This window comes from Buteo buteo, chromosome 27, assembly GCF_964188355.1.
Source record: "Buteo buteo chromosome 27, bButBut1.hap1.1, whole genome shotgun sequence".
Classification (NCBI taxonomy): Eukaryota; Metazoa; Chordata; class Aves; order Accipitriformes; family Accipitridae; genus Buteo; species Buteo buteo.
The window spans coordinates 9,223,511-9,295,599 of NC_134197.1; the positions used below are offsets into that span (position 1 = coordinate 9,223,511).

At 40.1% G+C, this 72,089-nt stretch overlaps 2 protein-coding genes and 1 pseudogene across 3 annotated transcripts; 1 reads left to right on the forward strand and 2 right to left on the reverse strand.

Moving 5' to 3' along the window:
* Positions 1-8,883: 8,883 nt before the first annotated feature.
* On the reverse strand, positions 8,884-20,254 carry LOC142045425 (acyl-coenzyme A synthetase ACSM4, mitochondrial-like). 2 transcript variants are annotated; one of them, XM_075058939.1, is made up of 14 exons: positions 20,192-20,254; positions 17,491-17,667; positions 16,410-16,620; positions 15,784-15,991; positions 15,262-15,405; positions 14,366-14,522; positions 13,668-13,747; positions 12,759-12,882; positions 12,159-12,239; positions 11,936-12,037; positions 11,437-11,564; positions 10,661-10,760; positions 9,809-9,928; positions 8,884-8,988 (listed from the first exon to the last, which is right to left on the reverse strand). In XM_075058939.1, exons 1-14 carry the CDS (start codon positions 20,252-20,254, stop codon positions 8,902-8,904), a joined length of 1,782 nt encoding a protein of 593 aa, XP_074915040.1. In that variant the 3' UTR covers positions 8,884-8,901. The 2 variants fall into 2 exon arrangements, with proteins under 2 accessions (XP_074915040.1, XP_074915041.1); XM_075058940.1 differs by lacking the exon at positions 20,192-20,254 and having other exon boundaries at positions 12,159-12,235; positions 12,755-12,882; positions 17,491-18,033.
* An 825-nt stretch (positions 20,255-21,079) lies between these two features.
* LOC142045426 (acyl-coenzyme A synthetase ACSM4, mitochondrial-like) lies at positions 21,080-32,370 on the reverse strand (annotated as a pseudogene).
* Positions 32,371-44,984: 12,614 nt separating this feature from the next.
* PDILT (protein disulfide isomerase like, testis expressed) lies at positions 44,985-59,439 on the forward strand. Its single transcript, XM_075058283.1, is given in 8 exon segments — positions 44,985-44,997; positions 46,004-46,210; positions 49,181-49,311; positions 53,508-53,666; positions 54,641-54,838; positions 56,136-56,256; positions 57,621-57,802; positions 59,293-59,439. Coding segments are annotated over 8 exon segments (1,158 nt in total).
* The last annotated feature ends 12,650 nt before the right edge of the window (positions 59,440-72,089 follow it).

Genomic DNA, 72,089 nt, shown 5'->3' on the forward strand with positions numbered 1-72,089 from the left:
GTTGTTGGAACCCTGTGCAAAAACTGAGGGAAGCCAAAGACAGACAGTGAAGTTTTTTCTGAAGACTTTTGGTGGGAGCTGGCACATCATTGCTTAGCCAGGTGGGGCTTATCCTGCTACTCCTGATGAACTATTCATGTTTAACTCTGAATGTGCGTGCCCTGGGGTTCTTTTCAAGGATTCCAGATACTCTGCTAGAGGAGTTTGATTCCTGCCTCACCTGGAAAGGCTGTAGTACTGTTTACCTCTGCACAGCCCACTGCCACCAGTAATGAGATGTGAAAATTATGCTGAGATTCCCCCAAACCTGCAGTACCCTTTGAGCTTGAGAATCCGTGACCACTGCAAACTGTGATAACTCTGCTGAGGAACTTGACAGGCTATTGATTGTTGCCAGTTGAGGCTTTTGCCCACGCTATAGTATTCAACCCCCCTCTTACTGTAACATCCAAGCATTATCTTTCTCTTCAGTTAGTAATTCAAAATGTCTAGAAATACATTTAATGTAACCGTATTGAATTTGTAAAACCTGATTCTTTTGTTTAAAATAACTAGGAAAACTTTATGCTTATGGACACAATTTGATTGGGTGAAGGAACATTTCATTTCCCTGTACATAATCGCAGTGAAATCTAATACAGGTTCATCTGTAGTTTCAATGTAAGAAGAAAACATCAGATCCTATCAGGATAGGCCTATGATGTTCAGTGAAGCAGTGTTTACTTATATAGTCAGGATGGGGTCAGATTTTCAATGTTACATTTCAAAACCTTAAAAAAAGGATTAAAAGAGGTTCCAGGAGAAAAAAAAGCAAAATTTGACTATTCCAAAATATAACCTGATTGTATTTCTAATCTGATTATTAGGTTTGATTAGAGAAGTTTTAATTTTAGGGTCCAGTGCCAGGAACTACTTGTATATTCAGAACTCTGTGATACTTGCCTTTCTCGGGTTTTTGTAAGGTGCAGTAACTTTTTTCACATGCTGAAGAATTAATTTTTCAGGATCATGAGATGTAAATTCAGGAGACAGAACAATAGAAGCTTTTACCACCTAAAGGAGAGAGCTAAAGTAAGACAACACTCAGCAATCACTAACTTGATGAATTACATTCAATAGAAAGACTAAGATGAATAATGCAGTTTTCTACAATCAAACTTCTTTCAATCCAGTGGAAATATAAGTTTCGAGCCAGATGCTGGACAACTTTCTGGTTTTTATCGCTTGTTGAGCTCCACAAACGGGCCTTAAAACTACTCATAGTGAACATAGCAGCATTCCCAGCAGACAGGAATTTTTCACTGGTGTCTGGGCAGCCACATCATGTCCTTGCAGTGTTCGAGAAGAGAGGTGACTCAGGTGGGCCACATTTGCTTAATGGCCTTCCTAAGAAGAATAGCTAGGGGACATTGCTTCACGGTGTAAGACCTCATTGGGATTCAGAGAAGCCATTGTCAGAGTTTCAAATTGGCCTAGGTGCCCCTAATTTTTCTGAAATCAAAAGGAAGTTAGATGCCTCTTCATCTCCTCAAATGTATTTGAAAACGCCAGTCTACATCTTCACAATGTTAATAACAAGCCAAGATTTCCCTCACAGACATAGCTGTTTCTCAATGTACCCATACATTAGATATTTTAGGTAGCTCCTAATATCAATGTCCTTACCTCTCCTCTGATAGGGTCTGGGCTGCTGACAGCGGCGGTTTCAGCTCCTGCTGAGTGCTCTATCAGGGCACTCCCTCTCTACTTCAAGCAGCCCAATGTGATACCTACAGAGGAAATAAGAATTTGGTATTGAGAAGTAGAGCTGGGCAAATTATTCTGAAATCTTTGTTTCAGTGGTAAACCAAACCTGGTGCTTCTGAGATAGTTATGATGCCTTCAGAGCTGTGTGAAAAACCCAGGTTTTCGTAAGCTAAGCATACATCTTTGGAGGGAGGCACTTCAAAAGTCACCAGTGAACTGAAGATATTCCCCAAAACGTGTTTGAATCCTTACCACATATCTAGCATAAAGACAGAAGGGCCTTGCTGGTTTGATCTGGATGGCAAGGTTGCCGTCTTCTCCTGGAGGCAGAACGTTACGATTTTCATCTATTACCTAAAATGAAAGAAAGCTCGCTCATGAGTAATTAGGTGATATGCTGCTAAACAGAGAACAGTCCTGCCATGACCTTATCTTATTTCAGACTGAAGTAACCAGAATGCTTTACACTCATCAAAGTACCTGAACATCATAAGGTGGAAGTGCTTTTCCTAATGCATAAGGCTTAATTTGCATCCCCTCACGAGTTGCATGTACAATACCCTGTAAAAGAAAGCTGAGTTTATGTGGTTTCTTACTCCATACGAATGGATACTTTTACAGCTAAATAGTCTACAATTCTAGAAGAAATAAAAGATGTTCATTTAAAAACATGTTTTTTGACTGTGATTTTAAAGTCCACTACTTGTTTATCTAATGGCGTAAATCAGCACAGCTGAGAGAAATCCATACAACATTGACCTACATCAAGGAAAGATCCTGCTCGGTGGGAAAAATCCTGTTTTCATTCAAAGTGGTGTTCCAGATTAAATCAACTGGGCTTTAAATTATTCTGATTTAGATTTCCTTTACAGTAATTTGGCTCCCTTTACTTCTCAGAAATGTCCTCCGATTTGTATTGGTGTGAGCTTGGCTACACTGTCACTAGTGTCAGTGTTGTACTGATATTTCCTGTAGGGGGATGAGCAAGTCCACAAACTTGGATTTATGGGACTTGAAGTTTCTCCTCATCTGAACCACCGAAGTGGCACCATGGAACAATCTGGTGTGAGGTAAAAATTTTCACCAGGGACCTTCTACTCTAGACATTTGTAACGGTATTTCCACACAATATACACTGTATGTGAGTGCCTGCAAACACACTGATTCGGCCTGGCCATAACGTTCTAACCCTGTCTCATTTTTCTAGTCGGCCATCACGGCAGGATGGTTTGACTCCCCTCCACTTACGCAGCATTGCAGGCTCTTGAATTTGTAACTTCATATATGTTGGGGAAAAAAACCAAGAAAAAAATGCATTAGAATCACTGAAGGAAAGAATATGGTGTGAATCTAGGGTCCAGCTGCATACAAGCAGAAATGCCAATTTTGCAGGTCTCCATGAGGATCCCAGCTTCTGAAATTATTACACTCTGACAGTGCACAACACAGTCTTTGGGATGGGACTAAGGCAGAAAGCTCCGGCCTGCAAGGTGGCTCTGATGGAATGGATACCTGGTAAGATCATGCTGCAACATCATGCAACAAATAGTAAGTGACAGGAAACGTAGACAGACTCTGGGCGTTAAAAAAAGAGGAGTTCTATTTGCTACAAACTTGCTGAAACTTCTTGTCATGGGCACTCCAACAAGCAGACACCAAGCAAAAATCAAAGAGACAGTGACACTATTATTTAGTGGGAACAGAACATGCCTCAGGATGGTTTACAGTGGAAAGGGAGATTTCAGTACTCATTTTTACTAAGAAAGAATCTGTGGTATTACAAAGAGATATGACTTGCCCTAGATCAATCCATATGTCTGTAGGTGGTACAAAAACTGAATCTATGTTTTTGAATTTCCACTCTACTGAGAGCACTGTCTCCCCTCATGCCTTGCATTAACAGCCCACTAATGCAACAGCTTTTGCTTTCAATGACACATTGATTTTATTCTTACATTTAAAATAGTTGCTGCGTCATGCTGTAGGCTTGCCATGTGAAAAGATGCATGATCCCTGAATCCATGGAGAAAATGAGGTGGTATAGTCAAATTTTATCCAGCCTGTATCAGACAGGTCCCATAGTGTGTCAGAGGAATTCAAATTCATCCAAAGATTGGTAATGAGAAAAGAATTATAAAGGAAGCATTTAATAGGAAAAAATAATTTACAAATGGGGATAAGTGGATGTAGACATTGTGAATTTACGTAATTCTCTTTCCATTCATTAACAGGCCTGGTTCCTTCAGGAATCTCTCAAGGAGTGTAGCTAGTAGAAGGGGTTTAGCTTTAGTGTCGTTTTGCTGCAGATCATAAGCATGGTAGGGAAAAAAGACAGTGGAAGTATTTAATCTGATTAAGGGAAGCGCACAAAGCACTCTCTGCTTCCTTCAAATTTCTGTTATTTCATTTACTAAGAAAATAATGCTTTCTATCCAGAACTAGCCAGTCTGACCATAGTAATAGACAATGAGGTTTAAAGAATCTAGCTGTGAATGCCTGGCCCATTACCCAGCAAATAATCTCATCTCTGCACCTGATTGCCTAGGAAGTACCAGAGCAAAACAAATACTGATCTTTTATGAAAGCATCACAAAAGGCTGAGATAAACGTGTTTTGTTTTTTTTTAAATGTATCCATATGCTGTATCACCCACTGGAAGTAAGTGTAAATACCCAAATTAAAGAGGCAAAGTGTGTTACCTTCTCCAGCTGAGCCCTTCTATCCGAAATGTGTGGCACTCACAGAGGCCTTAAAGAGCAGAGGACCGTGGTGCTCGCAGCCTCCCTCTGCCCAGGGGAGCCTGACTTGGGAGCACGGAGCTGTGCGGAGCATGGGCTCCTTGGCGGGCAGACCCTGCTGCAGCCGGATTTGACCACAACCTTATTTTGTTCACTTTTCTTCTGGTAGAATCACATTAAACAAACTTCTTGCTCTCATGGGGGATTTCATTTTCTACACTCACTAGAAGCCTGTGAGACTGTCCTTGAAGATAACTGTATTTTGGATTTTTAGGGCTGTTAGAGAATCTGTTACGAAACAAGCAGCTGCTGGACTCTGTTGCTCTGCCGCAGCTGATGGAAGTTCAGTCACTGATGGTGAGTTCTGGTCTGCATCTTAAATCTGACACTTAAATGTGATGGCTGAGCTTGGCAAATTACCCCTTCTCTAATTGATCTTTTCAGTAATGAACCCTTCTCACACAGATATGCTTACATCCATTTAATTTATAAATTGTGGGTTTTTTTATTCTTACAGGGGGACTATTAAGACTCAGATCAAGTATTAGCAGAATAATTGGTTTTACATCAACAATCTGAAAAGCCTTATGAATAACTAAAACCAAAATCACCTAATGGCTGCTCTGTTTTTCGTTACAGCTTTATTCTGACTTTTTGTATTGTGGGAAAGGAGATGAAGTTGTAGATCACTTATAAAATGCTCTTGCTCAATGGACTGGCTAAAATAACACACGCAAAGTCACAAAAATCACCAACCAGCTAATCTGCAAGACCAAGTTCCAAACACATTCTGGAAATGTATTAAGGATTTCTAGACATAAAACTAAATATTAACTTTCTTACTAATGCAAGCAGAGCATTTTCTGTGCCAACATACATACACACTATATACACACACACACACACACACAGAGTATATATGTATACATGCAACATTAAGCATGTACTATGAATTTCTACAACTTACTAGTTTCTCATGCTGTATGACAGCATCATATATGAAAGGATTATTTCTCACATACTGAATATAATCACAATTCTCATTTCATTTACCTCAGAGGGGTTCTTAAAGCAAAAGATAGGGTCTTGTGTTCATACCTGTTTCAAAATAGTCTTTACTATTTCAAAATAGTCTTCAGTATAAATACATGTTGCTTGTGCAAGTTAGTAGTCTTATATTATGCATAATAACATCCTTCACAGTTTAAAAACATGCCAAATACTCCCAATATTGCATTGAGAATTCCACTCCTGGCTAGTGGTGGGAAGACAAGAGACATGCCTTCAAAAGAAGGGGACACCTACACATGGTTCTCATCCTACCACCAAAAATGTGGATTTTGAATCCTACTGCAATAAAACTGCTAGTCCCCCATCTGTAGCAATGCATTTTCAGGACTTGGGCTGCCACTATTCCAAACCAGAAAAAATTTATATGACCGCTAAGGGGAAAACATTGAAGAGGAAACATGTTCCCTGTCCCCAGCTGAAACTGAAGATTTCTTTCTATTTTATAAAACTTCAAAAGAAAGAAACAAATCCTCTAAAAGAAGTAGTTATTTTACTTGTTTGCTGTCCTTAGAACAGCTGTGTTGCCCACTCTAAACACAGATACAACACCAAAAGAAAGGGCTAATTATTTTCTGGTGCATGAGGCTGAAGACCAGAGACTCTCAAGAACTCAGCGAGTTCCTCCTTATGATCCATTTCTGTTTCCTTGTCATCCTGATACAAGGCAGAACAGCATTGTTTTTGCCGACATTAGGCAAAACGTGCAGAGGTACCTGGGTGAGGTTGTTTTGCAACCTCATCATAATGTTGCACTTCAGTAATCCCTACAGAGACCATATGTACCAAAGTCACCATGTCCCTTCCATAGGCTTTGGACGAGAGGCTAAACTCTCAGGAAATAATGCATCAAAATGTATTTGATACAGAATACCTCTTCTGATACAGGTATTACTTTTTTTATTGTCTCTGAGAATAACAGCAAATTGAAGCTGGGCTGTAAGAGGGATGGAGAGGAGGTCTCAAAGGGAAAGGCTAGTTGATTGAAAATTATATTTTTCAGCCAGAATGATACAATGATTCAGTCAAGTTTCAAACTTTGTGACTCCAAAAGAAAGACATGTGCTGGCGAGATGTATTTTGCTTTCAACTGCTTGTAGCTGTAAGCCTGTGTCTCTGAAATCATTCTGCAAGGATGAGGGGAAATGTATTGGCAAGTCTCTGATCCTGGGCAGAGCAGGAGAATTAAACAAACCAGCTACCTTGAAAATGAGATAGAAAAGCATACTGAGTATCAATAATAAGAGGTTGCTGCAGCACAGAGCAAAGCACCTCACGGACTACAGCCACGGCATGTGGCATGAATAACCTGGCAGTCTGCTTGACTTTGATCCCAGCCAATCCATGCAAAAAACTGGATACTAGGGCACAACAGAAACCCAGTTTCTAAGGTCAGCTAAGCAAGGAATCACCGTAGGTGACAGTTCTAGCATTGAAGCCTGCAGCAAATTATTCTAAAGAGCCACACTAGAATTTAGAGAGTCAAGAATCATAACTGCACTGAAATCAGTGGTAAAACTCTTGTCTTCAGTGTGGTAGTTTCATGTAGACCTTTTTTTTTAAGGCTCTGAACCTTCCCAACTCTGAATTTAGTTGCTTGATTTTAGGTCCCTAAATTTGGTGAGGGAGGAAAAAAAAATAAAAATCAACCTCCCAGTCCTCAGACATTACTGGAGTTTAACTGCCCAAACAGCTAACTGCAGAGACAAGGATAGTTTCCAGGGGCCACTTTTTGCTGACTTTTTGTTGTTTTGTCTGCTTTTTGTTGTTCTGAAACACTTGTTTGTTTGAAACCAAGCAGAAAGATCTAGAAGATGCAGACTCCCTGGAAGGCCCAGGAGTACTTGGCTTTTAAAGGAAACTGAACTGGGTACAGAAAAGAGCTTGAGGCAGCAAAAAGTGACATGCCCAAACAAGTGCATTCAAGGAACTAGTGATTAGTTTTATAATCATGTAATCTAATGCTCCTAGAAATCTTGGGAGTGAAATAGTGAAAAGTGTTCGGAAATCTCTGTGGAATACTAAGGAGCATTACAAAAAATGAAGCTACTGTCAAAAAGAATGAAGTAAACATTGTATTTATTGACAATTGCTTTCATTTCAGCAGTTGCTAGTACAGAAATTGTTTCACTGACATAAGCAAAGTGTTTACTCTCAAGAAATAAAATATTTTACTTTCTCAAAATTACAGTTCTCCAAATCTCACTTTACAGCTGCAGTAGACGCAGAACTCCAGGCAGTGGGACACAGCTGTAAAAGACCTTCTTTCCTGCCTAAAGATGTTATTGTTCTCCAACAATACCTTCTTATTTAATGAATAGAAGAGGACTCCAAGGCTGGAGATGTTTTTGTCAAATAATGAAAATTCACACCAGAAAAGGAAATCTTCATTCAGTACAAAAAATTAACAAAACCTGAGGATGAACTGCCAAGAACTGATATAGCCTGAAAATCTGGCCCAGTCTAGCATGTGCAACTGTAAGAAGTAAGGGTGTGTAAACTACAATACGTGCCTCTTCATAAAGCTAAGAGCTAAATGTTAAACAGAGATGTGATCATCCAAAGCACATCAAGGGAGTTTTTTCACTGGTTTCACCTCTAAGTGGCTGCAGAAATAGACTGATCCTGTAGCAAGTGTCTACTATGGCAAAGAACCATGGTCTGTTCTACAAATTGGGTCACCTGCCAAACAGCAAACTTCATTTCAAAGACCACCAGAAGTGGTACTGGAGTTTTGTCTATTGTGTGCAAAGATCAGAACAGAGGGCGAGCAATGAAGCTACTTCTGTATGAGAGTATTTGTGGAAAAAGCATGGGAGAAGCTGGCACTGCTTGTCATTAACACATGTATTAAACAAGAAAGGTTTATGAAGGTCAAATGGTAGTGTCAATAAAGAGGAGTCTTTCCATCTTCAGTAAATGATAGGAGAGCTGTATTCAGTTTAAACATGCTGCATTTAAGGACAGAGCATTTGAACCACTCAAATCCATGCCTCCCTTTTCTGCAGCCTGGAGCTAGACAATCGATATCAGCAATATCTCTTCACTGATCTTGGATGCTATCTAAAAGAGATGGGTCACCAGCTAAATTCTGGTGAACCTATGGACATTCAGGACTAGAATGGAGTTGTATGGTTTGTCCTCTTTCCCAGCAGTGCTTCAGGAACTGAAACCATGGTACTGACATTAGAAGTTTTGCAAGCAGGCACAAACATCACATCTTGGTCTTATCTATAGTTTCTGATGCTCAGGCATTTAACAAAAATAGGTCAGAAGGAGGGCAGTTCTATCAGAGAAATTTATATAGTTTTAACAGAATGAAAGAAGTTCTGTTAAATTCCAAACAATGCTACATCCGTCCCCACTCTTTGTTTCTTAATTCATTCCTCTTGATCTTCCCAGTGACTGTCTTTGGCAGCTCTTGGACAAATTCCACCTAAATAAAAAGACAGAAAACAATGTAGCATGTTCTACAGAGTTGATTTTCCAAGATTGGCTCTCAGCATATGTTGAAAACTAAGAGGACTCCCATCAGTAAGAACTGCTCGCCTAAAGAATCAAGTCCAAGCCAAATCAAGGCAGCACATTATGCCACTTGTGAAACAATTTCTTTGGCTGTCTAGATGGCCAAACATCTGCGTAGCTGCCTCCCAGCTAACCAAACTGAGAATTGTAACATGAGTACTGTAACAGAAGGATGAATACCTAAATGGTATCAGAGGTCAGAGATGAATGACAAAAGAAGACAAAAGGGATGTTATTAGCACAATGGTCCTTAGTCTGCACAGCTGAACTAAGGCACTGCTAGTAGCTCTTTTCCTGTAGTGCTGGGATTACTGAGACACACCAAGTGTATCCTCCTGAGCTTTCCTCCTATTTATTAACTGTGAGGACCAGTAGATAAAAACTTATTCAGATTCAGTCAGGTACTACCCTAAAGTCACTGGAGGGTGCTTGGTTGAAGATTAAATACAAAATGGAGAATTATGATTGTGAGCCTGACTTAGAACATGCAGATCTAACTAGGATATCATATGAAGCCTAGAAATTTTTGAGAGGTTTAAACAAACACTTTACTCAAATGTATGAAAAACAATGTAAACGAATGTTATTTAGGAAAGATTTTCTGGAGCCAGTGCCCTAGCTGAATGTTTACCACTGTCTCCTTCAGGTGAACCATGGAAATCCAAATAGTAATTCTCCTGAGATTTATGGAAGGGTGCCCTAGTTTAAAGTTTATCCTCAGAAGCATTTACCTTTCTAGGGTATTTATACGGAGCAGTAGTTTTCTTGACATGCTCCTGCAACTCATGGGTTAAGCTCTCCAGGTCACCGGCTGAAAAGGTCGGGGATAGGACCACAAATGCTTTCACAACCTGTAAGGTAAGGTTGACTAAAGTTAAAGTGAACTGACACCATCCATTTTTAAGAGCTGATATACAGGTTACCAGTGAGCAGTGCTGCTCAGAGTCATGACATGCAAAAGGGAGGAACAGAGAAACCAGCACAATGTAAGAAATGGTTGTGCCCAGGTTCTGCACGTCTATGTGCAGAAGGGAAAGCTGAAGGCAGTTTTCCTGCCCTCATTACAAAGCATGAGCATTTGCTCTATCCTCTCAGTGGGGGTCAAGAAGAAGGAGTAATAAGAGGTGTCTCTGCAGAGTTTTCCCTGAAGCTGAGGGACATTTTGTTTCTCTCTAAAGTTCACACTGAGGACAGCAGGCCCCTACCATCCCAGCACAGGACTATGATTTCTCCATATGTGTAGCCCAAGTCTAATGCTAGGGTAGTTATAGTATAACTTTGGCTACACCAAGACAGCCAGAAAAGACAATTTCAGCATATAGACAAGTGCTTAACAACAAGGGGAAGGTAAACATCACTCTAATGTTCTTCACAGAGAAGACTTTCTTGGGATGAAAAGAAACAAAGAAGAGCAAAGGCACATAAAAGGGAAGGGATTTTGCCTGTCACCCCAAGTAGGATTATCCATGATGACATGACTACCTTAGAGCTGTATGTTATTCAGTAAAGTAGGAACTGCTTCATACAGTTATATGTTTAAACAAACATATTGCTTCCCCCCCTGCCCTGTTCAGCATCATTACCTCTCCTCTGAGGGCATCTGGGCTGCTGACAACAGCTGTTTCTGCTACTGCTGGGTGCTCTATCAGGGCACTCTCTACTTCAAATGGCCCAATGCGATATCTAAGTAAGAAAAATGTAGGATTTGGTTTTATAAGCTGGAAAACCAGTACCAAATGTTTTATAATTGTCATATTGAAGAAAAAAACCAAACCAAACCAACAACCAACTGCAGAAACTTCAGGCAGAATAGGAAAGTTGGCTGTATGAGAAGGTAGGAGCATTTCATAGTGGTCATGTGGTAGAGGACTGCTGGGGCTGTGGATACCTCTCCATCTCTCCCTTTTCCTTGTGGCTCCTAAGCTGGAGCTCCATCCCACCCCGATAGCTGGGGTCTGCAGTACCAGCTGATGCCACCTTATGGTATCACGTCATACAGTATCAAATTATTTAATTTCAACATGTTAAAAATAAAATGTTTCAATGCTCTTTGAGTCCAATAGAGATGTCCTTCAATTTTAGTCAAAAACCAAACTAGATTAACATCCCTCCTCTGCCAATGGAAGTCTTCACTCTTTGTTGAAACAGACGAGATGTTGCAGGGGAAACAGATACAGAGATGACACTGACATCACCAAGATGATACTGCAGGTCTATGAAAAGCTAATAATAAAAGCAAGTATTCCTAAGTCAAGAGGTCAATACATTCATCACAGGACTATTATGTCAGAAGCTCACTAGGAACACAACATGCAAGATTATACAATGGCAGATTTAGAAAAGAAGCATGCAAACTGACCCTGAAGAAATTATGATGTCATCGTCTCTTCCAATAAACTGAAAATACCCATCTTCATCCATAGTCGCTTTGTCTCCAGTGACATAAAAGTCCCCACGTTCAGTTTCTGCTGTTTTCTTAGGGTTATCCTCAAAGTGGTTTACAAACAGGAGTTTAGATTTTGAGCATGCATTAGCTATACATTATGTTATAATGCACATAATGTTAAATGCACTGGAACTTAATTTTTCAGGCAAGGATGTTCAAGAATTGTACTGACATTGCTATAAAATACAATAAAATAGGTTTAAAAAACAGAAACATTTTGATTCTTTAAAAAAACTTCAACTCAATCTTGAGCAAATTCTTCTCTTCCCTTTTCTAACATCCTCGAATCCAAACAAATTACTCTGGTCATAAATAATAAACTGGTGAAAAATATTCAGCTTTTTGAACCACTATGCAGTTGGAGAGATTTTGGGGAGATTGGTGGTGGTGAGGAAGAAAATAAAGTCCTTACTACATATTCAGAGAATAAACCAAGTGGTCTTATTGGTTTGCTTCTGACAGCAATTTCCCCCTGTTGTCCTGGAGGCAGAATGTTAGCATTTTTGTCTATGATCTAGAATGAAAAGAACATGTATGTTAGTCCAATGGGAGAAAAAAAACACCAACAAACAACCAAACCCCAAACCAACCAAACAAGAAACCCCATGAAAGAATCTAAAGAGCAGCTAACAAACCTGAACATCATAAAAGGGAGCTGCCTTCCCCATTGATCCAGGTTTAATCTTCATTCCTTTAAAAACAGAGCAGATTACTCCCTGTAAAAATCAAAATCAAAACAAAGTTTTGCAGTAGAAAATTGCTACATTCACATTCAATTCATTAAATGTATTTTCTAGAATAATTCCAAATTAAAGAATTAAGATTCATAGGATCCTGTATGTCAGTGCTGTATGGTACAGATCGGCAAAATCAAGAAACTCCCTGAAAGAATCCTGTTCCATTATCTGCAAAGAATTCATGCTCTCTGCTAACCAGTCGTCTTCCTTAGATTCAAACTCTGCCCTCTTGTCTGTCACTGTTACTTGGAATTCGCTTAAGGACATTTATGGAAATATTAGAGCACATCTTCTCCCAACAATCCATGTTTCTGGCAGGTTCTGTGAGGAGAACCATGAAAGGGTGTTCTTTCAGAAGTTATCGGGGCTGGGGAGATTACTGAAACATTCATGGAAAGGAAGGAAGAAACAGGCTGTGTTCTTTCAAAACAACCTTACAACATTGTAAAGCAAAAAGGAATGACAAAGATTTAACAGAATATTGACCCAAAGACATACCGTTTCAGTCTGGCCATATACCTCATGGATGTCCACCCCAGTCTTGCTTTTCCACTGCGCCATGACTTCTGGGTTGAGTGGCTCCCCTCCACTTATGCAGTGCTTCAGGTTCATGAATTTGTAGCTTCACAGGGAGTTAAAAAACAAGAGACAGTACTTAAATCTATTGGGCCAGACAAGGAGCATGCAACTATAAACAAATAATACTGGAGAGCTGTTTACTGGGAGTTAGTCCCATGGAGTGGGAAAATCAGAGGATTCCTGATTCTTTGGCTCCTGATACAGCAAGAATATCAGTCTGTGCTCAACACTATATATATGTGTAGTAGTAGTCAGAGTTAAACACACATGAAAAATAAAGTAAAATTTTTGCTGAAGTCAGCTGGGATTTAAGGACATGCCTATAACTAACCACAGAGCGATTTGTTGAGCCAGGGCCCTGATTGTTGACCCTCTGCAACAGCCCAAGTAAGGAAGTGCAAGACGGGAGGAAGGAACAGTGGCAGGCAGTGAGAACTGGAGCAGGGGATGATGTACAACTGCCACAAGTCACTCTCCTCACAGTTACGTTGACACTGACTTTCTAGGATGACAGTCCTTCCCAAAGCACAGACAATTAACGTGGTAACTGAAAATTACGATAAAGAATTTAACAAGCACTCAGTTTCATACCCTCAGGGATTGGCTCACAAATTCAGTACTGAAAGTCTCAAATTCCTGAAGGAAAACATCGAGTTTCTCTATGTTTGATCATAAAACTCGGCAAAACTCACAAATTTTGTATGATGGTCTTTTCAGGAAGGTTATTTTAAACTAAATTACTACCCTATTCTGGTCAACCAGCTAGATCTGGGAGATCACTAAAGTTTAGTGAGGGTAAATTAAACATTAGTAAATAATTTGACGTACTTGGAGAGATCATTTTGCACCAGCATGCGGAACAATGTTGGAGCACCAAGCAGTGTGTCAATGGGGAATCTGCAGAGAGTCTAGTGAGTTAAACAACAAGATGGACATATAAAGTCAAAAAACTGCCTTGTGGATGGACAGTGAACAGGTGATACAGGGGGCAAATGTAGCTCTCCTTTCTATGGAAAAGCACCATATGTTCTCTGTTGGGTAAGAAACCCTCCTGCAGAGATTCACAGTATATTTGATCAGACAAAATCCCATGCTTACATGTCTACATGACACCCAGACTGCATAGCTTGGAGCATGGCCAGAATAAGCCTGCCTCTGTCTACATTATAGGGAGATTTTCACTTTCATCTTGGCCAGTGTGGGCAGAGAAACTCTTCAGTTTCAGTCTGCATTACTGATGCAGCTGATATTACTTCCACAGTCACTAGAACAAAAGACAAGCAATTAGTGCTGCTTTTGGATGATTTTCATTCATGTGGTCTCCAGCTATGAGCAAAACGTATGAATGAACCACAGGTTTGGCCACTTCTGGTACATTAAAAATGCAAATAGGGTCTTTACACAACAGATACAGCATCTCGAACACAACTATGGACACAGCCCTCACGAAATCTATGGCTGCTGTTAAGAAATTTTTTTTTGCGCCCTTTCTGCAGATTAACACATCTCTATGAGTTTTTCCTTACATTTAGGATGGTTGCTGATTCAATCTGTGGTAGCCTATGTATAAAGATGCATGATCCAAAAACCCAGGGATCAAAAACAGATCCCAGTGAAGCCATTATCCATCCTGTGTCTGATGTGTTCCACATCACGTCTGAGGGAGTCAAATCCAACCAGTACCTGATAGAGCAGAAAAAAAAAAAAGAACAAAAAGATAACAAAAAATTTTTGCTTAAAAAGCCCCCACCACAAACAAAGAAAACAAAAAAACCCAACAAGCCCAAGATTTCTGACAAAATATATGGGCCCTGGGCACTCTGAGTAAGTTTATTTTATGAGCTAGCTCTAGGATAAAAGGCCACCTAACAATATATTTGCATAAATATATATACACACACACACGCATGTATATCATACATATATGATGTCAGTCATAACATAGCATAAAAAGAGGAGTCTGAATTTCAATAAAGTGACTTTGCGCTAGGTAGGCAGTTAGGGCTGAAGCAGCAGTATTCATGGACACTGTGTTGGACACCAGATATTTCAGTTCTAAGGCTGCTGAGGGACTAGGGTGATCTGTGCAACCAACATAAACTCTGCTTCTGCTCATCTATACATGTCACAAAGCTTTTTGCAGCCCAAACAGCATGGTATCTCTTGGTTCTTTGTGCTAAAGTATTCCCAGCTGATGGTTGTCCTTTGAACCACTCTAAAGCAGGGGTAAGAGATATTCACTGAAAAATGCAAACACTGGGGGCAATCCTATGCCCCTAGAAATCTGCTGGAATTTCTAGTCTGATTTCAAAGGGAGGAGGACTGGGGCTGTAAATTGGTATTTCTTATTCAGTCATTTTTCATCAGTTCTACTACGCAGCTTCAATTATCCCATGTTCGACCAGGCTCAAACCTTTCATACCTTTCACTTAAAAGGGGTCTGAAACCAAGACTACCCTGGGAATGTTCAGTCATCTTTGGAGAACCTGTGGTTCCACTGGTAAAGAAGATAGTCATTGAGTCTTGAATCCTTGTTTTGACGCAGGAATGGTCAGCAGATTGGTTACTTTAAAACAGAGAATGCAATCGTGACTTCAATGGTTACTTTACACAGGCTTCAGAATGCAATGAAGTATTGCATATTGCAGAACTCCTACCCCAATAAGCTTCACAGAAGCTTTTCACCAAATTAGACTAAAATAATGTGGAGTTACACTTCCTCAGATAGACTTCCCCTTCAGAAGAACAGGATAGAAAGTTCCCAGAACAAGACCACTGTTAGTAAACAACTCTGATGTGGATCAGCAATCAAGCAGTCATGATTAACACCTTAACGTTGGCATTTGATAAGTATTTGTAGCCAATGAATAGTTGTAAATGAGCACTTGTGGAGAACAGGTCTGCTTTCTGCATCACGACTGCAATGTCACTAACTCATACTCACTTGTACAGGTCAGTGAAGTTCAGCCATCCCTCCCGACTGCCTTTGGACACAATTAGCTTGCTTTTCAGAAACTGACACTCAGATGCCACTGAGTCCACAGCAGGAGCCAGTGTGTCATCAGTAATGATGCATGCAGCCTTTGATGCCTGGAGTCGATATAATATGTCTTTGGCTGATAATTGGGATATTCCCGGAATTAAGACAATTCCTGGAAGAGCAATAAAGTTAGTTTGGGATGGCATTTTTTACATCTGCTTCTTTTCTAAGAACGTAAACTATAACTCTTCCCAAAACTGACCTCCGAGATGAATTTGCCCTGGCATTCCCAAGCCAAACAGTTATAGTGGAGTAATGCAGCTGCTTGTGCTTTCCTGTAAGTAATGAAATGTGGACCTGTCTGGTGAGTTCCATGGCTCTTCCTTGCCTTCTGTCATCTCCATGCCTGCTGCACAGGCCACCTGTCCTACAGCACCTAGTGCAAAACCTTCAGGACTCCCTGCGTAAATGGTAGCTAGGCCACTCACTAGATTATTACATTATTTTTCCTTTATAAACCGTATAAATTCTTGATCCTCTCAACTGACTTGCATTAACCAGTTTTACCAGTCTCAGATATGCTCACTGACCCGCTCGCATGCAAGCCACGTTCACCAGCCACCATTCTGGGATTCGTGGCAGGATCACAACAATTCTGTCCCCCTTCTGCAGTCCGCATACTTTAGTCAGCGCATTGGCCACTTTCCGAGACAGGAACCCCAGCTCCTCAAAGCTCCACTTCACTTCTTCTCCTTTTCCATTTATCCACCAAAAGGCAGGGTTTGATGGTCTTTTTCCAGCCTACAAAACATAGGGATTCAAAACTAAAATATTTTCTTCTGAAAGACCATGAAATTATGATGCACAAATATCTGCAAATTACGGAAGATCTGAGTATTTCACAATTGGCATATAAGCTATTATTTTTCCCTTGTCCTCAATGGATTGAGACTTGCTATGGATCAAGCTCAGATATTCCCAATAAATTCTCCTTTTCTGAACATGTAATGTTTATCATCCCAATTGTGTTCAGACTCAAGTCCTAGTCTGGATCCTGTTTCAGTTTAAGCCTTATGCTGAGCATTTATGCTCTTACAAAATAACAGATAATGTGAAATACTTCACGTAATACTCCTGATATTCTGGATGGAGTTGTGGAATACTATTAAACAGAAGCAGCACAGGCAGAGGACAAAATAAAACAACAGGGCAACATGGTATCCCAGGACTCTTTCTAGTCTGATTGCTCAGGAAGAGGGGAGTTAAGTGGTCTCTAACTACAGGGCATCTGGACAAATACAGAATCCACTTTGGAGCAAGGCAATTAAACATTTGTGGGAGAATTTTCCCTAGCATGCAATGTTATTGTTACGTTACCTGTATTTTTATGACGTGAATATCTAACATTACAGTATGCAGAAGGAATAAGCACAGCCATTCCAAGGTGAAATCAAAGTCAAAAGGGACTTACCATTGCTTTTTCTACCTACATAGGGAGAACCAAGGGTCAGAGACACTTTTAAAATAAAGCAAAAAAGAATGAGATTTTGTATAATTTTCTAATGCAAATTGGTTTTGGCAACTGATTTTTTTGATAAAGAAAAAACCCAATTTATTTCAAATTAAATTTAAAATTAAAGTATCTCATCTGCACAACAAAAGATCATCTACCTTTTCAATCTCAGACCATTTGTCCAGTACATCACTTGCAAAGTTAAAGTACTTTGGTATTTCCTGTTCGCCCCGCCTGACGGGCTCGTACTGTGAATATACATCAGAGGCAAGCAGCCTGGAGTGTCCGTGGAAAGTCCTATTAGGAGGCTTCAGAGTCCACAAGGATTTTAGAGTCTGTAATTTAAACAACAACTTCATGGCAGAAGATGATGTATGTAGATGCTGTAGATTACATAAGAAAATCAGCAGAATTGTTGCTATGTTGTTGCAACAAAAAAAAAAAAAAAAAAAAAAAAAAGAAAAAGAAAATAATCTTGAGATTATCCAAAGACAATTCAGTTATGAACTGATGAGTTATTAATTTAAGTCACTTAGGCTAGCTACAGCCAAACTGATGTTTTTAACAGTTCAATTAAATGTGAAGTTCCCCGTCCTGCTTTCTTATATTTTTTACCACCAGCTTTTTAAGGACTTAATGTACCATACTGGTCTGACATCTTGTCTGTAGCTCAGCTCATCCTTACAGATTCTCCATGTGTTCTTTGGGACTGCTAATTGCCCACAACTCTCCTTAGTCAAATACAACATCAGATGTTATTGTTTGCATTACAAGAAGGTTACTGCTTCTCACACCAAAGCGTTCAGTAGCTGATTCTCTAGTCCTTTTCCTTCACGTCGAGCTGAAGGATGTTTCCAGACTACTTCCATCATGATTCTCACTGCTTTAGCTTGAACAGTTGCTGACCAATATATCCATTCATCACATATATCCCAAGAACCTTCACTTCAGTAATCCCAATAGGTCCAATCCCAATAATAGGTCCCCGAATTTGATTTAGACACTTCTACATTTGCTCGCTGTAAACGCCCTCTTCCATCTCTACTCACTGTAATGATCCTAAGAGCTCTCAAGTCCAATTACTTCCTTCCTTTCCATTGCTACTCTTCTTTTTTTCTTTCTCTCTTTTTATATTACTATTATTATTATTTTCAGCAGTCTAGAAGATTGCTTCAGAACTGTGCTCAACTCTAAGAATTTTAATGCTATTTAGAAGCTTCTCGTAAGCGCATGTGAAGATTATCAAACATGGAAGAAACAACTGGCTCGTGTCAGGAAGAGCCCACAGTCAGAGCAGGAGCCAGTGAAGTCCAGTCAGAATGATGATTCTAAAACCTGGGTCCATTTATTGATTTTCCTTTTTCTACCACTATACACAAGTTACTGAACTCAATACAAGGTTAGATGAGTGACTGTTGAAATACAGGTTAATTTTCTTTTCTGTTCTTACAAAGGATGAAGCTATCCACAAACTAGGAACAAAATTATAGGTAAACTCTTGATTAAAATCTTTTCCATGTGGAATTTCTGTGGCCTGAGTGAAGCTGCAAAGTTTTGCCCTTTGTCCCAGGTTTTTAAGTTCATTTTGTATTCATTTACCTCTTATCCTGTCTCTTCAACCATAACCTCTTATCCTTAAATCTCTGACGTACAGATCTCAGTTTTGGTCAAATTTTATTCCCCAAGAAAAAGTAACTTATTTAACAGTGGAATTATTTCCTTATTCCTTAGCAGAAGCTTTCACAGTAATATTTAATCTGCCTACCAGGTGAATGAACTCAAATACCTAGAACTCGCACAACCTAATCTTTTCAGTGATACCTGACAGCATAAAAAATCTGGATGCAGATTTTCCCCCCAGAACAGATACTTTGTCAAAACCAACAGTAATTCATGGTGTTCTCCATGCTACATGGAGACTGTGGTAGAGAAATACTGACCAGCTGTAAATAATCCTATAGGGTATCATTTGCTCCTGAGAAAGAATCATAGGACATGAATATAGAATTGTTATTATGTCCCTCAGTGCCACCCACTTCAGAATCAGGACTATAGAGCAGAAACTTACTTAGATGGTAATTGCATTTTAAATCAAAATTCTATTAACAGGACTTGGTGGAAAAAATTAATCCAAAAATGGTTTTACAGGTGAAAAATGGTATTTTAAATAATCCCTAAACACGTCCATAGAAAATGGACGTTAATAAAGGGGTTTTATGTCATATTCTGGGATATACATTAATTTTTATTGTATTTTCTTACTTAAGGAAACAACTGCCAGTAAAAATATCAAGATTTTCATTAAATGTAACCTTTCTTTGAGGTTGTGACCTCCACTGTTAATGCTAAAAACCAATGGATCCTCTTTCATTCGTTTAACAGAAAAGCCTAATAGTTTTGATTATTCTTTTTAATAACATAGTAAGATATTTCTCATTTCTTAGTCTGCTCTAATTCTATGATTTAGCTATAATCTACAGATTTTGGAGCATTGCAATGACAAAATCTACACAATAGCCTGTAAAGAAAAGAGGAGAGAAAGAACATTCAGGAACAGTGTTCAAGATTGGAAATGGTATTCAAGACTGGCAAGATGAAAAACATTTTAAATCCAGGACTCCCTAGTGGTCTACAAAAATGTCTGCAAAATTTTGCTGTGAAAGCCCTCAACAGTTCTTAGCACTTTTTCACCTGGAAACTTAGAGGTAAAAATGAAGTAAGAAAATTGAGGAAAAGACCCAGTAATAGCAAAGTCCTCTGAACTGCTGCAAGAATCAGAAATTATTTTTCCCGATTTAGTACTATCTGCTTCTTCTCTATGATCAACAACACTAGGAATTCAGACAACGTTTTCCTGACCTGTTTGCTGTGGACAGTATAGATTGAGAGCTGGCTGGGGTAGATCCTCTTCATTCGGTTCATTTGGCTTTCAGGACATGTGTTTCCCAAACAAGGCACTGTAAAGATTAGCCCTTATCTAGAGATGTGAAACCTGGACGCTCTGTCAAAAAGGATTTGGAATTAAACCCTTTCTACTTTATCATTTGCTTCTTTTGCAGTAATGAGAACAGAACATAGCACAAAACAGTCCAGGCAGCACAATTCTTTCTGTGGAGTAACCTTTTTCTTGTAATCATTTACACTGTTGATAATTGCACATAATTTGCACCTTAACCTAAAGCACTTTGTATCTTCTCTTTTCCCCCGACTTTAACTATTTAAGGAGATCACAAATTCATCAAGATGAAGAGAAGTAGTTAAAGAATATGCCTTTCTTCTTCCACTCAGAAAGAATTTGGGAATGTTACAGTGATAGTTTTTGAAGAGAGAATATCACTTCACTGCTGATATCCATTACAGGACAAAGGTTATTTTTATTAATTTCTCATTTATTTGTAATTGTCAAAATGTTGTGGTTACACTTATTTTTTTTAAAAAAGGAAGCTGTTTATACTAATTCCAGTAAAAAAATTAAACCTTTGTAAGCTCCTGTATCTGTCCCTTCTCTCTCCCATTCCTCATTCTTAATTACTTGCACTTTCTCCCTTCTGAAAATTTGCAGGTTGATGGCAAAAGTGGTTCTAATACTACACATCCTCAAGCCATACCAGTGTCATCTCCTTTTTTTTTCTGTAGCTTGTTTTTCCTTATGTTGTCCTAGTGCTCTGGGTTGTGGCCCCATGCCAAGTGTGATGTGCTATGGCTGGGACGGATGATGGAAATTTTCTCTCCTGTTACCAGATCACGTTATACTCTTCCCCACTCTTTGTTCCTTAGAACCTTTCTCTGGATGTTCCCAGTAGCCATCTTTGGCAGATCCTGAACAAACTCCACCCGAAAGGCAAAAAATGCTCATTTTTAGCCAAATACATTCTGATTCATTTCCCACGTGCAAGGAAACACACTTTTACTATGGCTGGGGTAAAAAGATGGGAAGCTGCACAGCTTGGGGCTGGCATGGTGGAATTCCTTACCACACATCTTAGTTGACTGCACAGGCACTACTTGCAGGGACAAGGACTGTAATCCTGAAGAGATGAGTGCTTCTGCTGTCAGGACAGGGAGTTACTAGTGTCTTTCCTGGTTGTAAGGAATGGATACCCTTACAACCCCTCTGGTGCCAGCAGGAATTTCCCCTTTGCTTTGGCTGAGAGTCTGAACAGAGCTCACGGGAGGAATTGGTAAGAGCTGGACACCTTGCCTGCTTGAGTTGCTGTGAAAACCCTAGTATGTCATGAAAGGAAGCCTGGACCCTGGTAAAGATAAGTTACATTACCACTTCCTCCCTTTGGGTCCTTTCTAACACATACAGTGAACCCTAGTCTACAACTGCAACAGACCCTGTAATTTACTTTTATTTCATTTTATTTTATTTAACTGTGGTTGGAGAGTTTGTCAGAATGCAGCTGAAAAGAAGCAGAGGCAGGACAAAAACTGTTCCATTTTTGATACAATTAGAAGACCTCTTTTTTTGTGGTGTATTTACCTTCCTCGGATACTTGTAAGGTGCAGTCACTTTCTTGACATGTTGCCGAAGCTCATGAGTTAATTTTTCTGGACTGTGTGATACAAAAGCAGGAGCTAAAACAATGAAGGCTTCGACTACCTGTTCCACAAAAGTTAAGGGGCTCCATTACCTTCCAGAGGTGGTAATAAAGGGATACGTTTGTTGCCAAAACCCATTATCAAAATTCAGAATGCAAAGGTTTTTTTCTTTAATTTCCCTTTTCACTGGCTGTTTATTACAGAATGCAATGTTAGGAAGGACATATTCTGCAGCATAGGATTTTTTGCTATTTTTCCACTTTTTTTTCTTCTTAGCTTTATACACCACTAAACTTTCAAAAAGTTGCAGAGCAGAAAAAAAGACAGCTGAAAATCTCACTCTGGGGCTCAAAGAAATGTTGCAAAGTTGAAAAATATAACAAGAAAAATTAAACACGCTGGATATCACTGCTACCATATGCTTAGTGACAAAAAGAGAAATAATCCAAATTCTATTTCTTAAACAAAAAGATGCCACAGTAAGTGTGAAGAGCCAAACCTTTTTTCCACATCAAACCCTGCAAACAGATAAATAATTCTGAAATTCTAAGATCTGTCAAAGTATGGTTTTAAATTTTTTTTAACCCATTTTACTTTCAAAAATCTGCAACGTATTTAATTCCAAGGAAGCTTAGTACATACAGGGAACTTGATGCTTAGAATAAAGTGCATTTCTTTCTATATCTTTTTTTTTTTTTCTTTTTACCCCCCTCAAATTGGATCAGTACTGCTGACAACAGCTGACTGAGACTGCAGGGTGTTCTATTAATGCACTTTCAACTTCGAATAGGCTAATACAACACCTAGGAGAAAATGCAGATATGACAGCTGTAGCAAGCTAGCCATTCAATTGGTCCTTCCAGATTGAATTTTAACAGGCAAATGAGCAAATCTAAAAGCAACTGACTTACCCAGAAGAATTATATCGTCAGCTCTTCCAACAAACCAGACATATCTTTCTTCATCCATAATCCCTGTGTCCCCCGTGACATAAAAATTTCCACGCACAGAGGCAGCAGTTTTCTCTGGATTATCCTGACAACAATCAAACATTTCAAAAAATGTATCCAACTGTTAGTGAAATGTAATGCATTTATGTTGCAGTGGTGCTAAAAATGATCACAACAATTTTTTAAGTTGTTCTCAAAATGAGTATGTTTAATACTATTTTATGTCTTCAATTAAAAAAAACAGAGCCACATTAATTAGCAGTTTTGTGGTAGAAATATGCAAGAGGTGGAAAGGAGCATTTGTGTATATATGGAGTCATATTCTAGGGAAAAAAGGCTATGCTCTATCAAAATGCCCAACCATCACAGCAAGTTACTAAAATGTATAACTCATTTTCTTCAGAGAAATGATTTATCATTGCAGGGGGCTGCCACAATAACCTCCTGTCAATGGAAACTTTTGATGCATAACCTTCAAGACCTAAACACAAATGAGGTGACCTACAGGAAAAGCTTAATTATCTACATTGATCTATTGGGTCTAGATTACACAGGAAAACCACCTTGGCAACAGAAGATATAACGAAAAATTGAAGCAATAGTACTGAACCAAAAGAAGTTTTTTATCACATAGTGAGCAATTACTTTGTTTGAGCAACTTGTTGTTTGAGGATGCCACAAATATCCAAATATTATGGGGGTTCAGAAGAGGATTAAACACATAGATAGACTCCCCAAAGCTTATTCAACATTATAGTTCAAATGCAGTGGAGAATTTATTTGCCTGATTCTAGTGTTTTCTTACTGAAAACACTGTAGTGTGTTTCACTGTAGTGAAAGCTGTAGTACTACAGCTCAGCACCACCACAGATGGAACACTAGCTTAGATGGACCTTTGACCTGAACCAAAATGGCTATTCTTCTGACACATTTTTTTAAAGCCTGTTCTGCTTTCAGTGCATAGAGCATTCCCATTCGAATAGTAATGTTAGATTACGTATGCCACTACCACAAAGTCATATGATCATCTACACTTGAGGGTTTTGTGCTGTAGCTTATCTTTGTGCTGTTGATCTTGTGCACATCATCTGTGTGACAAGCAACTGTACAAAGGGTTTCTCTGACACTAGAGATACGTGCATGCTGGAATGTGTAACTTTTAAACATTTAAAAGATCAATCTGTGGGTACCTCTGACAGTGGTATGAGGGAATAAAATACTTGTGCTCTTTGGAAAGCCTCCCTGAGCTTCTGACGTATTAGGGTAGTCTTTATGGGCTTCTGTTCATTAATCCTTAACCAAGGTTAGGAGTGGAATGGAAGGGAAAGAAAGGAGTGATGCACTGAATATGAAGCCCATGCCAACTGCCAGGTACACATCTGGAACAAGGTACCACCTAGTTCATGTTGCATCTTGAAGTTATACTCTGCCAGTCAGTCTGTTCCTGGAATAGCAGAACAATGTACTGATCAGGCTTGAAGCCCTCAAACAACCTATTGAGACCTTTTGAAGATCCTGGATTAAATTCTACTCCTTGAATAAGTCAACAGAACTTCTCCCTGGGTCTCTCTTGAGCTTCTCAGCAGACAGACCAACTCAGACTTACCAAGTACTCGGAGAACATAGAGAATGGTCACGTCAGTTGAACTTGGACACCAATGTTGCCACCTTCTCCTGCAGGCAGAATAGCCTCATGGTCATCTATGACCTGCAGAAAGGACATATCATTATTGCTTTGATTAGCTCAGTGAAATATCTGTTATAGCACAGTGCAGGACAGAGAAGGAACACAGACAACATTCCCTTACTCTTGTACCCACAACTGCAGCTGAGCTCAGGTGTGACATACAAACATACCTGCACATCATAAGGGGGAACAGCCTTTCCCAAAGAGCCAGGTTTGATTTCCATTCCTTTCATATTGGCACATACTGTCACCTGCATAATAGCTTTTTTTTTTTTTTACTTGTGCAACATCTTGTAGACTTTATTTTTGTTTGCATTAGGCATGACACCTCTTCATGACTTTGCCGTAACAAGGGCTGAACCAGGACTAAAGCACTGTGGTTCTCAAGCACATCAGAGAGGGGCTGAGAGGCATTTCAGGTAAGCCCTGTGGCATGAGGTTGCTTGTGCTCAGCCTGAGCCAGTGGGTTCTTCTGCAAACAGCTGAATTTGCAAGACAGCAGATACAAAATTATTACAGATCATATTTCAATAATGGCACACTTAATTTGGGACCATATCAAGGGTAAGAGGAGAGAATGCCTGAAATCCAACTCTTAATAGCTTTGTTAACATTCACTTACAGAGAAGTCTGGGATGTGAACTGATTTAATATTTTTCATTAAAACCTCAGACAGGCCAAATTGATACCCAGAGCACTTTTTTTTTTTTTTTTTTAGTTTTGCCTTTTAGGTAAAGATGTTGAAAAGATCTACTACAAGTTATTTGATCTGAGGTAATCTCTGGCATGGTTTTTGCAGGGGGCTGAACTCTGTAGTCATAGTATTTCCTATAAACATTAAAATATGCAGCTAGTTGATTTTGGAACTCTATACTTATAATTACATATAGCCTCTTTTTAAAATAGTTCATTTAAATGATTCTCACCTTTTGCATTGATTTATCAAGCACATTGTACCTCTGGTATTGTTACCTTTGAAAGGGCATACTGCAAGAATTAATGCAAATGTACTGTTTCAGTCTGGCCATAACCTTCATAGATATCCAGCCCTGCCTGGATTTTCCACTTCACCATCACTTCAGGATTGAGTGGCTCGCCTCCAAATACACAGTGTTTCAGACTCATGAACTTGTAGCTTGAGAGGAACAGCAAATGAAGTAATTTTCTTAACTGCTGAAAAGAGCAGTGAATTGTCTTAATTGAACAGCCTCCTTCAACTTTCAAAGTAAGCAGGCCTACAACTTCACCAGCTACTTTGGAAATGACAATAATCATCCTGTTACACAGTGCTGGACGGGACTCTTAGATTGCTTGTGTTACCACTGAGGATAATGTGGTTTATCTCTGCGTCACTGGAAGTAGGGGTTTTTGCCGGAAAAAGAGCGAGCAATGGTGTTTTCTTGGAAGAGCTGACAAGAAAGGAGAAATCTGAACAAGCACATCAGATGTTCGTGGAAAGCTGAGTTATGTGCCGACATCCAAGATCAAATAAGACACTGAAAATTTTCTAGAGCAAGAGGAAGGCTGAATAGGAACACAGAGCCTAAGCTCTCTGCTAAACCAGGGTTGGCTTTCGTCAGGATGAAAGACCTATGTGAGAAGAATAAGTACCTTACTGAAGATGTGAAAACTCCTTACAAATCACACTGACTATTTCTCATAAGCTGAGTACTTTACAGTGTAACAAACTGGTGGGAACAGCTGCCAAATAACTCTCACTGCATTCTCAAGTATATGGTGTGCAGGTTTTGGCTGAGATAAGAGTTAATTTTCTTCACAGGAGCTAGTATGGGATTATATTTTGGATTTGTGCTGAAAACAGTGTTGATAACACAGGGATGTTTTAGTTACTGCTGAGCAGTGCTTACACAGAGTGAAAGTGTTTTCTGCTTCTCACCCCACCCCACCAGTGAGTAGGCTGGGGGGGTACAAGGAGTTGGAGGGGACACAGCCGGGACAGCTGACCCCAACTGACCCAACCATATGACGTCATGCTCAGCATATAGAAGAAGGAAGGGTTGAATGTTTGGAGTAATGGCGTTCGTCTTCCCAAGTAACTGTTACGCGTGACGGAGCCCGCCTTTCCTGGAGATGGCTGAACACCTGCCTGCCGATGGGAAGTGGTGAATGAATTCCTTGTTTTGCTTTGCTTGCACATGTGGCTTTTGCTTTACCTATTAAGCTGTCTTTATCTCAACCCATGAGTTTTCTTACTTTTATCCTTCCGATTCTCTCCTCCATCCCACCACAGTGGGGGAGCAAGCGTGTGGCTGTGCGGTGCTTAGTTGCCAGCTGACTTTAAACCATGACATATAGGAGCAACTCCAGTGTACTGCAGTAATTTCCTGATCCAGTGCTGCCTGAAAATTAAATTAGCTGCTGACTTAAATTTAACTGTGACCCATAAGTTCAGAGGAAGTGACAACTTAAAAAAATCTTACTTGTTTCCTCTGTGCTGTCTTTTCAAAGACCCATTCCTGAAGCCTGAATGGCCTAAGGTGTGACTAGTTATTCTCGTATTTCAGAATATAGCTTTCTTTTCTGAGAGCAAATTTTTCTAACTAGATTTCCTTTAATTGAAAAAAATTAAGCAACATAAGGAATTAAACAGCCAGGGCTGTCACAGCATTATATCCTAGCCTGTCTTTGCTACCCCTGCAACAGATAGATGTGCAGTACCTGCTGAAATCATGTCGGACTAGCATGCGGTAGGCAGTGGGAGCAGTCCAAAAGGCAGTGATGGGATATCTTGAGAGTGTCTAGAAAAATAGAAAGTTATTTTATTGAAAGAAAAATATAATGGTGGGTCTGGCCTTGTAAATGTGGAGGTGATTAACACATCTTACGTGCTCAAATGTCTGCAAAATGAAAATGATAAAAATGCAACATACATTCAACACAGAGAACAACTATGGATTAGTGACTATGAATCCTGACTGTAGAGTGGCTGTACCAGTCAGTCCTACCGCTGTAGAAAATATTGTACTTTCTGTACAACAAAAATCACTCATGTAAATGGATGACCACTGAGAGGAGTAGTTCCAGTTAGATTGTTTTCTGCTTCCCAAGGCGGCTGTGTGCCAGGCTCAAGACTAAGTGACAACAACGAACTAGACCAAAGCTTTTCCAATTTTGTTTTTGGGAAAGTCTGGGTCTCCTCTCCACACACAAGGCGAACGTTGAGGAGAATAGGCCAGCTGACTGGTTTTGTGAAATGGCAGAGAGGAGGAATAGGCATTCTGGCAACTCATTGAAAATTCAGGGTAACAGGGCCCTGATTCAGGTCTATGCCATACTCTGATTACTGGCTCATGCTCTCTCTGAGCTCAGAGTAGCTGGAATTCCATACCTGAAGTGAGCTTTAGGCTAAATATGGGACGACACAGCCGTGATCCAGAGTTCTTCTTATCCTGCATCTTTCACCACATCCTCTACGCTGTAGCCATGTTACATGGCTTAACCAGGAGGGAAAACACTTGTTCCTGTAGCTTACTGGGCACCAAAGGGAGGGATGATTGCTTGGGATGTGGGAAGTACTATCCCTGCTGCTACAGAGCACTGGAGCCCAGCTTGTTTGCTTCAATTATGCAAAATGGAAATAAAACTCACAGTATAAAATGTTATGCTTACCTCTGCAATAACTGCTCATTTAAGCTGTGGCATATCGTGTACAAAGACACATTATCCACAGATCCACGGTACAACAACACTGCTCCAAGCTGATTTTACCCAGCCAGTATCCCAGGTATTCCACACTGTATATAAAGGAGCCAAGTTCATGCAGTACCTGATGATAAAGCAGAGATCAAAAAAAATGCTTCATAGAGTGTGAGACACAGGCAAAGGTCACAGCATAATTAAAGGAAAGGCCAGGAAGCTTCCATTAGAGGATGTGGTGTCAGAAAGTGGGGCTCTTTAGAAAGTTTGTAAGAGTTGAAGAATCTTAAACATTCTCTTATTTCCCTTCATTCCCTCCTGTTTAACATTTCCAGCATTTGCTTTTCTCCTGAACAGTGCAAAACATCCTTGGCTTGAGTTGCAGAATCTGGATCTAGATCAAAAACCGAGCAGATCATTTGGAGTAGGCTCTCCCCACCTTGTGGATTAGAGACATCAGCTAAATCACATCTCGTTTCTCTAGAAAACTAACCAAATTACTTCTATGGACTCTATACCACCAACTTCCAACTCAGAATGCCTTGGGAAATGTATTGTTTGATTTTCATGAAATTTCTCTCTCCTTGGGAAGCACAAATAAAAGATGTTCAACGAAAGCAAATTAGTACCAAGCCACAGATTCAAACTGAACTGTAACTTTTAAGGTATAATGCTATGGTTCAAGGTTGCTTTGGTTCTCAAGGAAGGTTTACATAATACTAAAGCACTTGACTTTAGCTGGTTTTGCTATAAGGAGGCTATCCTTATTGCTACTCTGCAGTCAACCCTATGAGTGACAGAACACTGTGTTTGATGACCTCAACTGTGTCTTCAAGAAGCTTTTAATAATGAGGGTTTCACCGTGAGATGGGAAAGGTAAGGAAGAAGCAAGATCCTATACTCATGAAATGCCTACATTTACTGGAGTTTTTATGGTGATGTTTTCAATTAAATTGTGATCATGTTTCTTAATCAGGACACTGGGAGCAACTACAAGGTATACCTGCCACTGGTTGCAAATCTGATGCCATAACTGCTGTGGGACTGTATCATCCTTTTTGGAGAGCCTGTACTTCCACTAGTAAAATAGATCAGCATTGGGTCTTGACTCCTTGTGTTGACACATTTATGGTCAGCAGATGTCACCCTTCAGAAGAAATGGTATATGACAGTTACTACATGTAGTTTTTCACAAAGCAGTATTTTTTAAAGTTTCGGAGATAAACAGTAAAATGGCCCCAAACTATATAATCTCACTAAATAAATAGTTGCATCAGATACCACAGGTAAGAGTTAGAGAGCACGTTTTGCTAGTCACAAGCGTGCTCTGTATGACATAACTTTCAAGACGTGAGCACCTACAGCATATTCCAGTGACTTTGTCTGCAACTATTTTGCAAGGGCACTCAAGGTGCTTGTTACGGAACAGCAGGTAAATGCAAACCCAACTTCTGCCTCAACACATACTGTCTCCCAGTCTGAAGTCAATGGGGGCCATATTCAGGCTATTATGCCAGGTAAGGAGGTCTTAGACATGTATTATACCATTTATGTTCGAAAGACTGATGAACAATTCAGATCGTCTGGGCTACCAAGATAGTCAAGGGATGAAATAACTGATGCAATGTTAGCTGAGCACTGAGAGCTGGCAATGGGTATCTTCTAATTGAATTCAAGAGGCATTAGGCTGGGCTCTAGAAGACAAGCACAAAGTAACTGCAAGATTAGTACTCTGTGTGCTTGTCTTATGATCACAGTAGAAGCTGAGCTTTTAAAAGCTGGCAGGCTGCTGAGTAAGGAAAAGCTGAAAGGCCTGAATACAGCTCCCAAAAAGTGTGTTGGAGGGATTTATACTTAATGCAGTGATTACATCGAGTTGGCAGAGGGATGCAAAAATTTAACTCATTTGTATTTTGGAAATTAATCCCCAAACTCAGAGATGTCACCTGACTGATCCAGCTCCCTTCACCTCACAGGGATGATGGTAAAACAGCTTGATACTCACACAAAGAGTTCTTTGATGTTCAGCCACCCTCTGTTCCCTTTGGCTACAGTTAGTTTGCTCTTCAGAAACTGGCAGTCAGGCACGACAGATTCCACTGCAGGTGCCAGTGTATCATTGGCAATGATGCACTTGGCCTTTGAAGCCTGGAGCTGGTATAAGATATCTTTGGCTGTTAGTTGGGATGTTCCTGGAATAAAGACAATTCCTGGAAAAAAATAACAAGCAATTTAGAAAATTGACCATTTCTCTTTATTATGTTCACAGGCCATGACCCCAGCCATAGTAAACCCGAGCTACTTGCCAAAAACTTTTTCTTTGAGAAAGAGGAGTCAAGTATAAATCATGTTTGAAGGCAGAGCTTGGGTGAATTTGTGGCCTAGGAATAACCTGGAATCATCCGGCTCTGAAAGACCTCCAAACCCTGCAACACTGATGTTGAGTTTTGTGTCATCCATATTAATGGTACCTAGATCATGAGTAAGATCTAGATTCAAAGTGTTTTTGAGCACTTCCTTCATGATTCGTAACTCAGGAAGGAAGTGTTGAGATTATCATCCCCTTAATTAAGCATATAAATAAGGCCAGCATTTGGATTACATTTACATCTGGAATAAAGCCATTATTCATTTCAATAAGGAATTAATACCTCTGATATGGGATAAATAGATTGAGGTCTGGTAGCTTACATACATTGCTCAGTCAACAAATCCCTCAAGCTTGGATTCATTTTGTAATGTGAACAAACATAAGTTTGGATACTGAGTACAATGTGACTGAAACCACATTTTCAGAGGCGGGGAGGGAGATGGATTAAAATCAATTTAGTGCATTGCTATACCTCCTTTTCCCAAGGATTTCAATAGACTTGACCTACAGACTGATTTCAGTCTTCTTGCACCTTCAGAGGTCTCTACCAATTTTACAATTGGGAGATGGAGGCACTGAGATACTGAATGGTACCCCCACATCATCGTAATCCACAAAATCTTGGATGATAGAATCGGATTCCCTGAGTCTTAACTCAATTTGCAATCCACAAGAATCACAGAGCTTACACGTGGGACAAAAATACTTAATTATGTCCCTGCTGATGATGAATTGTTCCATCATGGATGTTTAGCAGTCCAAATATGCAATGGGTCAAATTCTTCCTAAGAATTTGCAAAACTGTAACAGCAGAGCAAAAAAATATTGTATTGAATTATTAACCAGTCTAGTCATGTAACTTAACTACATTAAAACTGTCCACATTGATAATGTATCTGGTCAATTCTGGCCTTAGACAGTAACCATTCAACCTTCACTGGCTTCAACTGAGGATGCTGTTCAAACTGGACCATGTCTGTTCAGCACCGAGCACAATGTCGCTTTGTTTCCAGTGTGGGTACTGCCAATTCTCCTTCTATGCAAAAGCTGAATTGTACAGGGCACAGCAGCATATTCCTGCTTAGATTTTTTTCAAATTAATTTAGCATATTTTTTGTATCTTCTATGTATTTTCTTTCTGCATCCAAGAGATCAGTAAGATCACTCACCTGTTCACATACAGGCTACATTCAGTAGCCACCATTTAGGGACACGAAGCAGAACTGCTGTAACTGTCTCCCCTCTGCAAACCACATGCCTCACAGTATATTAGCTGCTTTCCTAGACAGAAATCCCAACTCTTCAAAGCTCCACTTCACCTCCTCTTCCTCACCATTTACCCACCAAAAAGCTGGATTTGCTGGTCATCTTCCATCCTAGAACACAACAGAAGATACTAAAATGAGAAGACAAACCTTAAAAGGTTTAATTTCAATCCAAAATAACTCCAGACTAAGCAAATCATCCCTGGCAACTAGTTTCTTAAAGTGATACCTATATTTCTGACAAAGAAGATAAAACAGTGCATTCTACTCTGCAGCTAATACCATCCAGTATCCATCAGGAAAACTGATTTGTATCATCTGAGATTTGTTCCAATGTCTATGAAGTAAAAGAAAAATACTACCTTTTCCAGTCATGACCACTCATCTAAGACGTCACTTGCAAAGTTGAAATATTCTGGCAGTTCCTTTTTACATTGTTTTACAGAGTCATAATATGAAATAATCTGAGATGCAAGAAGCCTGTTGCATCCATGGAATAATCTGCAAGGCGACCTGAGAATCTGCAAACACTGAGGAATCCGTGATTTAATAAATGTTCTCATGAGAAATGATGTTTTATCAGACAGTGGGGAAAAAAATCGGATGCACACCTACGGGAATCAGTCATCTGAAATGAAAGAAAATACATTTAAAACCAGCCAGGTATTGGATACTGTCTGGTTTGTGATGTTGGATAAATTAATGCAAACCAGCTTAAATAAATAGGTTGTTTGTGTGCCTCCTCGTTTTTCCCCTTGTTTATGTGATTCTTAGAGTAAGTGTTCCTCCTTTTCTGGCAAAGAGATTGTGCACTGTTTTTTCATTATAATCTTTGTCCTCTACTTTGTCAGCTGATGAATGAATCTCATATCTCATCTCTAAACTTTCACTTGCCAGTCCTTTTCTACATATCTACCTCTTGATTCCTGTAAATTTTGTATTTTACTTTGCCTGCTTACAGAAATAAAATGTCACTAGTTAGAAAGTGTTTCGAGGACACTTTATCACCTTGATTTAAAACGGTCTCTGTAATTATGCTATGTCTTAAGTATACACTAGATGGCGATTCACACTGAACTTATGCACCAATAAAACTGATGAATCTCTGATTTATTTCCTTGTGAGTTCTATTTTCATTGAGGGCATGGAATAAACACAAAATAAACACTATGCAAGCAAAGGTGAAATGCCAAAGACTTCCATTTGCTTTCTACTTCAGCTGAAGTGTGCAACTTTGAAAAATATACATATTGGAAAACAAACTTGCAAAGAAAATTCCAGCACTTCCAGTTTCTCCTAGTCTTTCCTACACAACATACAGGTAACATGCAAAAGAGACAGAATGGATGATACTGCAGTTATTTAAAGCCCAGCCTTGAAAGTCAAGAAAACTGGATCTTTACGCATAGAATGCAGAATCTTCTGATAAATGTGGTTTGAGTGTAATCGTGTCCTTAATAATCTATCCACCACATTAAATCTAAGGGAATCTTTCCCTCAATTCAATGGAGCCAGATTTGCTTTTAAAACTGTCTGTGCCATGACGTTCTCCTTATTTAATAGCCAACAGTACATACCTACCTCACAGGGATATTATGCAGTTATTTTTACCTTTGCATTATATATTGCAAGTGTAGATGCAGTGACAGCTTAAAGTGTTCAATACCAATAAATAAGTAACTGACATCACTCTAAAATCACTGTATTTGTGAGGCAAAACAGAGAAATGCAAACGGAAGGTGCTCACATGTGAGGCATGTGTCAATGACTCTTGACCACACAATTTCCAGGGTGTGTGCGGTAACAAAGCAGAAGGCCCAAGAATTGCATTTATCCTGCATCCAATGTTTCCTGCTGACTGGCCTGTGACTTCTGGAGAAAGCAGATCTTCCATAGCTCTCAAACTGTAAAGCACAAAATGAAAGAGCCAGAACTAATTAGCACTGATAAAGAAATGTGCAGAAATGTGACCTAATCTGCTGTATGCCTAAAAGAAAACATAGTACTCCACTAGTTTCAATTTTCTGTTCAGTTCCGCTAAATCCCACTCCTTTCCTCACTGCAAATCTGTCCTGGCAGGACTGACTGCTGATGATCCTCTCTTACTGCAGTTTCCTTCCAGGACATAGAGGTTAGAAGTTCTTTCCAAAATGGTGCCTGTTTCCTGGTAGGAGGTTTCCAGGAGGGATTTGAGTTGACTGCTATCTGTTTCAGTGGCAGACGGGGTGGGGGGGGAACCAGCTCTCTAAGTAAACGGTTTTGTCACCCTACCTGTGCTCTGGGAGCCTTAGGCTGTGTTCTGAGCTTACAAGATGGCATGTTCAGATCAAACAAGCCTTGTTAGTTTTCCCCTGTACTTCTGAAAGGTGCTTTTTAACCCCCCTAGGATGTTACTTGAAAGACATCTTTGGAAAAGAGCCTGTTATGAAGAGAAAAAGACCACAAAGTCAAACAGGTGACTCATCTTTCTGCCTTTTTTTTTCCCCCTTTAGTACCTGATCCTGTATCTGTATTTACCTGTGATCTTATCTTGCAAGCAGCCTGAATACACAGCTCCCTCTGATTTCATTAGGCACCCTGTACGAGTGCTAATAGAAAACATCTCAAGGTGCATTACAACACAAAGCCTTTGCAATTGATAGGAAAGGGTTCACTTGACACCCAGCCCCACTCACACCAGGCATGAAAACAACCTAAATTGAAGTAATATGCCACCAAAGATCCTTCACCCCCAAAGAAAACGGAGGCTACCACGTCAACCACCATTACAAACACTCCTTCCTTTTAGCAGTGCCCTCCTGATACCAATTTTTTCACCCTTTAGTCTAGGGGCATGAAGGAGTGAAGCTGCACTTACTGCTGCTCAAGAGGAAGTTGAATTTCTTCAACTATCAGTTTGGTTCTACTAATCCAGACCCACCTGCCCTCAAGTCAGCTCTGTCCTTGTTTGCGCCAACAAAACAACCACCAGAATACCTGGTCCCCTCTCGAGAAGGACTTTGGGTGTACAGTTCACAAATTTCAGCACAGTTTAAGGGTCAAAGATATTTCTGCTAGTATTACAGACTGGCAGATATTTACAGAAATAACCATTTCTTAGCAAATGGCTCCTTATTAATCTTTTTGTAAGATACTTCTTAAAATGCTCTGAAAAGACTAGCTAGGGAGGCCTCGTAGTTCACAGGCACAGTTGATAGCTATCCTAAGGATGAAATAGTACATTTGGTCCCTTCAGTTTACTGTACAGATATTAGCTGCATGAAATTGTGCTACCACCGAAAATCAATGGCAAACTCTTCCAGTTTAACCCACAAAGTATATCTTACTTGAGCTACAAGTTGGCACTTAAGCAGAGATGGGAGCTTCACAGCCAAGGCACTGAAGAAACACAGACATTAAAATTACACACGCAAAGCAGTGAGAGTTTTTCCCTGACTTCAGCATGCTGTGAATCAGATCCATAATAAGTAGCCCTGTAAAACCAACTATTAAGCAGAGGAACAGCCCTCAAACACTGTCCCAGGTACCTCACTTACTGTTTCGTCTGCAGCTCTGTGCTGGGGAACGGTGACAAGAGCAGGCTGTCTAATTACAGAAGTGCGCTATGAATTGACTGGTGCTTCTGCAGGCACGTGTTTCCTCCTGTGCTCTCTCACCTTCTCCCCAGGGTTCTGATTATTTACAGAAACAGGAAACCCACCTTCCCCACAGATACTTTTTTCCCAAGGACTGCTCAAGATGGGGAATTAATTAACTATATTAATCTTCCCATGGAAAGGTGCAGTTGGCTCCACTGGTGGTAGACTCCATTATCAACCTTATCAACCTCTTAGTTTGGCTGATACAACAGCAGGCATTTGAGAAGCAAACCCTGCTGCTTAGTGCTCCTTTGCTTCTTTCTTTCTCAGTAATTGGATAAAGGCAGGACAAGATGAAGACACATCAGTTTTTCCTTCTGCCATTATTGTTTATCACAGGCTTCCCAGCAGCAGACAGCATAAGTCCAAATGAAACAAAGCCAAAGAAAGCCAAACCCCCCAAAATAAAGGAGAACAATGTACTCTTGCTGAAAAAGAGCAACTTTGACAGAGCATTGAAGGAAACTAAGTACCTGCTGGTGGAGTTCTGTATCAATTTCCGCTGTCTCTTACCCTGATGGCTCTGCAGAGCATGACTGATGCCAGGGCACTCACGTATGCTTGTTTTACTGTTGCTTTGTCCTCCAGTAGTCCTTGTTTATTTTGTTTATTTCCATGTATCTATTTCTGACTATAACTACAGTAATTTATTCCTTTTTGGGGTGGTTAAATACCTGTCTGCTATGCAAGACGGATACTGTGAGTGAGAAGGGTCCTCACACACAGTGCTGAGTTGGCATTCTCTGCTTCCACTGCCTAATTTTGCAAGTATGTGTTTCACAGAAGTGATGGAGGAAACTCTAGGTATTTAAAAAAAAAAAAAAAGGTCAGAGAGGGCTTTTGTCCCTCTTACACTTTCATCAGTGCTTTGTATGAGGTTTTTGCCAGATGGCACCTCTTCTCTGAGGATTTGAGCTTCAGGGAATGTCTTTTTACAACATTTTGGTGTCTGTAATTGCATTATATTGGACTTTTCCCTGAAATTAGCACTTGATTATGTGGAGGCTGGTTTCTGTTTTTTTCTATCAGGTTCATGTTCATTCCTCATGGGGAGGAAACTAATGGGGACTTTTGAGTAACTAACTTTGTTAGAAGGTCTGGCCATTTGAGCCTTACAGAAAGTGAATCACATAAGCAGAAGCCAGAAGGTATATCCTTGTGATGTTACCCATCCGAAAGTTCAGATACTGCATAATTTCCCACTCCACAAACAGGGAACTGTGTTTCCTAGCAGCTTGCTAGTAGCAGAAACTTCAATCTGCATAAGACAGCAAAAGCTTTGTCTGTGTTGCCTGGGCTTGACCTTGCTTCACTGTGCCATACTCACTGAGCTCAGTCACACATCCACTTAGCCTTAAATTATACAAACACCTTGCAACTAGCGCTCCTTTGGAGGCAGGCATTAGAGACAGGCACAAGGCTGAAAACCCCAATCTATTCCATATTTGGAAAGGATATTTGAAATTAAGGCAATAGCTTAACTTTGCAGAAGTGCACGTAATTTGTACTTTTGCCTCACTACCAAACCTGGGTGGTGATGATGATGATAGTAAGTAGCAGCAGTAGTTAGTAGTGTAGGTCAATCTGAAAAGAAAACACTTCTATTTTTCAAACAACAAAACTTAAATACACTAATAGATTAATGAAACTAAAAATATGTTTGATCATACCAAACATTTCATTAATCCTGAAACAATGTTATGAAACATTAAATATTTTTAAAACTTTCAGAACAATCATGTTAGAAATTTCTTTATAACTTAATATTTAAGACTTCTAAATGCTTTTGAAAGTGTTGAAATTTAGTAAGATTTTATTTTTTAATTGTGGAGGGTCTAAACCTATTTGCCAAATTCAGTCTGCAGTTGTGAACTGTTTTGATCTCTCTGAAGACACATTATTTTGGTGAAAAAATAATTTATCAGAATCACCTCAGTCAAGCTCTATTCTCAGCTTTGTAAGAGCTGACTCAAAGCATAGAACCTAAATGTCCAGGTCAGAGAAGATTTTCCAGCCAAACCTTCTTAGTACTGGCAGAGCTGATCAACAATGAGATATTGCAACACACTTCAGGATTTCAACTTAATACCGAATGGAAAGATGACATGAAAAGTTTCATGAAGAGCCAACCAATGAAGAAAGAATTGTTCAGAATACAAGGAGCCCAGGGACTTGGGCACTCAAAGGATGTGGGAGATCTAAATGAGGATTTCTTCCCCCTACTTCAGAGCAGAGTCTTGGACCTCTCTCTCTGATATCCCACCACCCTCACAACTGGCTTTCTTCAGAAGGGAAGGACAAACACACTCTTCCATTCCATGCTGCATCTTCCAAAAAAGTCAGAGATGAAACACTGCTCCCCAACCACACAGTGCTCCGGTGGTCCTCACTGCCTTCTAGTTTGGATTCAAGGTCACCATGTCTATCTGAAGGGCTTACTGAAAACTCATGGATTGCCTTTCCCCCACAAACAATAAAGACACCGACAGTCCCTGCAGAGAATTATGGAATCTCTCACGAGAGTGATGAGCTCCACAGCCCAGATACATTATCTGGAAATCACTGGCGTCAATCTCAATAGCTCCCTTTGGAGACATGCCACTAAATAGCCTCTGCGGCAATGAAAAACTATCCTGCAGCCAGGCACTGCCCTGGGATGTAGGAAACCTGACTCTACAATGCTGAACCAGGAGATAGCCAGGAGAAATGCAGAACGAAGGCAAGACCTGAGAGCTTTCTCTTCTCGATCCATTCTCGATCACAGAGACAGTCAGAGAATGGGAAGGAATCCCACACTTCCCAGAAAGTAGGAATGTTCTGATGCTGTACAAACATGAGGAAAAGTCTGAGCTCCATACTTTGATTCAACACTCTAGGATCTGCCTTAGGCCTATCTATTATGAGAAAACTCTTAACGCTTTCCCTGTTGCACATCAGTCCCACAATATTTATCAGGGGACGCCTATTTTGATGTCTTCTGCCCAGTGACTCCCAAGTCCTCCTGATGCCCTTCAGTTCCACCCTCACAGTGTTCCAGGTCTGCCTTCTTTCAGGCAAGGTTTACTACAAAAACGTATGCTGGTTTTCCAGCAAGCAGTATCAGGCTACCCTCAGGAGCAGAGCAAAGTACACAGAGCAAGGACCCAGTGTGGAAACAAAGTAATGATGCAGAAATCTGGCACTCTCCTGCCCTCAGCCCAGCTGCGTTGTGCAACAAGAAAGTACCTGAAGGGGCAGCATAAAGAGGGTGAGGAAGGACACCAGAACAGAGGTTCCAGCTTGGTTTTGGGAAGGCACGGAGAACGATGTCTGAAAACAATGCAAGCAGCACACAGCAATGTGCCTACTCTATCGCGGACACAAGCCCTGCTGCCTGCCCAGCTGAGTTACGTGCCCTGCACTGGCTAGGAGCTCCTAATCTCAACGCTCAATTTAAAGTGCTTTTCTGCTGCAGTCTGTGGCATCTCCCCATCCATGTTAAACTGATCTAAGTATCACACAAATGCCTATTAGCACAGGGAACATAGAGCACTTGCCACCAGCAGAAGGTGGATCTTACATCAGTGTTGCTTGCGTGGGAGAGTTTTACTGTTTACACTATACATTAGCTGAATATAACTCCCTATGTTGACTTTCATTGCAGAATATTGTTGCTTTTTAAAAAAGAACCCAAAACCAAAAATCCCAAGCACTCTAACAAATACCCTCATCACCAGACAATAAACTTTGTTACACTTATAAGCACAAACACCAAAAGCAATGCTGCACACCACTGCAAGCTAACCAGTTAAAAGTCATGTATTAGCTTACTCTAGTTTTCGCAGGGACAGCAACTGTCTGAACACAGTGAAACATACCTCCTATTTCATTTCTCTTCAAAAGCCTTTCATAAACCTTTCCAATTTTCTGTCATCAGAATGGTTTTCACAGGACTTTGCAACTGTCCCATACTTCTCCATGCAAGAATAGTCCTCAATCTCCCAACAGTACAGTGAATACCATTCATGTTGACGGCTTTCCCAGGCCAGAGAGGCAGAAATAGCCTACAATATGCTGCAGCCCAGAGGTAAAATACAGCACATCAGCCCACATCAGCAACTGACAATACTGTGACTGAGAGGAGACATATTAAATTTACCCAAATACCCACTTCTTTGCAGAAACAGCGTATTAAACTGTTCTTCATTTTCACTGGCAATGTAATGGGTTTAAACACAGCAGACACCATAGGCAGCAATAAAGATGACCATTTATCTGGAAGGCTAATGATGCACTGGAAGATCATGCCTAGGGTGGCTCTGGTATCTCCATTCATGGCAATATTTAAAGCCACATTAGTCAAATAGCTGTCAAGATTGGTTTAGATATGGTTTAACTTGCCTTAGGACACACCAACAACATCTCCATGTCCCTTACGGCTCTAGTTCTGTAAGCCTTTAACTTGGCTAGTGGCATATTTTGGGAAACACAAAATGGGTGCAGAGCACATGCTAACACCACTTTCTCCCCCATATCAGAAGAATTCAGGAAAAGGCCCACACCCCAGTGAATGTTTGACTCCCCACATCTCTGAGAATGCCTGCTCCTGTCCTTTCCAGTGAAAAGTTTTCAACTCCTAGATAAACATGGGGATAACCTAAGGACAAGCACACAAGCAGTGCAGACCTTGCACTGCTGCTTTGTGTGCTAAGTGCACTCTCATTTATGAAAAAGTAATGTTTACCTTTTCTGGCAGAACATTTGTATATCCAGTGAAGTACCGGGTCAGCCGTAGAATTCCTGCAGCCTGACTGACAATCTATGCTGAGATAATGACATTTAATAGGCAAGATAAGGGTTACCCTTGAAGACAAACACCTCAAGGCACAAAAGCTGAAGGTAATGTTACTGAAAAAAACAAGAAATTGCTGTCTATGTACATATATAGTTTGTAAAAAGGGGGATTTCTAGAAAGTGTGTGTGGGGGTATGACGGATCTTAAATCAATGTCTTGGTTATGTCCCCTCCCAAGATCTTGCCCAGCCCCTGCCTGCTGTTGAGGGGGGCAAAAATGTTGGGAGATACAGCCTTGATGCTGTGCCAGCACTGCTCAGCAGTAGCCAAAACACTGGTGTGTTATCAACACCTTTCTGGCTACCAATGCAGAGCACAGCACTACGAGGGCTGCTATGGGGAGAATTAACTCCATCTCAGCCAGACCCAATACAATCAATTACATAGATCAGATGCTCAGCTCACTTATAAAGCCAACATCCAAAGCATACTAACTCCTGTGCCAAGAACTGATTTAGCATATAGGGGTCTCCTCACCACAGGAGGTGAATGCAAACAGTTCAAAACTACCCAGAACAGGTATTTCTTACAACTAAGCTTCCTACAGGAACCTAGTGCAGTGTGAAAGATAGTGGAACGTTGGTGCCTCATTCCTGTAGGCTTCACCAGAAATCTCTGTGTCTTTTAGGATTAAATCTTCTGAAGAATCACTTAAATTGTTTGCAAACTATGCGTATAAAAATGAGCAGGACAGTGAAAACACATGTCCAGACAGGTACACAAGTCACTAGATGATACTCTAGCTGGCTGCTGCACAGACTTACTGATTAGCATGGGTCCCTTACGTAGGTGTTTCTTACACATGCTTATTTTATTAAATGCTTTGAATAAGGATCCAAACCGTAGAATAATCCTCAGTGTTTGCATAGCAGAACACCTCTAGTGAACCGCAAACATCAGTTTAAAAGTACAGAGGTAGCACAGGAGGTTATGGGCTGTACAAGAGAACGGCAGAATTCAATGTCACACAAGAAAAGTTTGCAACTGCAGCAAGATTAACATCCTTCCACTCGGATATGTTAAACATGAATCCATCCTTCATCTCAAGAGTCTTCTACAGAGAAAATTATATATCTGTAGTGAAACTGTAAAAGCAGCCTATGCAGAAGATGAAAAGGGGGACTGCTAAAATGACTTCCTGACCATGCCAGAAACTAACAGCTAGGAAATCAGTATTTAGCATGACAACAGGCATATTCACAAGGTCTGCAGCAATCACTAGACCATCAACAAATGAAACTGGAGGCCTGCACAATGAAATTGGAGCCCACCAGCAATTAGCTAAAGGAGGAACTCATCATGCTTTCATGTATACTCAACTTCAAGACTGCTTTAGGATCATTAAACACATTTATTTATCAGCAAAATTTTTCTCTGCCCACATTTCAATATATTTTAGTTCAGTAAGCTGCATTATGAAAAAAAAGTAGCAGCTTACTGAGGTTACTGATGTGCTCAAGAGAAAGAGTCTCTCAAAGTACAAGATTTCTGGTGCTCTTCCCACTTTTGCCATATCCATTTGGTGTGGCTTTGGGAAAAATACACTCTAACTCTCTAAGATAGAGATGATGAGACGTAATGATACCCACCTTGTTCTTGATCCTTACGCAGTCATGCTGTAAATTCTTCAGAAGGGTAGGACTGGTTTCTCACAAAATGTTTTACATTGCCTAGAACAAGACTGCTAGCGGCTCGAGCTATAAAAATCAGCATTTTTGACAGTCTGATTTAAAATCTGTTTTCCCTTTCAGTTTGTCAGGCATCATTTTCAATGTACACATGATTCCACGTTAACCTAGTTCGCTGGCTGCCCATGGAAAACAAATGTGACAAAATTTGAGTTGCTGATATATGAGACAGCTAAGATATAAAAATGCATTTAAATCCTCAAATACATAGACTTTATTATAGCTCATAAAATGGAAAATGTGGCAATCCTCCCACAACCAACACTCTTCCTTTGGGGAATGAGGGTGTGCATAAGATTTGCTCTACATGACCTTTAGAGGGAGGCATTCTTACATCAGTTCCTAAAATAAGGGAAGCTTTAGTCGTCATGGAAGGTGCTGAAATACGCAATGTTGTTCTTCACTGTGGGGCCTTCTCCTCACAAAGACAAAATGCCAATACTGTCTGAGCAAAGTGGCTGCAGAAATGGTGCTACAGTTTCCCCCCACAAGTGATTTAAAAAGGTGACTGTTTGCAGTTCAATTGTTCTCAAAAAGAAAAGGAAGAGTAGAAATTCAAGAGGACACCACACAGGTTCTTTTAACTCCTAGCTCTGTGGCCCTTTTTAATTCTTCCCACATCTGAGCCAAAGAGCTTGAGTTGTTCTCAGATGCTGGATAATTTATTTTCAGGATATTCCCATGATCAAATGGTGGCAATCTGTTAAGATGCTCCTTTGGAGGTTCACATCTGTTTTGAAAAGGATACCTCACAAAACAGCAATGACATGGGGTGGGAGGGAATTCAGTGTTACTTCCAAAAGACAGGTCAAAAACACTATCTAGGAAAAAAATTTTAAAACCTCAACAAAGCCTTAAATTATCCTTTTTACTTACAACACAACTAAAACTACTGATAACGAAGACGTTCTCCCCTTGTTAATACAATGCTGCTCCTGAGTTGATGGCCTTTGAAGGGCCTCTCGCTTCTGGCAGCTGTGGCACTGCACACTGGTTTGCACAGGCATATAACCCTGTGTAAGCCCACCACCCACGCGTGTCTTCCCTAGTGACCTTGTCACCAACTCTGTTACCTCTCATATGTGTCTGCCCTTGTACCGCTCTCCTAGAGCCTGGCGCCTGTGACGCTGTGTTAGCCTCAGCAGCTGCTTCCTCACCCCAATGCCTGAAGCGATTGGTGTCAATAAAAATCTAAACCAGAGGAAGCAAAACAAAACTGAAGAAAAGGCTCCAAATAAAAGGAGTGATGATTTCCTGCCACACTTAAGCGACTTGAAAAATAAAGCACCTGGGAGGCAAACAGAGAATGAGTGGAATGAAAAGGGATTGATAGAAAGCTGAAGAGGAGTCTAATCACTCAGGCAAGCAGGGGAAAGGTGCATGATGGATGTTTCCACATGCTTTCTGGGTAGTCAAGGAAACAGTTTTTATCTGTCTGATGAAGAAGGTTGTTCACTCACTGAACTTCGGTCTCACAGTTACCAGGTTAGTGGTACTCAGATTTCTCCTGGTCTCTGAGTGCAGTGATTACTTTTTATGGGATGGAATCACGCACTTTTCCCAGCTCCAGCCAGGAGCTACTAACTCTACCAGCTCTCATTATCTAAGCATGCTAGTTATATTACTAGTTACCTGCAACTCTGCCTATTCAGGTTATTCAGTGATAAGAGATCATTCTTAAAATATCTGTTTGGAATTGAAATATTTCAGAGAAAAATGGATCCTAAAACCCCCCAGACAATCTACATACGTGTCTAATGTCCATAAAGCTTATTATTCCCTGTATATTTGGGAAGCCCCTAAGTGGCTTCAGCTTCTGTGTCTGGACTTCACCAACAATTTCTTCTGCCCCTTCCCAAGAGAGTCACATTTCATTATGCAATAAGCATTGGATCTTCCAAATTCCCAGCTGTGGTAAAACAGCTGTGCAACCTTAGGTTATTAGGAAAAAGTCATTATATTGAAATTGCCTCTGGTGTAAAACATTGCCTTGGAATTAGCTAGAAGGTGCTAGATCCTTAATTGCTATGTGGCTTCCTGGTCCTTATTCAACAGCACTCTGTCCAGAGCTTTTCCTCTTGGAAAGCCCAATAACTTGGTCGGTTGAACTGTTCCGGGCTAACCCTGCCACATGCAGTCATTGTCTATCAGCACTCTTAAATTGCATAGCAAGTACCCCATGTTTTATTTAAAAGTCTGCCTATCTTTGCAATCATTTTAAGCAAAGATATTTCATAAAGGCTCGACACACGGTGTCCCTAGAAGCAGCAGTATTTTTAGAGGGTAGACATGCTATTTCTTATGTTGACAGGTCAGAACTTCTAATAGGTATCATGGTTTTCTGCAGTTACCTCTAGAGCATACCAAGATACAACTGGAGATACTACTCCATTTTTTTTTGTGCTAGGAGATAACACATTACAAACTTGTTGGGGAAAAGGGTTGTAACACCATTTTTATGATTTGGAAAAAGGAAATTGAAGTTAGGATAAAATCTCTTCGAAAATCTCTCTGTAAAATCAAAATTAATTTATTTAATGAAACAGTAATTTTACAGGCAATTAGAACACAATTTGCTTTGGACTGATGCCTTAAGGCTCATTTACTTTCTTTAGAGAAGCACCTTCTATTCATCACCATGGTATCTGAGTGCCCCCGAATAGACACTAAGTTTTGTTCTACTAACAAGAACCCCCTTTGGCATATTAGCAGCTGGAGCAGCTGTCCCAGTGCCAGGGTTTCTGTGAGGCTAAGCCAAGATGGGTTTATATGTGACAGAATTTGGAAGGGCCTATCGCGTTAACATTTTGAGAAAATAACATTATTTAATGCTACTCTTCACACTCCTTGCCGTAGCAGTTAGGTGGAAGAAAATGATTGATGGCTGGGATTCAGAGCAAGGACCATGATGAATAATGCAAGAAATGCAAGTCGGCACTGAGTTAGGTTAATGGTTTTATCTTTCATTTATTAAAACTCATACAGAAATGTTCATTCACTTTTTGGTTATGTTGGGCAATGTCTTCACCAGGTAGGCTGTAGAGAAGTGCATTTGTAACTTTGTTGAAGAACAAAAAGAAAGTTACTTTGTTAGATTTATGCTCTGGGGCATGTGTGTGTGCTTGTGTAAGTATACATACACACACACAAGAACACACATAAATGTATCAAACCAAGATTAACTGGCTGTTTTACATATGTTCTTATTTGAAAAGTACATTGATGAAACTAAAAATTTTCTGTGCAAAATCTAAAGAGAAAGGTTTTGCTCTTTATAATAAAAGAAATTTAACAAGATAGGGTATCTCAATTTTAGCAAAAGAAAGTAAAATTCTTTTCAACCCAAGTTGCAAAATTGTAAAGCTCCAAGCCTCTACCTCTTATTTGACTTTGAATACAGAGCAGCCAACGTGTGACTAGTTTCTTTCTCTTGTCCTTTTTTCATATTAATATAACTTACACCTCCAAGGCCCAGGCTAGGACAGCCCTTCTCCTTCCTCCAAACACACAACTGCCATTTGTGCTAGAGAAGGTCTGGCAGACAGCACGGTATGCAGAAATACATCGCCAGTCTCTAGAAGACCATACTCTGCTGCTCTCCTTCCCTCCTCTGTATCTCATCTGGAAAAGTAGTTTCTGCATTACAAAGGTCTGCCTCAGTGAAGTGCTTACAAAAATGATATCTTACCAAAGAGTCCTAATCTGAGTAGTATCTAACTCTACCCATGACTTCCCTTTAACTCATACCAGCATAGCCAGTCAGTCAATCTACTTTTTAATTCCACGTTGTTTCTTTCCAACAGAAGACTACTGCAAGCTTACTAGTTGTTCACAGTGACTAGTCCAAGGACATGTGGAGTGGTGAACAATCAGCATCAATACAAAGTAGTAAAATGTAAAGATAATTTCTCATTTATTTCTGAGTCATAAAAGACCTTATTCAACCCTTCCAGCTACTACTTGACACAACCACCTCCACTAGAAAGCTTCACGCTGCAGTCTATGTAAACCATTTGCCTTTGGTTGACCCTTTCCAGATGTTTCTTTATCTCAGCTATCTCAGAACCTGTCTGAAGAATTTGCTGAGGCTGCACGACAGCTTAAAAAAGACGCTCCAAGAATCCAGTTTGGCAAAATTGTTGTCACACACCAACATGATTTAAGAAAAGAATTTAATATTCGAGAGTTTCCTACTGTGAAATCTTTTGTGGATAGCAGCAGGGGAGATCCCATAGACTGCAAAGGTAAACTGTCTTATGCACTGATAAGATAATGATATGTAATAACAGGATGTACCTATCTATTTTGCTGCTAAGAAAAATATAGATGCTTGGAAAAAGAATATGCAAGGTAGCGAACTGGTTTTGCCCATGGTTTTAAATATACAATTATCTCTGTACCAATACAAGAACTTGGATTTTTATTAATCTTCCAAGTGTATAACTGAATATGCTTCTCTATGTTTAGTTCACACAGCCAAATTAATTGCTGACCTAACTCCACCAAGCACAGAGAATCACCTCAACAAGATGACTTACTCCCATTTACTACAATAAACATAAATAAATTAGTTACATCGAACAAGAATTTGGTCCCGAACATGCTCCATTTGCACTTCTAGTTCACTGCAATTCCCACGGGCAGTGTGCCTACAGAAGGAGGCTGGAGCAATACTCTGTGAAATCACTAGGTTCCTTAATATACAGGTATACTTCCTAAGCCCAGGAAAAGAATTTTGCAATTTAGCCATCAGAGGGAGCTCATATGTGGCTAAGAAAAACCATGGAATAGTTTGAAATCTTTTACAGAAAGTTATTAAGAAAAGACAACAATATTGGAACGGGACTGACCTGAGCAGTCCTGGGAAATCCAGGCCTTATTAGAGTTTTTCTTTAACTGAAAGTATATACAAGAAAGGTTTTTTTTTTTTTTTGCCTAAAATGAACTTTTAAAGAGTTGACAAAAACTGCATGACTTAGCCAGGCATCTGTTAGTGTACTCTGAGCAGATACAGTTGAGTCACAAGTTTCATACAACCAACAAAATAAAGGATCCTAAAGTTTGCCTCCTGAGCCTGTAGACAACCCAGTGCTCTGATTTCTTTAACTGCTGAGCCTCCTGTGGCTGCTGCTGCTGCAAGCTGATCTTCAGTATTTTTAGTAACTTGCTCCTCCTTGCTATTGAATTTCTTACCAAGTTCCCACCATCTAGACTTGTGTGAACAGCAGCTTCTGCACAAATACCACTGAAAGCGTGATTTGCCATACTTAACTTTTATTAGAGGTGCTGATACATGAGAGCAAAAGAACCTACCTTCAGTCTCTGATTAAATCTATAGCATTGACAAGAAACCCTTTTTTAAACCGGTAAACCTATTTGACAGGTATGCTTGCAAGAACCAGTGAACACAGAGTATCACAACACAACACGCACAGTTACCCTTCAGCAGAGAGCTGCTATTTAAGACACACTAGCAAGACGCAAGAAGTTAGGCAACTGGCTTCTGCTCTGTGATTTGTACAAGATAGTATCAACCATTCAAAGCACATGTACCACCAATGATGACTTAAATTACATTTTGTTGACTGGTAAATGCTTATGTACAACAACTAGTAAAATCTCACCTACTCTGTATGACTCTTAAACCATTGAGAACTGGCAACTGAAAACGCACCGTGACCATCCAGTGACTTCTCAGACAGAACTTGGTATATACTTCATACCACAAAAGAAACTGCAGACCTCACTTAAATCAAGAAATTAACTCAAGTATTTTATAGCAGAGGGAATTTTTGAATGGTTGTCCTGGCAACAGACATAGCATGAAAGCCAAATCCTAGGCCAAGGCCAACTCCAAGGCCAGAATTTGGCCAGTGGAAACAAGCTACATAGGCTGTTTAAAGCAACCCAATAGAAAGATTAACCACATGAAAAACATGCTGAGGGGTTATATCGCTGACATAAGCTGCAAGACCTCAATTCTACATTTAGACAGCAGAAGTCAAGCATCATGTGGCCACTAGATACTGCTCTGTGCTTTGCTCTGCAGCCTATACACTCCAGAGCAGATCCCTGCCTGCTTCACCTTAAAAAAATAGTATTTTAAGCTAGTTGCAGTGCAGCCTGCTGCAAAATGACTTGATGGCAGTAAAATGGTCTGACTCAATTTTGATCTTGTCATATTGCTAAAATGCACAGTACCAGGACTTGCATCTTTGATAATCTACTTGTACTGTACATCTTGACTCTAGCACTTCACAGCATACAGACTTTTTCATACATAATTTTCATTAACCCTTTGTTGGACTCTTGCTCTCGTCCAACAAGGATGTCATACAGAGATGAAACAGCTACTTTACAGCTAAGATTTTCATCTCCTGAGCCTCAATTTGTGTCTCCAATTCCTCTGAACACGATAGCTAGAATTTTTTTTTTTTAAAGAGACTCAAGATTCCTAAAACTCCTGAAAGCTTGAAGAGAATTTACCAAATAAACAGACTGACTGTAATCTCAGTTAAAATGGTAGCAGTAATTTGGAACCCAAAACATGGAACAATCCAGAATTAAAGGACAACTTTGACACTTCAGCTTTGTTTCTTATGTCCTAACTCAACAGTGAAGCTGCAGCACCACAGAGGAATTTTAACATGTCTCTGTGTCTATCAGATCCCTTCTGCAGCACCACAGAGGAATTTTAACATGTCTCTGTGTCTATCAGATCCCTTCTGCAGCACCAAAGGAACAATTTTGACACTGAATTTAATTGAACAGACAGTTCAATAAAATCTGCAATTGGTTTGAAGTCATTTTGGATTAAACCTCAGGTCGATAGCTCTTTATAGCTTACTGTGATTTTGGGACACATGAAATGTTGCAGGACAGGTTTTCTACTTGTCTGAATTTCCTCATCTCTATTCTCCATATGTGATTAAGCAGTTAATTGGACATAAAGCCATTTGCAGAGGTGCCAGAAAACACAGTACTGATCCACCATTGATCTTCTAGAGTCAGCAATAGTTTAAATGATGACTAGAACCTGAGGTTGAATTTGGATGCCCCAAGCCCATTTTGAATTAGCTTTGACCTCAGTCCTAAGGAGCCCAAGTCCATTTGTATTCAGCATTCTTCTGCACCTCCACTGCCTCTATCCTGATTACACAGAAATTTCTGTCATTCATTTTGATGGTCATCTTAATGCTCTTTTCCTTCCACAGGAGTCAGACAGGCCTCAGTCTTTATTACATGGGTGAAAAGAACAACAGGACCTAGCACTGTTTTAATCAACTCTGCTGATCAGGCTGAAGCCATCATAAATGCTGATGATTTGGCAGTGATTGGCTTTAAGGCAATTCACTGGAAAACTCAAAAGGGTGGTTTCTGTTCCAAAAGTTCCAACTTTAGTATATAGTGCTTGCTATCACCACCAAATCCCACACATCCAAAAGACCTAGAACTTGCCTGAAAAGCCCAGGCCCTCCGTTTTCTCTGCATTTTTTAAAGATTTAATTGTTTCTATCTACTTTTTCACACTTCTAGATAAGCAACCCAGGCAGAGATAAGAACATCTCACGGGACACCACTTTTCCTGAATAGGTACCCAAGCACAGAGACCTACCACTCTGAGAGCAGCTTCTGAAAGCATGATGCTACAGCAGTGTTTGCACAGCCCTCGTCACAGCAGACTTTCCTGTATCCTCAGAGAAAGGGCTTCTGCCACACCATCCCAAATTTGGTGGCTGGTGGGAAGAGGGCAGAACTATTGACCTACCTATCCTTACTTAACAACATGATTTTCTTTGGAGAGAATTAACCCATTGGTGGTGCGGGTTGTACTGCTATTGGAGTCTTCAAATGCAAAAAGTTGTAATCCCTGCCCAGAGTTGTAACTGATCTAAAAATCTAGGGTTACCTTATCACTGCACTTCTATTCAAACGTGGTGTAAAATCATAAATAGTTGCAGGCTGTTCTGGTGAAGGAATGTTCCCTTCCTGCTTAAGCCCATAAAAAGGTAGTAAATATTGTCTAATATACTGGAGTGCCTTTTCTTCATGTTTCCATTTGATGATTTAAACAACTTCAGTGAAACTCAGGGGGGCAGAGCACAGTTCCATGAATATCACGCTAAGTGTGGTTTTAAGCTCCTGCCAGCTAAGAAATCTGCATGGATAGGAAGTCATAAAATATTATACTGTTTATGATCCAACTCATGTAGTCCTTTCTCAAGCAAATTCCTACTAGTTTCCAGAGCAGAATAAGGTTCTTAGGATTTGGGGCTGAATGATAGAGAACAATAGTCAAATAGTGCAAAATAACTTTTAGCTGTCAAGGCATGCAATCAGAAGTCAGTAAAAGAGGCATATTTTTTCCTGCTTTTTCAATGTGTCCTTGAAATCTTTAATATCTGAAACATTCAGTCAAGGATTTTCTCTGACTAAAGAGACTTTTATTCTGGTATCTCTCTGCTCAGTTAAAAGCACAGTGTCTGGACTCATCCCTGAACTGATAAGGTCCCAAACATGCTGGCTACAGTGGATACTCCAGGTTTTATGGATGTGGAAAACTGGATTCATTACCATAATGCCCCATAGTAACAGAGTTGGTCAACACATATAGCATAATAGGACAAACTGTGAAAATGCTCAGAGTGCCCAGAATTTTGCTTTGCAGCAATCTGCTTGCAGCCATTTATGAAGGAAGGCAGTTTTCCAGTGCTTGGCCAGATTGAGAAGCCGTTGCTGTCACAGTTATGCTGGAGAGTTCCCTGAGCCACACTGATAGCAGATATTCCCTGTAGATGTGTTTGGACTTCGTGATTTCACTCGGGGGCTGAAATGACAATAGATGAGCATGAGCTAGGGCATGTCAGAAATTTAATGGGTGGAAGCCAACAAAATAGTGTCCAAGTAAATAAAGAGCTGTATTTGGCCTTCTATTAGTCACAGATTGCTCACAAATGTGAGTGCCAGGATGTGTTGGGAGGTCTCAGCATATAAATTACCATTCATCTAGCATGAAATAATTGTCTGATTAAATCAAATCTGGAAGCACTGTTGCCTTTCATCATGTTTATTTACTATTAGTTTGAGGGTGGACAGCACAGTGACTATTTGACAGATGTAGGAGTCAAGGTCCCTGCCTTGAAGTGCACTCAGTCAAAGCACCAAACACATCAGTCAGGTCCTCTTGCAAGCAGAGAGCCCTCCTCTCTAATCTATCACATGCTGTCGGCTGTGCAGATGAGCTAGGGCAGGGGAGCAGCTGTGGGCATGATCCTTCCCCATCTGCAGAAGTCTTTGCAGAGCATGGAAATGCCAGGGGAGTGCAGGGCAGATGAGATTAGCGCAGGAAGGACATAGAGGACCATGTACCATCCATACTGACCCAGGCCAGCTGACACTAGCTGGAAAGGTGAATGCACTAGCAGTGTCACAGCACTCCTAGGATCTCCCCTCTTGTGAAGATCTCCCCCTGGAGGTGATCATGGCAAACTATACCCACTTTACAGTTGCACTGTCCTGTCTACCTCACAAGACTTTAGGGGCCTGCCTCACCTGTAGCTCTCACTCCTACACATCCTAGCAGGATACAGGACACAGTCTTAATAAATACTCTTTCTGGGACTAGGAACTTCACAATGACAGTGTGCAACAGCAAGGGATGTGCCAGAGATGCCTTTCAGGATGAGAGCCAGCAAGGACATCCATGCTAACTACAGCATCCAAAAGAATACTCTTGTTGTGTTTAAGAAGGTAGGAGTACAAAAGCCTAGCAGGCAAGGTGCAGTGAGCTGCACTAGCAGCTTTGGGCTATGGAAAGGCAATTTGGGGATTTTTCAGGTTAAGTAATTTCCTAGTTGAAATTCAAACACCTTAACACAAAAAATACCACATTTACAGACAAGAGAGACAAGTAGGAGGCAAACAGCAACCTTTGGACAACTGATATTTTCAATTTGGCTGCCTACATTCAGGGTCCTAATTTATACTTCAGGATCTGGATAAAATAGCTTTATTTTCCAACCCATGTTCTAATCAACATGTGCTGTCAGGTTCAGTGAGTTTTGCAGACGTTCACCTCTCTCCCTTTGCATTGCTTTTGGCCAGGAATCTTCTTTTCTTCCAATCCACAACAGAAGAAGTGGCCAACAACAAGAACAAAACTACACAGAAGTAGCACTAACATTTAGGCTATGAAGTAGTCAGACCAAGGACGTCCTGAGTGAGCGTGTCACAGATAGTGTGTATAGGTACAGAAAAGATCTTTCAGTATGCTAAGATTACTGAGCAAGTTAAAACTGTCAGTTGTACCTTGAATTTTTAGCTATAATCTTGTTCTGTAATCTAGCTGTGACATTTATTTTACAAGTTACCGAATTTCAGCTACTGAGGATCATAAAACAGCAAAGCTGAGAACAACATTTTAGAGTAAAGACAGTCTCTTTGTTCCTATAGTTGACAAGGCCAACAACCTCACAAACTTCACTAGTTGTCCAAGGGAGAACCTGCGCATAATGGAGTGCTTGAAGATGGCAGACAGAACAAACTAGATCTAATGAGGCTAATCAAAACCTTTACCTTGGATTTGATCACTGAATGTAATCTTGCGGTATGCCTATTTCACTGTATTAGCAAATGCCACAGGAAAAAGACAGGAACCCATGCAGCAAGAGACCTAGGGAGCTATTCTGCGTTGTTTCCTTGTTTGACTAGGCCTGCCCTAAACACATCTAGAAACACCAGGAGAACCCAACAGGCAGCTCTCGGTCTAATCCAGGCCAAAGGAGGCTTCCCTCTGGCAAGATGTTTCTTAGGAGACCGGGAACAGCTGGCCAAACAGTGAACCTGCCTGAACACGCAAACACCGCTCTCCTGTGGAGCCAACACAAAGGCCTGGGTGCTTCTGCAGCAACTAGGTGGGGTGGGAGGTTGGAAGGTCAGTCCCTAATCCTGGCTCCAACCCCTCTACTCCCGTGCAGCAACTGGGTCCTCTGGGCCAAGGCAAGGAAGAAAGAAACCAGCAATAACTGTTGCTAGTGCAGGTAGGAAGGGAAAGACATGAAAATACCTGCTTGCCTGGGGGACACCTCATTGCTGCTCGTCATGGGGTGGCATGAGAAAAAGGGTAGCTCTGTGCAGGGAAGATGTAAGCTGCTGATACCACCCCGAAGTGAAGGAAGGACCCCAACCAGGTCCAGCTCCTGCAGCTGCTGCAGTTGGGCCGCCCTGGGTAACACCACCTTCTACTTTCAGCACATCTTTAGCATTAATTCTTCAGTGTGTGTAATACAGGAGGTCAGACAAGAGGATCGCAACAGTCCCTTCTGAATAAAAAACCTATGAATAAAGATGAGGCTTTTCCTGGAACAGAGAAAACATTCAGCTGCTGATGAGTCTTCTTACTTTATCTTCTTTAAAACAATGAAAAAAATCCAACAGTTATGGAAATGATTGGGAACTGAGTCTTAAAAAGTAAAATTTGCAATAGCAGAACTGAATGATACTGATACGCTGAGCATTTGATTCACTGTTCTGCTTACAAAGAGTGGAACAGATGTTGAATCTTTTGTTTCCCCGACATCTGTGAAGATTTTTGATGTCCCTGTTGAAAATCACATCCTGCTGTTCACCCCAGCGAACTTGGAGACATTCAATGTGATTTATGAAAACTACAAGTCTGCTGCTGCGGAATTTAGAGGAAAGGTTTGTAATGCTGAGTCCTGCTTTGCAAATATGAATGCCAGGAGATCAACGGAAAAAACGCTCACCAATGTTACTGGTAAAAGTACACTGCTGTCAGTCCATCTTCTAAGTCTACCAAACAATTTAAAAACAGTTTCAGTAACCGTTCTATGGATTTGTTAAGGACACAAGCTGAAAAATAAACTTCACTTGAAATTGAGTCTTTAAAACACAAAGATCACACAAACTAACACTAATTCCAGCTGCTCCGATAAAACTGTTACTGATTTTACATGTGACTTTCTAGGAGCAACTTCCAACCAAAAATAGTTTTAGCAAGGTTCTAGCAATTTCTGCCACCGGCAGGAAATGCCATAAGGATCTCAGAGTATTGCCTGAACCAAGAGCTGGAACCAGCTACAAAACCCGAGAAATATTGCAAGGCATCTGCATAGCCTTACTTGCAGCACATGTGTTTGCATGTATATAAACAGGTATAGGCAGCCATATACAAAAGTATTTCAGTGTGCCATTGTCAGTCACTATGGTGCTACTCCTGCTCTAAGTACATGAGACACTGAAGAATGGAAAGTCATCGTGTAATAACATATCACACATTAGTATTGGTAAAGACATACGGCTTATAGGTGTTTCAGCTATTTTGTCCTGTTAAGATTTATTAGGAAGAACAATAAGAGCTTTGAGGGGTAATTTAGAGGTGTTACTGAAACAGGTGATAGCAAACCACTGTGACAGGACAGAGGGAAAAGCTCCACTCCTTTTAGCTGCTTTAGCATTTCTTATTAACTAGGATCAAGGTACGATAACGTCCACAGAGCTGCTGGTTGTTGGACTGAGACCAAAAAAAGGTTCTACGCAATCCCTTGCATTTAAGGTTAGATCCTAACCCACTGCCAAGCTCCATGGTCTGTTTCTCTAAAATGGCTAAACCAAAGCTGGAAGACTCAACCACATGCATGACTCTCTATTCCCAGATAACGTTTGTCTTGGTTGATACTAATGAAACAAGGCATAGATGAGGTTTTGAGTATTTTCGCATCAGGGAGGTTGATGTTCCTGCTATGAGAATCCTAAATTTGACAAGCGATGCAAAGTACAAAATGCCTGCAGATGAGGTGACTGTGGAGAATCTAAAAGAATTTTGCCAGAGCTACCTAACTGGAAAAGCAAAGGTATGTCCATTACTAATGAGATGCCCCTCTACTACACCAGCTAAAACACTAACAAATTTGCAAAACATCCTTTTTTAATTATAACAGTGTGCTGTTCCAATCATCAGTTTATTAATTTACTCTCGCTCTAATGCATTCATCTACAGTTGTTGACAGAGCATTCCTCTGTATTTAACAACTGAGGTGGACTACCAAGTTCTCCAGTCCTCCTATGCAAAAACTGGATAAATCATTTATGGCCCAATATTTCAGTTACTTCAGCTGATGTATTTTAATGGTTTAAAAAATCCCTATGCCTCAATCTTTCAAATACTATAATGGAGATGTTTCACTCCCTTAGTTGGGAGAGATGCAAACAATGATTGCAATGGATTTTGAGGTTACAGAAAAGTCCAGTAAATAGAAAATTGACAGCTTCAGAGTGGAATAAGATTTGGTATTTGTTGTTTAGCAGAGTGAATTTTCACAGGGGAGATCACTCCCAATGGTAAATACAGTATTTGTTGTCATAATGAGGCATCATCCTCCACACTCACGTGAAAAATACATTAAAGTGTTTTGCTTATTCAGTGCTCTTCAGGGTGACTTACTTGTTTCCATCACAAGGAGAAAAGATGAAGTAGTCACTCTGACAGCAGGCAGAATTTATAGAGATCCAAGTAGTAGATCCTGATTTCAATGTTGGAGGGGGGCAGAAGGACAGAAGAGGTGGAGATGTTGCCTCTTCTCCACCAAGATCTGCTTGAGTGGCACACTCCCACCAGGGGATAGCTTCCATGGGGAATGTGTGCTTTTCTACGACTGCGCTGTGGTGTAAAAGAAAAGAAATTACCAGCTAATATACTGTAAATTGTAGGAGTCACATGGGGACTGTGACTGGTGGTGAAGGCAGAGATTTAAGCAGCAATGCACACTTTCTTGTGTGTTTTATATCACTGCCCAACATAGGTAAGCTTTTCAGTAGTCTACCTTCTGAACATTGGGCAACAAGAATTCAAGAAAATGAATGCAAATGTGTTCCAAAGGGTCATTTTCAGACAATCTACTATGGAGTCTGTATTCAAGAGAGGGACAAGTAATTCCGATTACCAACGACGCAAGACCCCAGCTCCCCGCTGAAGGGAGAGAAGGTGGTAGCACAGGAAGGCTGGCTAGGCTATAGAGATATAAAAAATAACACACAGTAACAGTGTACATTAGGTAGAGAAATGTCCATTGGTCTCACATTAACTTGAGCTGGAGTACAGTTTCTCAATGCTCTCTGCACTTTCACAGCAGTGTTTCTGTTTCTGCTTAGCTACATGTCTCTAGTGAAGAAATTCCAGAGGACTGGGACAAGATGCCTGTTAAAGTGCTTGTTGGGAAGCATTTCAACAGGACTGTCTTCAATAAGATCATGACTGTGTTTGTTATGTTTTGTAAGTGTTATTGTTGTATTCAGATTTTAAATTGCTTTAACATGATCAATTGGAAGTGAAAAACAAAAGCTGATACCAAGCTAATCTTTGCACTTTACAGAAGCCAAGCTTAATGAACTTTTGTTGTCTGATGAAAGCATTGAATAAAAATGTGTCATATCTATGGAAACACTGTGATACCTTTGCTGACTTAGTGTTGCACTGAATAACACTGATCCCTTAAGTAAATATTTGTCAAGGTTGTATCAAACAAATCTTAGTGTTGAAATGACACTAGAACATCATGTTGTACAATGGAACATCAGAGACTGCTGTACAGTATGAGTCAGGCTGTCTTCCAAGGACGGAGGGAGAGTTAAGTGAGGTTGTCTGGTTATAATGCTCTAGAATTAAATCCCAGAGAGGAGTTGTGGTTTAGCAAATTGTAACTCCTTTTTTTCTCCTTTGTCTGCAAGGGAAGTGGTTTTCCTGCTTGACTCTTCCCAGCATGAAACCACAACCCAATCCCTGTACCAGCCAGCAGGCATTAGTTTGTGCCGTAGTTACTTCAGTAGAGCAAACATGCAGCATTAACATAAATATAGACAACTAGGCGTACTGCCCTGAATTCCAGAAATTCTTAAAGGTAGTACAGTCCTGCAATCCTCCTTGTTGGCTGCAGCCATTTCATTCTCACAAGTCATTTTTACATTTCAGTATCATGATCAAACTGATCTAAGCAGGAATTGAACCAAGTCCTCTTGAAATGAAAGGCTGATAAATGGGATGTAGTGTATTCAGGAAAGTGCCCCAGAAATTTCAGTTCCATTTAAACTGAATATGAGCATTGCTCTCATGACTGAAGGATTACAACCGTGTTGTATGCTATTTAAGGGGATACTGGGTTCTCAGCAGTTTGCCTTTTTGCTAACCTGCATGAGCACAGCACTCAGAGTTAAAACACCACCATACCTCAAACTCCTCCTTTTAGCGTAAATATAGCATAGTTTATGAAAAGAGTTGATTTTAGTATGCAGAAAGCATTTTGTGCTTCTGGCAAGTATTTCACCATGGGGATGATGCAAGCCTTACTTGGGTGGCACTGGTTATCTGGCATGCCTCTCCAGCAAAGTCATATGACAAGTGATGTGTGTTTGTTATAGTCATAAAAGGCTAAACAGAGCTAAACCAGCACTGCTATCACAAATGCATTAGTGAATAGCTAGTTATTGCTACATGAAACCTTGTTAAATTCAAGTAGAGACTGACCACAACTGAAATCCAAAACCCTGTTAACTTTAAGGGCTAAATGGGTCCCAGTGATTGCACCAGCACATGCTCTTCTGCTAGACTGTATCCTTCTACTTTTATTTTTAAATTTGCAGAAGGCCCTTGGTCCTAAGACTGCAGAAAACTCCTGCCAATCTGGGATAAGCTAGGAGACCAATATGAAAATCACAAAGACATAATCATTGCAAAGACAGATGTCAGAGCAAACAACATCCTGTCCATTGGATTAGAACACTATCCATTCTTCAGACCCTTTCCTGCTGGACCAGATTACCAGGTGAGAAGCTGTTGGGGAAGAATGTGAAGACACAGCTGCACACCGAGGGTGGATATCTGTGTGTGTTTCCATGCACGTGCATGTCACAGTGAGAAAGGAGTCCTTTAAGCAAGAAAGCTTTGGTCCTTATCCACTCAACACTGGATTCATTGCTGTCAAGAACCCGAATTAGAGGAGAAACCCTTCTATCATCTTCTCCTATGTGTAAGGCTGTGGCAAGAGCCAACGTATCATTCACCGACTTGCATCTACAAGTCATTACAGCCTTACATTCTGCTGTTTAACAGCCTCCAATCTGCCTGGTGGGTTCTAGCAACAGTCTCAACTCAGAGTGAACTCACAGATACCTCCTAATCATTGCAGTGCCTTTTTAGTTCAAACCAGGACAAGAGATGTACTGTCACAGAACTACCCTGTGCCAGTTGTTTCTGGAGCAGGTATGACTACAGCCTCTAAAATGCTGGTATTACTCTTGTTACATCCTCTACATTTTCACAAAACCCAAACCCCAAAATTTCACTGTATACACTTATGCCAGTAATTTTACTTAATTCCAGTACCACAGCCTCAATTGGGAATAAATACTTGTTGTCAAGACCAATGATCATTACAATATGCTACCTAATGCATCAGCTGTGTTACACAATAATCAGAAAATGCTGCTGAAAGGAGGCAAAGAAAAATATTAAATAGTTACATTCCTCCATCTACACAGATAATCCAATTAAAAAGAAAGTATCTCTGAAGAAAAAAAATTAAATTCCAAGATACTGTTATAATTAAGACATTACTAAGCTTTTCATTTTTCTTCTTAGACCTAAACTTAAATTAAATTCTAAGACATTTGCCCATGTCCTCATTTAATCTTTGAGGGAGAGATTTTCCTCCTGGATGTGCATGCACAGCTTCTAATGAATTGAACTACAGTCTTGCACACTCACACCGTGTTTAGTCTTTATCCAGAAAAGCAGAAACCCATTAAATGCTCATAATAAATGTCAGTTTGTCAAAAAATATCAGTAACAACTTTCATTAACTATTAAGGGATTGTTTCATACTTAAAAATACCCCCAAATTAAAGAGTATTTGAAATCTCAACTTCTTCCTTGTGCACCATGTTTTTATACTTGTTCCCTCAACTTCAGAGATTTTAACTTGTACTTGACTACCAGTGCAGGTGTCCTGTAGATGTCTGCAGTCTTGCAGACCCAAGTGTTCTGGCCTTCTTTCTTATGGCACTGTAGGAACAGCTGGCCACAGACATCTTCACTCACTACAGACAATCATAAATGATCTGAGACACACTCAAGGTCTTAATACATAGTCAGTGCAACAACTCTCGGTCATTTCCTACCCAACCAGCAGTTATACCGGTTATTCTCCCACATATACTTGTCTTTTTCTAGAACTTAAAGTCAGAGCACAGGATACAAATGTAGTATCCCAACGTGCCAAGGCTCAGAGTATCTACTGTGTTTTTCACTGTGTAGGCACTGCCCCAAAATTATGATCCCTACTCCCTTATTCTGGCCATGAAAAGACTGACAGAAGGGGCTTGGAGCCAAAGAGAAACTGGTATGTTCAGAGTGAAGAAAAAGAGGAACAGGAAATATATATGGTCCAACAACAACACCTGATGCAACCTTGATTTCACACAGACATCTTTTCTAGCCTTCAGTATTTTGCTACTGTTAAGAAACATGGGCTTTCCAATTACCTCTACCAATCCTTCACATTAAGGACTAAGGATGAATTGAATGGTAGCACAGAAGCAGTAGGAACTTTAAAGATGAAATAATTATCACAAGATTCTAGAAAGTACATCAAAACGCATGTAAAGAAGTCTGAACCTGCTCCTGATAAACCAAGCGAAATGTGGCTAACATAACACGACCCAAAGCTGTTTTGTAGAACTGGGTTATCATGTTCTCTGGCCAACACAAATGCCCTTACACCTCCTTAAATGCAAAGCCAAGGGCAGAATGCCTTACTATGCAATCCCTTCCAAGCAGACTCACCTGATGAGATCATATTAGATACCACCCTCTTCCAAACAGAACTATCTGTTAGGTCTCCAGGCTATGAACTGTTGTCTTAGCAGTGGACTGTCACTCTTCAATGAACCTGTTTAAGAACAGGTTCAGCTTTTCCTGAAGTTAATGACAAGTCACCCTCTTACTTTCAGTGGATGCAAAATTAGATGCATGACAACATTTTTAAATCAGGAGCCACTTCAGGTTAACTGGAGTTAAGTGGAGTTGGATGAGCTAAGAGACCTAGATCTATGTCTGGACATTTAAGCATGTGCCCAGTTTTCCAAATCACCGAGTGCTTCTATGCTGGGGAACAGTTATAGCGAGAGCTGAAGGAACAAGAGAGTGAATCAAATTACGTGGAGGAGGGAGTGACCAGGCCTCATGTGAGCTCCACCAGCGAAGCTGATGAACAACTCATCCACTGCATCATCCACTCCAAATTTAAGAGAAAAACATGCAGTCTTTCAGATGGATTTAAGATGATTCTATTTGCTTCTATGGATTAAGTGAGAAAAATAACATTTACATACTCTTATGCACTGATTAATCAGAAGTGTTGACACATATCCTCAGTAACCAGTGCAGGGATCAGCTGTTTCTCTGGCTTTACAGGTCTTTAGGCTCTGAGAAATTGCTGTTCCAGCCACCAGCAGAGTAGATAAAAATAAAAACTCATCTGAGAATATTAATTGCCTCTGGAGGAATAATTTTTCTCAAGAAACTTAAGCTTGCAAACATAAAAAAAATAACTTCAAGGCTGCCACACTTTTTATTACAAGAGAATACCTTACTGAATGGAAATAGCAAACCTGTGTATACTTTTAGTGAATTCATCAGAGAATGGAGGTGCCTTGTTTACAGTGGTTTGAACTCATATCAGGCATAAGAGTAACTAGTGTAAAGTAACACAGCATTATTGGTCTCAGTGGGAGTAATTGAGCTTAACCCAAGTGAGACTAGGCATCTGCCTGTTTCTAAAGATACTCAGGTAACTGCAGACAATTCCCAGCATCAGGCACATGAGCTTCTACAAATTTTTGTTAAAAGATTTGTGCAAGATCCTTTTATACTTCCAGAGAGCAAAGATATTGGGGGGGGGAGGGGGGGGGGAGAATCTTTAAAATACAGTATGGTGCCTAGACCTACTCAGAGAATTTTAAAGCTCTAAACTGAAAGTGCTTCTTCCATTAAACTTCCTTGGAAGAAAATCCTAGTAAACCCCTGACTTAAGGTGAAGTATAAGAAAATTAATGTCACTGCTCATCTTCCTCCTGTTCTTTCAAGCTGTGCAACAGCTGGTACTTCTGGATTGTGCATTTCAAAACTTTTTCAGAATTTGAATTTCCATCAAAATCTTTAGACAGCTTTGAATATCATGGCTGGACACTTAAAAGACTGCTTTTCAAAGTATCTTTCAAGTGTTCATTGTTAAACACAGAAAAGACACTGATGTCAGTAGTTGGCAGAATCCCAGACTGGTATTATACAATAATGGCTATGTTTTTTATACAAAACCTTTTCTTTTTAGGGATATACATCTATTTCTTCTTTACACTTGGGTTTCAGATGGTGTTGGAACCTGCCGTGCCTCTGCACTCGCTTTCTAAACCAAGCATAAAAGTCTAGCGTTTGGTCAGTCTAAAGAATTCAAATCCTCCAGCTGATTATGCTGTTATTTCCTGCATTTTGTGTACAGAGTTAAATACTTAACCTTAAAACTCTTTTCAGGAGGTGGCCTATGCTGGGGAGCATACCTTGGAGGCATTTTCTGAATTCTTAGAAGAACAAAGCAAGACAAAAGCAGAACCAGGAGAGAAGGCAGGCATTTGATCCAGACACCGACTAACCTGCTGTGTAATCTAAGGCATGTTCACACCTTGTATTGGCATACCTGAACAGGCTATAGCATAGCCACACGTATTGGCTTCAGCCACTGCTCATGTTAATGCTTGCGTGGCTCTTACCAGCTCTTAGCTAGTTTGGTATGATCATGCTAGCTGCAGTCATATACCACTGCCTGGCAAGCATACGCCCACCCACATCCTTGTTTCCATCACACAAAAACCTCTTCTTCCACTGCTCGTGTCATCAGAGAGTCACTACATTAACACTCTGGTATTACATACTGCATGGCAGAAGGGAACCTGACCTCAACATGTGTAAGCAAAACTTTGTCAGGATTTTAGCTGGAAAAAAGAAGCCCCAGCTAAGTTAGTTTCAGCTATAGCTGGAGTGGTTGAAATATCTGTTGCCCATCTCACCCTGCTACATTCAGTGTGGCTTCTCTTCATCATAAAAAAAGGGCGCAACTCAGAGCAGACGTTGTCCCCTCTCTTGGCAATCTGGTTATGATTATTGTCTAATTCCTCAACCCTTTCTCCTCCACTGTAAATCAGACCAGATAAGCATTAGCTGTCCCAGATCAGCCTGTTATTTAATTCCAGACACCTTACTGCAAAAAGACATACTGTAAGTAAACAACATGATCAAGCTCCACGCAGACAGCTCCAAGCAACAGAAAAAAACTGACATATATACGGAGACACTGTCCACCCAATATAAGAATCAAGGGCCCATTCTGCCTGGAAGTGAATTAGATCTACAGGGTAGCAATAGTTATCATTAACACTCTTTTCAACTAGTAGGGAAACTAACTGTCTGTGGGTAGAGAAACAGTTTTGAGTATTTGGATTTATTTCCACCAGAGGCTTTGATTTGCTCCTAAATTCACTGCTCAAATAGGTGGTTACAGATGGAGAGAGATGACTAAACTAATATTGGGACACAGAAGTCTGCAATGAAGGATCAGATATCCAGCTCTGTCCTGTCATTGCACAATTCTGTTTTCCAATACACAAAGCCTATGGTTGGTGTCTGCCTCTGTTGCCTGTTCTTCAGTGATGTGTTTGAACCAGATCTGTTGAGTCCTACACACAGTCTTTTACATACAATGTTACAGCTGTGTATACTCTCTCACCTCTTGTTCATGCTTTATTTCACATTAAAGAATAAGTAAAAAAGTCGATTTAGGAAACACCATTCAAAAACATGCTCTGTGTAGCAAAAGGGGTAAGTAAGTAATTGGCATTTGTTCATCTGTTCACATTCTCTGTCCCTACCTGACAAAGCATTTTTTTTCCCCATTCTTTTTACCAAATTTTCCCAGAAGACAGTAGCATTAAACCATTTGCAGTACAGTGCTTGAAGTCCCCTGTTGGAGTAACTCTTCATCCTCAGCTCCGGGCATTCACAAACATACAAACAAGATAAATTAAAAGGTAGTTTCTTTTGAGGTTGCCTAGGAAAGACTGTCTTATGCCTGTCAGCTTACCAAACACCATTTTCCAAGTTCTTATTAAGCCTCCACACAAAGCCTCATCTAAGCTTTGCCATAAACCAGTGTAAAGGTTTGAAAACAAAACACATTTTAGCAACAGCTGCACTACTTCTGACCTCATTAACAAGCCCTCAAATTCCTTGGTTGAAAAGATGAAAATCTGCATTTCATATCATCTCAAAAATTTTTTTGGAAGTAAAGAATTACTAGAGTAATTGTCTTTGTGAACATCAGTAATAAGCAGCTTTGCTCTTGCATTTCCTTTTCTAAAAGGATCCTTCAGGAGGAATCAAAGAGGATCTCAGCCAAAAAAAAGACTGTAATAACAGAAAAAGAGCAACTTTAATAGTACAGAGAAAGAGCAAAATTCTGAGGATTGTGGGGAATCCTTCCAGGAAGGAACTCACTGGAAGAGTGAATCATCTCAAGTGAACACCGAGCTGGATCAAAAAAAAAAAAAAAAAAAGTAAAGAATTCAGTATCAATGGCTCATTCTGTATGACCTCTGTTCTGAATCCAATTTAACTCCTAGTTTTACTGGGATCAGTTGTCATGGGTTCTTAGAATATTGTCAGTTTTGCTTAAATAATGCCTTTATTATCAATAAAACTGCTCTCATTAGAAAGGTATATGCGCCATGCCAAACAGATCAAGATATAAAACTATTCTTTCTGAACAAAATCTGCAACAGGTTTGTAACCTGTTGCTCTCCAATTTATCCTAAGACAGCCCTATTGTTTTCAAGGGAGATTAACTGCTCCCAGAAGCATGGGACTAACATTGCAAAGAGCATTTCTATAGTGATCTTCAAATGAATTGAAGCTAGGGGCTATGCCCAAAGGGGCGCCAAGGGGCAGTTCATGATTTATTTTTTTTTATTATCAAGCAGTAGAAAACACAGAAATCAAGATATAATTTAATTCCAGTAAGAAAAATATCATACGTAATACACAAAGTCATAGGCATGATTCACATTTTAGTTTTGTTAGGCCCCCTAACCACCCCACGTTACAAAAGTGCAGCTGGCGAAACTGCTGGACAACAGTAATTTCTTCATGCAAGGGCCACATAAAGCAGAAATAATTCTGAATATTTGAAACATTTTCTTACACATTTATAGAAGGAAGATAATTTGTTAATATTTCATTTCAAAAGCAGGTTTCCAAAGTCCTTGTTCCCAAATTGTTAATGCTAGTAAGTTACTTTCCTATATAAGCAGAGGAAAAAAGGTGAAAACTTACAAAATGAAGGAACATCCATTTGAATAGAAGGAGGATTAATCACTGCAGTGAAGAATACAGCACTGAAAGAAGAGTGGAGATCTCCTAACTCTCACCTGTCAAGTAAGTCAACAAGAGACAGCCAATTTTAAAGTACTGGACCTCTTACATTTTACAATTATTTGCTAAAATGTGCAGTTCATGACAGATGGCTTGTTTGCTATCCAGGCTGCAATGTGTAATTAAATACCCGCACTTAGAAATTTAAGATGAAATATTAACTTTTCTACTTCACAGTTCTTGCAAATAAATAGCACTCAACGTGCAATGCAGTCACCTCATGAGGCCGTCAGTTGGCCTTCATTGACAAGGAGTTAACAAGAAGACACAGAAAGTAACAGTTTATGTCCATACTTTATGGGTAGAGTTTAATCTCTGCTGCAGCTAACGTTCATTGGGACTGCAATTAAATCCTCTTAATGGAAGGGGATTCTTGTGGAAGCATGTTCAGTGCTAGATCACCATTCCTAATATGGTCCGCCTGGGTTTTGCAGGTCTTGGACCCAGTTTCTTGAGTAGTTTACTTAGACTATCTGAAATTGGTGAAGACCACTGATCAGATGGGCTCCGCACATTCAGGTTTCTGCCAGCTGCAGCTCCCTCCTCTGTCCCAGCAACATCACCTACAAGGGGAGAAGGAGCTTAAACTACGTAGGGAAACTGTAGCTTAAAAGTCAGGATGGTAGGTATGAGAGGTGCAGCCCGCTCCTTCACTTGTAATTGTGAACCACAGCTGAGCTATTACTATTTAAGGCAAAATTCTTCGAAGATGCCAAGTAAAGTTTAATTCTCATGTTCTTAGGACAGAGCAAATTTTTGCTAGAACTGCAATACAGTGCAAATCAAATCAAAGTCTCATTTAGTGGCAAGGGGAAAACATGGGATGCCAGATACCAGGGTGCTGGTTTTAAAGAGATCAACCTAAGTTTGCTGTGGGTGGAAACTCCCACTCCAGCTGGACAGCGTGGGATGTGTTAACAGTAAGTGTTTCTCAGCACCCTTGTTAAGAGGGTTTATTTACAAATATCACACAGAAACAATGACTTGTCAATTCAACCACTGAAGAGAGAACAGCCAGAACAGACAGAACTGTTTCCCTTACACACAACTGAAGAAGTCAATTCTCCTTTGGACATCAAACATGAGTTCTCTGGGACACTGCCAGCAGGACCTTGCACAAAGTAAACCTGATCACTGCTGGATATTGGGTTTCACTTAACTTTCATTTAACATTGGGCATTCATTAACAAACAGAAGCCCTCATTTGATATCCTGGGAGATCAGATTAGAAAGCGAATGAGTTGAAGTGAATCCCAAAGAGAGCAAAGTGTCAGCATGCTTTCCCTTTGCTGCTTGCAACATGATGAAATTTGAATGGCAAGCAGAATGGCCACCAATGTATTTTGAACAACTATTAAACACAGAAGCTATAATCTTTTAATTAGTTTCCTCACACAAAAAATGGAGCAAGCAATGTTCGGCACCACTCTGTATCTGGCAGATGGGTTTACCATTCAAGATAATGAAAAAAAATTAATTTTCACTGTGTCTACCCACTGTATATAAGGCTCAATGCTGAAACTGCTATCTATCCTATTATAAGGTGCAAGATTACATATTAATGAAAACATGCGCCATCTCGGCAAATGATGTTCTCATTTCTATTCCAGCCTCTCTCAGATGTTGTGTCAAGACAAGGGGCCAAGTGCAGGCTCACATGCCATGCCCTGATGCATGACAAGAGTTGCAAATCTACTTTACAAGCATCTGGTAAAACCCTGCCTGAAAGGCAAATCTTCCTGTGGTTGAAAGTCTGCCTCATTACTGGCTGGGTTGGGTTGGGTTCCTCCAACCCTCGACCACAGCACGACATGCCCTCCACGCCAGGCAAGTGACCTCGCACATTGTCTCATTTTGCCTCCCACCCAAGTCAGTTCCAGAATATTTTCCTGGAACAAAAATTTAAAAGTGTTTTAACCAGATTCAGATAACCCACCACCAACTCACTTCCCCTGTTATGCCAACTTGTGTCAGTTTAATAAACAAAACTTGTAACACTCTCTGTAGTGGCTCCTCAACTGCCACAAGCAGAATTGAGCCCTGAATGTCTGAAATAGAATCACTGCTTCAAGCTTTTCTAAATCAAACGCTACTACTTTTATTTAAGTCTAAACATGAAATTAATCTGTTTAATTTTAAAGAGTATATCATTATAACTGTGCTCAGACATTCTAAAAATTATTTAAATGCATGAAAAAAAAAATCAATGTTTATTAGTCAAATCTGTTTCTTATTCAAATACCAATATTTTGAATGCACCAATATCACTGGGTTTTAATCATATGAAAAAATCTCCCCATGCACATAAGTAAGTCCTATCAATTAAGACCAACAGGACTAAGTAAAAAGATATCAATGTGCACCACTGTGGATCTGGTTTAACCTGCAGTGTCAGGATGGTTTGGTTATCAGTATGTAGCAGTAGAAGCAACACTCCCAGCTAGGAATCTTATTTATAAAAGAACTCACAAACAAAATGTGAAGCATAGCAAAGTTTAACACAAAAAAAGGGGTAAACCTGAACCATCCCCAAGAAATGCTGACTTGTTTTTTACTAAATGGCAGCCTATTCTGCCTTAAAATACAAGCTTTGAGTACCTTGCAGAGAGCAATTCATCTCATTAAGTTCTTTTCTTAAGTCCTAGGGAAGAAAAACGTGGTTCAGAATTGACAATCATTCATAAACGCTCAGATGCACAGGAAAAATAATCCATCCTGAAGAGAAATAGAATAATTCTTTTTGTCTTTACAACAGCTTCATCCTAGCTTAACTCCCCTGGAATTACTCTCAGCTGGCATCAGCATAATAACAGAAACAGAACCACAATACATTAAAAAAGATTAATACAAATGTGCAACAAATGCATTGACTGTTCAAAAAACCCTCATGTGCGGAAGTGGCATAATTGATATAAATCAAAAGGTCTGGCTTGCAGGTCAGAAGTTTGATTTTCAGAGAGAGAAAGATATGCTATATGCTTGAAGACTGATGGGATGGCCCCAGGGAGGTGTTCAAATCCAGCATTTCAGGCATTTAATTCAAAGACTTGGATTGTCAAATTTCACATGTCAGGAAGCTTTTAACTCTTTCTTGCCCCTTCTCTCACACTCACTCCTGATAGTGAAGAGAGGGGAGTTTGCTCCAAGTCCACAATGATTTTATACAGAAATATTAATGAAAAGGAACAATTCATACTTAAATAAAAACATACTATTGTGTTAACTCAAGCGGAGTTTGGCTGATGGAAATTACTTAACTCAGATGTTTGAAAACCATGCTTGGTATAATCAACTACAATAGGGGGAAGGAGGTTGTGTTCATTTAAAACTTTGATTTGGGAAATGCTTTAAACCTGTCTGTCCCCTGGGCTTGTGGCCATGCTATTGGCGTCTGTGCATCAAGAGTCCCATACAAGCTGACAGTCATTCACTCAAGTTCATGTCCAATTCAGAGGGCTTCCAGGTGTGTTTCACTGCTCACATTTCACACTCAATTCACTACATTTGGGAACTACTGTGACTGAAAGGCCAAGCCAAATTAATCTTTTTCATTAGTCTCAGAGGAGGCTGATGTTTCTCACAGCACAGCACTGGACCAAGAGGAACATGCATTGCCCAAAGTGCCCTCAGGTTCCAGTTTCTGAGAATCGCCTTTGGAAATACTTGCTTTATGTAGAACATTGACAGAACTAAACCCGTGCCAGCCCTGCTGCCCACCTTGCTGCTGAACAAACATGCAGGTGGCTGCATTTTCACCAGAGCCTGACAGCTACACTACACCAGGTCCTGGGTGGGGAATTTACTGAACGGAGACCCTTGTCATTCTCACGTTGGATCTGTATCAGCACTTACACACCACGCAGTGAACACAAACAACTAAAGAATCATTTTGTCCCCCTCCCCAGCAAGTAACACCTTGCTGCATTTCATTCGAGCTCTCCTGGGCAAATGTACGTTACCAACAACTGCAACCAGTGAATAATAAATATTAATAAAGCATTTAATTGGAATCTTATTGAAAAGCACTTTCACCAGCACAGCTGGCAAGAGCCCCCTTGAACAAATGCTGTCTGCTTGCCAAGTACAACATAGGTAGAATCATAATTAGTCAGCAGAGGCTAAGGACTGTACATGTGTAAACATCACTGCTGAAGCTTGAGCTTTTCAAAGCATGTATTTAATAGACTGAAATAATTTGGGAATTCTGCCTAAATTTCCCTTCTCTGGCCTTGTCATTTTTGAGCAGGTGCTGGTTATTTCTTAGCACGCACACTACATGCTAAGACTCAGACACTGCTCCTAAGCTAAACCAGCACCATGGGAAAGCATTCCCTTCGGCCTCTACATCCCAGGTCACATCACCTATGGCTGTCAGAAAAATAGTTCTTTAAGACCAGTAATGGATGAAAGGGTTCATAAATTTGGTTAACTACCATTTCCCTTTATTTATTCTGCTACTGATGGGTCTCTGCCTACCTCACTCTCTTTTCCTCCAAAGCATTGCTATTTGCTGAGTCAGGAAAAAATCCACCTTCTTCCACCATGCCCTGATCCTTTTCTTAAATAGCAATTTGCCAAAGTCTAGTAAGTTCAACAGACCAAGGCATTTGCCCAGAAATCACATTTGCTTGGAAGACTTTGAGCACATTGCAAAAATCTGTATCGCTGTTTTACACTGGCTGAACAGCACCAGGTGCCTCTAGGATTATTTGGTTTATGGGTGGCAATTACAGCCTTTATAAGAGCTAAGTACCTTCTCACTGGCGTTAAATACATGTCTCCAGTCTAAACTATATTTGTTCTAGTCCTTAATAACTTCCCATATAATCCTTTATTAAGACTCATTGAAAGAAGAGACTGGGTACTTTTTAAGCGTGCACTTGATCGATAACCTTTGCTATAATTTCATCTGTGTATTTTCCCACTTGAACCCCTTGTACTAAGATGTTGGTTGGCATAAGAATTAATTGGACAATTTCCTCAGAGAGCACACTGATGTGGAAATGTGAAGGATATGCTCCCTCAGCAACCAGAGGACTTCATACAGGACAAGGAAGATGGCCTTCTATTGAAGAGTCATTCGTGAAAGTGAACCATAATTTGCGATACATGAAAAGGACATCCATTTGGATAAATGAATGCCTTCATTTTGAAATTAGTATCATTTTGCAACCCGAAATCTTCTTTCTCTTCTACCTGACAGCCACTGCGGTTTTGAAGTGAACAAATTTTCATTTATATTGGGATCACACAAAATACTTCTCCAAATATGTTTATTCTTCTACAATATCATTCCTAGTAATTTATCCAAGACTAGTACGACAACATATTTCAATCATATGGTCAGAGATGAGAAAAAAGGCCATATGACTTAGGAAAATCACACTGGTGAACAACAGAAACTTAAGGCAATCGCTCTGTACAAGATTTGAAAGTGTCAGAAAAGCTACCCAGGCGCAGTCTAAGGGGATGAGCTGGCAAGTAAGAAGGCAACAAGAATAAGCCAAGCTTCCGAGGAAGCCAATACCTCTAATTTCTTCATTAGCAATGCCCACAGCACATCTCTCTCTGCTCCGTTAATGCCACCTGCTGGTAAATTGAAAGATCTTATTCTCTGTGTTGGCTCCTTGGGGGGACTTCCTGACCTCAGGGACAGAACACGGAGCACCAACAGGGCTAAAGAACATCATATTTGGGAGAGAAAAGACCTCACGGGCAATGCTTGTGGTGACCCTAAGGATCACAGACCCATCCATGTATCCTCACAAAAGAGAACAGTTGAATACAAGATCTACTAGATCCTTCATACCTGCATGTAACACACTCACCAAGCTCTAGGGCTGCTAGAAAGATCAGCTAAGTGCCAGTGCATTTTTGAACAAATGCAATTAACCAGGACTTCCAGTTAATTAATGCTGACATCAAGCTATTCAGGAGTAACTTTGGCCTGTTGGAATTGGCCTGACAGATCAGACATTTTTTTTTAAAAGAAAAAATCAAGGAAAAAAAATAGAAAATTTCTGAAACTAAGAAAAATGCTCAACCTAGAAAGTTAAAATTAAAATATCTCAACCTCTGTCCAAAGCCTTACTATGTCAAAGTTATCACTGTATGTCAATGCATAAAATCACAGCAATGTCTTTTTCAAGAGAATCAAAATATTTTGCCCAATTCTATACTTTGAAACAACTGACTGAACACTGTGTTCAAAATGTGTTATATGGGACATGCCAACTGATTCTAACATCGGTCGAATGAACTCCTCGTGAAAACACATCACTACAAAAGAACTACCATGTTAATATGCACTGAGAAACTGCAAACACAGCATTGCTATGTCTATCATGAGACCAGACTGCAATTTAAAGAACATCTCCCAGGAAATACAACGAAGTGGGTTAGTGATGTTTACAGAAAAGAGTTCAGCCACCTATATTGAACCACGGTTCCAGCGAAACAAATTCACAGCAAGGGTAATATCCCAAGATAGCTTCCTGATCCTACTAAACAAGCCATTATGAGCGGTCTTGATTTTTGCTCTTTTTAATGTCCCACTGGCTTATTCCTCCAAGATGTTCCTATTTTGGATGATTTCCAAGATCTGCCCAGTTCTTCTTTACCATATCTTCATTACCATTATTCCTCTAATACTTATTTAGCATCCTGGCTCTAGTTCCTTCAGTTCTCTCTATTCATACATATCACTCAAGATTTTAATCTCTCCTTTCCTTCTGGGGCTAAAACTGTTGTCTCTGAAGGACTATGCACTACTGTTTACAGAAAGGTAATCTTCAGAGACAGTGATGTACTGACTCAAGTGTAGAGTGAGTTACAGGTGACCAAAGATCACTACTGTACAATATTAACTCTTTGTAGGTGGAGAAAAATCAAGTCCTGGCAGCAAAGTAACAGCTGATTTTGATTTCTCTGCACTTTTCAAAGCATAAGAATTTGTTCCCCATCGATTAACCGATTGACTGACAGTGTTGAAACACCATCTGCATTCAATATCAGGTTGGGGACTTCCCATCGCCACCACTGTCATTTTAACATCACGCTCAAATGCATTTACACATTTGTCAAGGAGACTGACACAGCCATTCTACCATCAGCGTAACTCAACAAGTTTTTGAATTAACACTTGCTTGAACTGATTAAAAATAAAACCTTTACAAGTTTATGTAAACACTATTAAGCCTGTTGTATGTTCACCGTTTGTATTTTCCTTAGCTTGCACTATGACAGTTTCTCATGCACATCACTTTCTGGCCACCACAGCTGCAGAATTGTGGGGAAATCCCCTCCTAAACCAATTCCAAGAGAATCTTAAAGCATGGAAAAGTGTCCTCACAGTCTTGCATTTTGCGAGATCTGCATTTTGTAACTAAAAGGAATGAAGACAGTTTTTTAAGCAGTAATTTCAAATGAAAAGTGACATGATGTAGTAAAATATGAACTATGGTGAGCAATGACTAGAAGTATAAGCGAAATGCCATGCATTCAAAATGCTATCTATTCCTTCTAATGTCTGTGTTATCAAAGAAATACCATTTCAGTGACCCTCTGAGCAGAGG

Bases quoted from the DNA above. Each gene is read 5' to 3' on its own strand.
- LOC142045425 (XM_075058939.1), bottom strand. From the start codon at position 20,254: ATGAACCGAATGAAGAGGATCTACCCCAGCCAGCTCTCAATCTATACT. The intron at 13,748-14,365 runs GTAAGGAAAAAC...TTAACTCACTAG, and splicing joins AATCAGCAACCATCCTAAAT to ACTCTCTGCAGATTCCCCAT. The intron at 12,038-12,158 runs GTTTGTTAGCTG...TTTTCATTCTAG, and splicing joins CTCCCTTTTATGATGTTCAG to ATCATAGACAAAAATGCTAA.